Source organism: Saimiri boliviensis, chromosome 8 (genome assembly GCF_048565385.1).
Source record: "Saimiri boliviensis isolate mSaiBol1 chromosome 8, mSaiBol1.pri, whole genome shotgun sequence".
NCBI classification, from domain to species: Eukaryota; Metazoa; Chordata; class Mammalia; order Primates; family Cebidae; genus Saimiri; species Saimiri boliviensis.
The window spans coordinates 11,738,892-11,808,073 of NC_133456.1; the positions used below are offsets into that span (position 1 = coordinate 11,738,892).

The following is a 69,182-nucleotide window of genomic DNA, read 5'->3' on the forward strand; positions in this document are numbered from 1 at the left end:
TAGTAAGGGTGACATATTTAAATCATTCTCGCTGGTGGCATTTCTCAACAAGGAGGAAGAAACTAGCAAGCCAAGGGCAGAATCCAGGGTTCAGTAAACGAACCAGGTGACCAACTGCATTCCCTCTCCTGAACTCTTTCCCTTAGATCCAGCTCCTCAGACCTTCCCAAGCAAACCTGGAATATGCAAAATATACAATTATCCTCGTGGTTTATGTACCCTACAAAACAGGGCCCTTCCTTTTGAAAAAAAAAAAAAAAAAAAAAAAAAGCATTTCCAAAGTTGAACCCATTCCCCTAACGTCAATTCTAAAGTAAAGAGAAAAACACATATTTACACCACCAAAGGAATCTAAAGCGTGAATACGAATCCCTCTCCTACACTGCCTAACGGGCGCAGATCCCACCGGACCACTCTTCCGCCTCCAGGTTCTACCGCCCAGCCTTCTAGTCCGGCGGAGCCTCCCTAGTGTCTGCCCACTCTGAGGACGAGGCTACGTGCTAGGCACAAGAGCTCTCTTCCTAGTGATCAGAATTGGATTAAAAACAGGAAAACTGCAAGAAAAAAGGGCCCGCTCACAGCTCCGAAGACTAGAAGCACAGAGCCGCAACCACACGCCAGCTCCTACCTCTCAGCTGGCCGCTCCGCGGCAGGACCGGTAATTCTACCGCCGCGCCGGGCCCCGCCCCGGGCCCGCGACGGTTCCGGGGCGTTCCTGCCGCGGGCGGCGCCTATCTCACCTCACCGCCGCTTGGCTCTCCTCTTCCCGAGCGAGGCCGCGGCCGCCCCGCGACACCAAAGCCATAGCTTTCAGGCCGCGCGGCCCCGCGACGTCCAGAGCGGCCCTGTCTGCTGGCTCTACCCCCGCAGGCTCTGGCACGCCCTCTCTCCAGTCCCGGGCCCTTACCTAGGCGGCGAAGCCTCCACGGCCCACTACTCCTTCTCCTCAGCCTCCGCTACCGACCCAGCGCCGCGGAGACCGGAACTTCCTCCGCGCTGGGCCACTGCTTCCACAAAGGCGCCGCGCCGCGCCGCAGCCTTCAGCGCTGAGCCCGCCGGGAGATGAAGTACAGCGGCTGGTCCCGACTGGTCCCGCCGACTCTACTCCCGCCGTGCTCCGCGCGCAGGAGGCTTGCCTTCTGGGGAGGGGCGTAGGAGCACGCTGCTCATCGCCACCCAATAAGAAGGTTCGCTTACCCGCCCCGCTGCGCGAGACCTTCTGGGGATGTTGGTTTGGCCTCTGCCGTGTAGCACCTGGTCCTCTTGTTCCTAACAGTTGATTGAGGCTTACATTTTTTTTTTTTTTTTTTGAGACGGAGTTTCGCTCTTGTTACCCAGGCTGGAGTGCAATGGCGCGATCTCGGCTCACCGCAACCTCCGCCTCCTGGGCTCAGGCAATTCTCCTGCCTCAGCCTCCTGAGTAGCTGGGATTACAGGCATGCACCACCATGAGCAGCTAATTTTTTGTATTTTTTAGTAGAGACGGGGTTTCACCATGTTGACCAGGATGGTCTCGATCTCTTGACCACCCGCCTCGGCCTCCCGAAGTGCTGGGATTATAGGCGTGAGCCACCGCGCCCGGCCTGAGGCTTACATTTTTTTGGTAGCTTGGCCTTCCTGAGATTTGCTCCCTGCCAGCAGCTCGAGTACGACCCTGGCCTGCCTAGCTCGAGGCCTCCTTCTTGTCCGTTAGTGTAAGGGAAATGGCAAGGGAGCTTCTTTGGGACTAAGTTTAAGCTATCTCGAAAAGAGGCTGATGGCCATGAGCCCACAGAAGGCCCTGGCTCCTGGCCATCCCAGCCCTTCTACCTGAAACCTGATGAAAGGTACAAGAGAAAAACTTAGAGAATCAGTATGTCACAGAGATTCGTCCCCTTTTCCTTTATCTCCATGCATTTGCCCATAATCTTTTTTCTTTCTTTGTTTTTAGAGATGAGGTCTCACTATGTTGCCCAGGATGGTCTCGAACTCCTGAACTCAAGTGATTCCCCCACCACCACCACCAGCTCTTTTTCCTTCTGATGAGTTTCCAAATTAGGTATTTCCAGCTCAAAAATAGCCAACAGGATGTTGCGGTGGCTCACGCCTGTAGTCCCAGCACTTTGAGAGGCCAAATCGGGTGGACCACCTGAGGTCAGGAGTTCAAGACCAGTCTGACCAACGTGGTGAAACCCCATCTCTACTAAAAATAGAAAAATTAGCTGGGCATGGTGGCAGGTGCCTGTAATCCCAGCTGCTCGGGTGGCTGAGGTGGAGAATCCCTTGAACCTGGGAGGTGGAGGTTGCAGTGCAGCTGAGATTAGGCCACTGCACTCCAGCCTGGGGGACAGAGCAAGACTCCGTCTCAAAAACAAACAAAAAAAACCTCATGTGTGTTCAAAGTTCCACCCATAAAGAAAAAGCCACCTGGCTTCCACAAGTCTTGCTAGCTCTTGGACAAAACATCTGGCCAAGAGTGACTTGTGCAAGGTTACAGAGGAGCTGGAAGGAAACTACAAGTCAGCAATCTAGCAAAAATTAGGCAACACAGCTTTCAGTATGCAGCTTGTTTCCAGCATCTTCAAGCTAATGTTCTTCCAACTGCCAGCTTCAAATTCTGAGGTGTATTGTCTTTTTTTTTTTTTTTTTTTTTTTTGAGACGGAGTTTCGCTCTTGTTACCCAGGCTGGAGTGCAATGGCACGATCTCGGCTCACCGCAACCTCCGCCTCCTGGGCTCAGGCAATTCTCCTGCCTCAGCCTCCTGAGTAGCTGGGATTACAGGCACGCGCCACCATGCCCAGCTAATTTTTTGTATTTTTAGTAGAGACGGGGTTTCACCGTGTTGACCAGGATGGTCTCGATCTCTCGACCTCGTGATCCACCCACTTCAGCCTCCCAAAGTGCTGGGATTACAGGCTTGAGCCACCGCGCCCGGCCTTTTTTTTTTTTTTTTTTTTTTTTTTTAATAAGACAGGGTTTCACCATGTTGGTCAGGCTGGTCTTGAACTCCCGACCTCAGGTGATCCACCCACCTTGGCCTCCAAAGTGCTTGGATTACAGGCATGAGCCACCACACCCGGCCAAGCATCAGGCACCTCAGGTGTATTGTTTACATTGTTGAAAGACTTGCTGGTCTTGGCCACCTGGTGTTCCTTCCTGTCACTGGGCCTTTAGGGAAGGTAACCTGATTTTATAGCCTAAATTCAACATCATGGGATCAAAATGTCTGCTGCAAGAAAAGCCCATTAGGCATTCAAAAATAAAGCAGGCTTAGGCTGAGCGCAGTGGCTCACTCCTGTAATTCCAGCACTTCGGGAGGCCGAGGCAGGCGGATCATGAAGTCAGGAGTTCAAGATCGGCCTGGCCAACGTGGTAAAACCCCATCTCTACTAAAAATACAAAAATCAGTAAGAGGTGGTGGCACACACCTATAATCCCAGCTACTCAGGAGGCTGAGTCAGGAGAATTGCTTGAACCCAGGAGGTGAAGGTTGCAGTGAGCCAAGATTGCGCCACTGCACTCCAGCCTGGGAAACTGAGCGAGACTCTGTCTCAAAATAAATAAATAAATAATAAACAAAGCAGGATTTATCTGTAGAGAAAGGGAGTTGTTGAATTGCAAAGTCTTTAAAGTTACCTTCCCACTTTTTAGGCATTTTCTTGGAAGTTATTCCTTCATTCAAGAAGTATATGAAGGGCCAGGTGCAGTGGCTCACAACTGTAAGCCCAGCACTTTGGGAGGCTGAGGACCAAGGATTGCTTGAGCCAAAGAGTTTAAGACCAGCCGGGCCGGGCGCGGTGGCTCAAGCCTGTAATCCCAGCACTTTGGGAGGCCGAGGCGGGTGGATCACGAGGTCAAAAGATCGAGACCATCCTGGTCAACATGGTGAAACCCCATCTCTACTAAAAATACAAAAAATTAGCTGGGCATGGTGGCGTGTGCCTGTAATCCCAGCTACTCAGGAGGCTGAGGCAGGAGAATTGCCTGAACCCAGGAGGCGGAGGTTGCGGTGAGCCGAGATCGCGCCATTGCACTCCAGCCTGGGCAACAAGAGCGAAACACTCCGTCTCAAAAAAAAAAAAAAAAAAAGACCAGCCTAGGCAATATGGCAAAACCCCATCTCTACAAAAAAAAATACAAAAATTAGCTGGGTATGGTGGCATGCCCCTGTAGTCTCAGCTACTTGGGAGACTGAAATGAGAAGATTGCTTGAGCTCAGAAGGTTGAGGCTGCAGTGAGCCATGACTGGACCACTGCACTCCAGCCTGGGTGACAGAACAAGACACTGTCACCACCAACAACGAAAAAGAACTATATGAAGGTCTGCTGTATGACAGATGCCATATCAGATGCTGGAGATACAAAGAATTAACAAAGTTGATAAGCTGCTGCCCTACTGGAGATGGAGGTGAGGGCTGTTTTTGAAGACAGACAATAAACTAAACAAGATATACAATCTCTTGGCTGGGCATGGTGGCTCATGCCTGTAATCCCAGCACTTTGGAGGTCAAGGCAGGCAGATCACAAGTTCAGGAATTTGAGACCAGACTGGCCCCATCTCTACTAAATATACAAAAATTAGCTAGACATGGTGGCATGCACCTCTAATCCCAGTTACTCAGGAGGCTGAGGCAGAATTGCTGGAACCTGGCTGGGCACGGTGGCTCACGCCTGTAATCCCAGCACTTTGGGAGGCCGAGGCAGGTAGGTCACTTGAGGTCAGGAGTTGGAAACCAGCCTGTCCAACATGGCAAAACCCCGTCTCTACTTAAAATATAAAATTAGGGCCGGGCGCGGTGGCTCACGCCTATAATCTCAGCACTTTGGGAGGCCGAGGCGGGTGGATCACAAGGTCAAGAGAACAAGATCATCCTGGTCAACAAGGTGAAACCCCATCTGTACTAAAAAAATACAAAAATTAGCTGGGCATGGTGGCATGCGCCTGTAGTCCCAGCTACTTAGGAGGCTGAGGCAGGAGAATTGCTTGAACCCAGGAGGCAGAGGTTGCAGTGAGCTGAGATCATGCCATTGCACTCCAGCCTGGGTAACAAGAGCGAAACTCTGTCTCAAAAAAAAAAAAAAAAATTGCTGGAACCCAGGAAGCAGAGGTTGCAGTGAGCCGAGATTGCCCCACTGCACTGCAGCTGTGGGTAACAGAGCAAGATTCTATCTAGGAAAAAAAAAGAAAAAAAAGAAAAAAAAAGGCCAGGCACGGTGGCCTCACACCTGTAATCCCAGCACTTCAGGAGGCTGAGCTGGGTGGGTCACAAGATCAAGAGATTGAGACCATCCTGGCCAACATGGTGAAACCCTGCCTCTACTAAAAATATAAAAATTCGTTGGGCATAGTAGCACACACCTGTGATCTCAGCTATTCCGGAGGCTGAAGCAGGAGAAATTGCTTGAACCCGGAAGGAAATTGCAGTGAGCTGAGATGGTGCCACTGTACTCCAGCCTGGCAACAGAGTGAGACACTGTCTCAAAATAAATAAATACAATCTCTCTGGTGGTGGTAATGCTATGGAGAAAAATAAGGGAGGGAAGGAGAGTGGGGAGTTCTGGGGGAAGTTGTAACTTTCGAGCAGTGAGGAAGGCTTCACTGAGATCTTGGAATAAAGACCCAAAGAAGATTAGAAACCAAGCTATTAGGATACATGGTGAAAGAATGTTCTGGACAGAAAGAACAAGGATAGCCGGGTGTGGTGGCTCACACCTGTATACCTGTAATCCTAGCATTTTAGGAGGCTGAGATGGGTTGATCACGAGGTCAGGAGTTGAAGACCAGCCTGGCCAAGATAGTGAAACCCTGTGTCTACTAAAAATACAGAAAAAATTAACAGGGCATGGTGGCGGGTGCCTGTAATACCACTTCCTCGGGAGGCTGAGGCAGAGAATTGTTTGAACCCAGGAGGCGGAGGTTGCAGTGAGCCAAGATCGCACCACTGCACTCCAGCCTGGGTGACACAGCAAGACTACATCTCAAAATAATAATAATAATGATAAAATAACAGCAAGGGCAAAGACCCTGAGGTGTGGGCCTGACCAGAATTTTTAAAGATCAATAAGGAGTCTGGAACAGAATTGTTTTGGGAGAAGTGGGATGAGGTCAGAAAGGTATGAAGTTTGCAGTGCAGTGGCACAATCATAGCTCACTACAGCCTCAAACTCCTGGATTCAGACAATGTGGCTGGATTATTGCAGCAACCTCCCAACCAGCTGTCCTGCTTCTCCCCTTTCCCACTTTCAGTCTGTTTGCCACACAGTAACCAGAGGAATCCTGTTAACATGGAAGTCAGGTTATGATGTCTCTGTTCAGAGCCCACTAACAACTTTCTGTCTCCCTCCTTACAGAAACCAAATTCATTTCAGCAGCCTACAAGGTGCAGGAGGAGCCACTGTACCCCAGCCTAAGCAACAGAGCAAGACCCCATCTGAAGAAAAAAAAAGAAATCCAACCACAGGATGGTGCTTGCAGCAGTGTGGCCACAGTAGAAACAGGAGACAGACATACTGGACTGGAATAAAGGAAGAAAGAGAAGAATATGAGAGGAACACTTTGGGTAGGAAGAGCAGGAACTCAGTTTTGGGTAGGTTAAGTTTTCTGATAACTAGTAGACAGGTGAGATGTGGAGCTGGAAGTTGGTTACATCAGTCTGGAGTTCAGAATAAAGATCAGGACTAGAGATACAAATCTGAGAGTTATCAGCATGTTGCTAATATCTAAAGCATAGGCCTGGATAAGATAACCAAGGGAGTAAGGGAAGATGGAAAAGCAAAGTTTAAGCCTTGAGCACCGAGGCTGCACCAGTGCTAACAGGTTTCAGAAAAGAGGAGGAACAGAACTATGGATATTTTAGCCAGGTGTGGTGGCTCATGTCTGTAATCCCAGCACTTTGGGAGGCCAAGCTGGGTGATCACCTGAGCTCAGGAGTTCAAGACCAGCCTGGCCAACATGGTGAAACCTAGTCTCTACTAAAAATGCAAAAATTAGCCAGGTGTGGTGGTAGGTGCCTGTAATCTCAACTACTTAGGAGGCTGAGGCAGGAGAATTGCTTGAACCTGGAAGGTGGAGTCTGCAGTGAGCTGAGATTGTGCCACTGCACTCCAGTCTGGGCAACAGAGTGAGACTCCGTTTCCATAAAAAAAAAAAAAAAAAAAAAAAAAAAAAACTATGGGTATTTTGACTTTGCTTCTCAAACTAGGCCTTTGTTGGTGGGTCTTTAACTTATTAGATAATACTTTATCCTCTAAAGAGGTGTAGGATATTAAGGAACTAATTATTGGCCGGGCGCGGTGGCTCAAGCCTGTAATCCCAGCACTCTGGGAGGCCGAGGCGGGTGGATCACGAGGTCGAGAGATCGAGACCAACCTGGTCAACATGGTGAAACCCCGTCTCTACTAAAAATACAAAAATTAGCTGGGCATGGTGGCGCGTGCCTATAATCCCAGCTACTCAGGAGGCTGAGGCAGGAGAATTGCCTGAACCCAGGAGGCGGAGGTTGCGGTGAGCCGAGATCGTGCCATTGCACTCCAGCCTGGGTAACAAGAGCGAAACTCCGTCTCAAAAAAAAAAAAAAAAAAATACAAAAAATTAGCTGGGCATGGTGGCGCGTGCCTGTAATCCCAGCTACTCAGGAGGCTGAGGCAGGAGAATTGCCTGAACCCAGGAGGCGGAGGTTGCGGTGAGCCAAGATCGTGCCATTGCACTCCAGCCTGGGTAACAACAGTGAAACTCCGTCTCAAAAAAAAAAAAAAAAAGAGGCCGGGCGCGGTGGCTCAAGCCTGTAATCCCAGCACTTTGGGAGGCCGAGGCGGGTGGATCACGAGGTCGAGAGATCGAGACCATCCTGGTCAACATGGTGAAACCCCGTCTCTACTAAAAATACAAAAAATTAGCTGGGCATGGTGGCGCGTGCCTGTAATCCCAGCTACTCAGGAGGCCGAGACAGGAGAATTGCCTGAGCCCAGGAGGCGGAGGTTGCAGTGAGCCGAGATCGCGCCATTGCACTCCAGCCTGGGTAACAAGAGCGAAACTCCGTCTCAAAAAAAAAAAAGGAGGCCAGCTGTGGTGGCTCAAGCCTGTAATCCCAGCACTTTGGGAGGCCGAGGCGGGTGGATCACGAGGTCAAAAGATCGAGACCATCCTGGTCAACATGGTGAAACCCCATCTCTACTAAAAATACAAAAACCTAGCTGGGCGTGGTGGCACGTGCCTGTAATCCCAGCTACTTAGGAGGCTGAGGTAGGAGAATTGCCTGAGCCCAGGAGGCGGAGGTTGCCCTGAGCAGAGATTGCATCATTGCACTCCAGCCTGGGTAACAGGAGCGAAACTCCGTCTCAAAAAAAAAAAAAAAAAAAAGAGCTAGAAGAGCTGGCCCAGACTAGCACCTTCACCTGGAATGGTAGCAGAGTTCAATGAGGTAGATGTGTTCACTTTCAGCAGCTGAATCTTCATAGGAGAAAATGAGGTAAAGAGAAAACTAGCCTGGGCGTGGTAGCTCACGCCTGGAATCCCAGCACTTTGGGAGGCTGAGGCGACGGTCACCTGAGGTCAGGAGTTTGAGACCAGCCTGGGCAACATGGTGAAACCCCCATTTCTACTAAAAATACAAAAAAATTAGTCAGGTGTGGTTATCAGCTACTAAGGAGCTGTAATCTCAGCTACTAGGGAGGCTGAGGCAGGAGAATTGCATGAATCCAGGAGGCAGAGGTTACAGTGAGCCAGGATTGTGCCATTGCACTCCAGCCTGGGCAACAAGTGCGAAACTCCGTCTCAAAAAAAAACAAAAACAAAAACAAAAAACGCCGGGCACAGTGGCTCATGCCTGTAATTCCAACACTTTGGGAGGCCAAGGTGGGTGGGTCACCTGAGGTCGGGAGTTTGAGACCAGCCTGGCCAACATGGAGAAATCCCATCTCTACTAAAAATACAAAATTAACCGAGCATGGTGGCATGTGCCTGTAATCCCAGCTACTCTGGAGGCTGAGGCAGGAGAATCACTTGAACCCAGGAAGTGGAGGTTGCGGCGAGCCAAGATTTCACCATTGCACTGCAGCCTGGGCAACAAGAACAAAACTCAGTCTCAAAAAAAAAAAAAAAAAAAGGCCAGGCTCGGTGGCTCAAGCCTGTAATCCCAGCACTTTGGGAGGCCGAGGCGGGTGGATCACAAGGTCAAGAGATCGAGACCATCCTGGTCAACATGGTGAAACCCTGTCTCTACTAAAAATACAAAAAAATTAGCTGGGCATGGTGGCACGTGCCTGTAATCCCAGCTACTCAGGAGGCTGAGGCAGGAGAATTGCCTGAACCCAGGAGGCGGAGGTTGTGGTGAGCCGAGACCGCGCCATTGCACTCCAGCCTGGGTAACAAGAGCAAAACTCCGTCTTAAAAAAAATAAAAAAATAAAAAAATTTAAAAAAGAGAGACAGAGAGAGATTATTCTGTCTATTGTTTCCTGTTGCTTTGGTCTTATGTGGGGCTATGGGTCTTCAGCATCCAATGTAGGGACTTGGGTATGGTGACTTGTGCCTGTAGTCCCAACTACTCATGAGGCCAAGATAGAAGGACTGCTTGAGTCCAGGAGTTTGAATCCAGCCTGTGCAACATAGCGAAACCCCATCTCTAAAATAAAATAAAATAAAATATTAAAAGCAGGAACTTGATCAAATTTAAGAATTTACATTCTTATATATTTGATCAAATGTAAGAATTTACAAGGGGCCGTGTGTGGTGGCTCATGCCTCTAATCCTAGCACTTTGGGAGGCTGAGGCCGGTGAATCACCTGAGGTCAGGAGTTCAAGACCAGCCTGACCTGCATGGTGAAACACCATCTCTACTAAAAGTGCAGAAATTAGCCGGGCGTGGTGATGCATGCCTATAATCCCAGCTACTTGGGAGGCTGAGGCAGGAGAATGGCTTGAATCCGGGTGGCAGAGGTTGCAGTGAGCCTAGATTGTACTCTAGCCCCTGGGCAATAAGAGCAAAATTCCATCTCAAAAAAACCAAAACAAAAAACAAGGAACCGGGAGAGAAGAGACAGAAAACCAGGAAAGATTCAGATGATACAAGACCATAGGTGATACAAGATGATACAAGACCATTCTTTTTTTTTTTTTTTTTTTTTTTTTTTGAGACGGAGTTTCGCTCTTGTTACCCAGGCTGGAGTGCAATGGCGCGATTTCGGCTCACCGCGACCTCCGCCTCCTGGGTTCAGGCAATTCTCCTGCCTCCACCTCCTGAGTAGCTTGGATTACAGGCATATGCCACCATGCCCAGCTACTTTTTTGTATTTTTAGTAGAGACGGGGTTTCACCATGTTGACCGATCTCTTGACCTTGTGATCCACCCACCTCGGCCTCCCAAAGTGCTGGGATTACCGGCTTGAGCCACCGCGCCCGGCCCATAGGTGAAATTTTCTAGTAGAGCAGGAGAACTGGCAGCCTTACCAAGTGATAAAGGCAGGAAGAAAAACCTCTTCAAACATTCCAAGAAAGAACTGGCTATTCTTATTAGCTCAGAATACTTCACATTAGATATTTTATATTGTATAAGGGGAAACTGTTGAAGATGGTGAAAGAGTCATTAAAAGATTTGCCTGGGCCGGGCGCGGTGGCTCAAGCCTGTAATCCCAGCACTTTGGGAGGCCGAGGCGGGTGGATCACGAGGTCGAGAGATCGAGACCAACCATGGTCAACATGGTGAAACCCCGTCTCTACTAAAAATACAAAAAATTAGCTGGGCATGGTGGTGCGTGCCTATAATCCCAGCTACTCAGGAGGCTGAGTCAGGAGAATTGCCTGAACCCAGGAGGCGGAGGTTGCAGTGAGCCGAGATCGCGCCATTGCACTCCAGCCTGGGTAACAAGAGCGAAACTCCGTCTCAAAAAAAAAAAAAAAAAAAAAAAAAGATTTGCCTGGAGTCCCACAAGCGAGATAGCAACAAGGCTGAGAACAGGTCCTAGCCTCAGAATATACTTTATTTTTGTGCGTTGGGTTTGTTTGTTCATTGAGTCAGGGTCTTAACGCTCATCCAGGCTGTAGTGCAGTGGCTTACTGCAGCCTCAACCTCCTGGGCCTAAGTGATCCTCCCTGTTCAGCCTCCTGAGTAGCTGAGATCACAGGTGTGTGCCACCACACTGGGCCAATTTTTAATTTTTTTATAGAAATGGCATCTCCTGACTGGGCACGGTGGCTCAAGCCTGTAATCCCGGCACTTTGGGAGGCCGAGGCAGGTGGATCACAAGGTCAAGAGATCGAGACCATCCTGGTCAACATGGTGAAACCCCGTCTCTACTAAAAATACAAAAACAAAAATTAGCTGGGCATGGCGGCGCGTGCCTGTAATCCCAGCTACTCAGGAGGCTGAGGCAGGAGAATTGCCTGAACCCAGGAGGCGGAGGTTGCGGTGAGCTGAGATCGCGCCATTGCACTCCAGCCTGGGTAACGAGAGCGAAACTCCGTCTCAAAAAAAAAAAAAAAAAAAAGAAATGGCATCTCCTTATGTTGCCCAGGCTGGTCTGGAACTCCTGGGCTCAAGCAATCCTCCTGCCTTGGCCTCCCAAAGTGTTGGGATTACAGGTGTGAGCCATTGTGCCTAGATTTTTTTTTTTTTTTTTTTTTTTTTGAGAAGGAGTCTTGCTCTATTGCCCAAGCTGGAGTGCATTGGTGCAATCTTGGCTCATTATAACCTCCACCTCCTGGTTCAAGTGATTCTCCTGCCTCAGCCTCCCAAATAACTAGGACTACATGCAGATGCCACCGTGCTCAGCTAATTTTTGTATTTTTAGTAGAGATGGGGTTTCATCATGTTGGCCAGGATGGTCTTGATGTCTTGACCTCATTATCCACCCGGCTAGGCCTCCCAACTGTTGGGATTACAGGCGTGAGCCACTGCACACAGACTTTTTTTTTTTTTTTTAAGTTATTATTTAAATTTTTGTTTGTTTGTTTCTTTTGAGACGGAGTTTTGCTCTTGTTATCCAGGCTGGAGTGCAATGGCGCCATCTCGGCTCACCGCAACCTCTGCCTCCTGGGTTCAGGCAATTCTCCTGCTTTAGTCTCCTGAGTTGCTGGGATTACAGGCATGCACCACCATGCCCAGCTAATGTTTTGTATTTTTAGTAGAGACGGGGTTTCACCATGTTGACCAGAACGGTCTTGATCTCTTGACCTCATGATCCACCCACCTCGGCCTCCCAAAGTGCAGGGATTACAGGCATGAGCCACCATGCCCGGCTTAAATTTATTTTTAATTTTTTAAAAATTTATTATTATTGAGACAGAGCCTCAATATGTTGCCCAAGCTGGCCAGGAACTACTAGCTCAAGCCATCCTCCTACATCAGTCTCCTGAGTAACTGAGACTACACACTGAGCAAGGATTTACTTTAGCTACAACCTTGCAGCACCTGAGGTTCTGAAATCTTCACTAAAGCTAGAAAAGAGAAGAAATATGGGGAAGAACAAGAAGCCTAATTGTTAAATTTGTTCCAGTCCCAGTTAGTCTTCATTACTGCTGTTGTGGAGATAACATGCTAGGTCTGTGAAAATCACAAGCCCAGACAAAACAAAAAGCTGAGGCTTTGAGAAGCTCCTAACCTGGAGAGGGAAGGGAGGTGCATGTTGTTTGTGGCAAAGTCCAAGATTCAAAGCAGCATTAGAGCCATTGTAAGACTGACATTTGTTCTTTTCTTTTCTTTTTTTTTTTTTTGAGACGGAGTTTCGCTCTTGTTACCCAGGCTGGAGTGCAATGGCGCGATCTCGGCTCACCGCAACCTCCGCCTCCTGGGTTCAGGCAATTCTCCTGCCTCAGCCTCCTGAATAGCTGGTATTATAGGCACGCACCACCACGCCCAGCTAATTTTTTATATTTTTAGTAGAGACGGGGTTTCACCATGTTGACCAGGTTGGTCTTGATCTCTCGACCTCGTGATCCACCCCCCTTGGCCTCCCAAAGTGCTGGGATTACAGGCTTGAGCCACCGCGCCCGGCCAAGACTGACATTTGTTATTAGTTCAAAACACAAAGATTTATTTCTTTGCAATTCCAATCAGCAAAAAGTGTCCTACAGGAAAAGGTTGTCCCAATATTCAAATATAAATCAATAGGTGGCTGGGCATGGTGGCTCCCACCTGTAATCCCAGAACTTTGGGAGGCTGAGGTAGGTAGATCACGAGGTCAGGAGTTCGAGACCAGCCTGATCAACATGGTGAAACCCCATCTCTATTAAAAATACAAAAATTAGCCAGGTGTGGTAGTGCCCACCTGTAATCCCAGCTACTCAGAAAGCTGATGCAGGAGAATAGCTTGAACCCAGAAGGTGAAGTTTGCAGTGAGCCAAGATCGCAGCACTGAACTCCAGCCTGGGTGACAAAGCAAGACTCACTCTCAAAAAAAAAAAAAAAAAAAAAAAGAAAAGAAAAGAAAGAAAGATGAAAGAAAAGTAAATTCATTTGTCTTCTGTGGAGATTAATGAAATATAGGTAGGATTTGGCCAGGCATGGTGGCTCATGCCTATAATTCCAGTACTTTGGGAGGCCAAGATGAGAGAATTGCTTGAGGCCAAGAGTTCAATACCAGCCTTGTCAACATAGCATAGTGAGACCCCCAACTCTAAAAAAAAAAAAAGAAAAGAAAAGAAAGAAAGAAAGAAAGAAGAAGGAAAAGAAAAGAATTATAGCCAGGACATTTCCGTACAAAGCAGAGAATGTTATATCTTGACTTAAAATCCCTTTCCTTCTTTCCTTCCTTCCTTCTTCCTTCCTTCCTTCCTTTCTCCCTCCCTCCCTCCCTTCCTTCTTTTTTTGAGACAGAGTTTCGCTCTTGTTACCCAGGCTGGAGTGCAATGGCGCGATCTCGGCTCACCGCAACCTCCGCCTCCTGGGTTCAGGCAATTCTCCTGCCTCAGCCTCCTGAGTAGCTGGGATTACAGGCTTGTGCTACCATGCCCAGCTAATTTTTTGTATTTTTAGTAGAGACGGGGTTTCACCATATTGACCAGGATGGTCTCGATCTCTTGACCTCATGATCCACCCGCCTCGGCCTCCCAAAGTGCTGGGATTACAGGCTTGAGCCACCGCGCCCGGCCACTCTTTTTCTTTCTTGACTGTCTCATTCTTGTTCCTGATCACAGCTCACTTCAGACTTGATTTCCTGGGCTCAAGCAATTCTTCCTGCCTGAGTTTCCAAAATAATTGAGATTACAAGCCTGTGCTACCAAGCCAGCTCATGGGTCAAACTCTTATAGTATAAACAGAGGGAAAAAAAACTGTATAAATGTTTCTTGCCCTAAGAGAGGGAACTTGGACTTCTGAGCTAATGAGGAGATAAAGTTCTGAAGGACCTGTGGAGACCTGGAGAGACTCCCAGTTAAGGAATAGGGCATTTTCTTTTTTTTCTTTATATATATTATATATATATATATTATATATTTATATATATATAATATATTTATATATAATATATATATTTTTTTAATTTTTTATTTTTTAAAGATGGGGTTTCACCCTGATGGCCAGGCTGGTCTTGAACTCCTGACATCAGGTGATCCACCCACCTCGACCTCCCAAAGTGCTAGGATTACAGGTGTGAGCCACCGTGCCTGGCCTAGGAATAGGGCATTTTTTTATGTCCTTACCTAAAATTGAGGGGCACGGGGGTGAGAAAGATTCCCTTGGACTATGTCCAATAACTTGATAGCCTTATACAAACACATCTTCAGTTAAAGGCCACAACTTGGTAATCATGTCAGTCACAGGCCAGTGCTGTGGTAGCAGGCTACAGGTGACAGCCATCTGAGACTGGGAAGAAAAGCCCACAGGTGGAGCTCTACGGTGACTCCATTGTAGGGCTCAGAGAGGGACAGGACACCGCCCCCAGGTGCTTGTGGAACAGCAAGGAAAGTCAGAGGAGTGATTTAAGGCTTTTTCTTTCATCCTATAACTGTTGGGAGAATTAGCCATAAGGCTATAAAGTGAATTAATTGAGAAAAGACATAAGCAGTACTGCCAATCCCTAATTTTGCTTTTTTTTTTTTTTTTTTTTTTTTTTTGAGATGGAGTCTTGCTCTATCCTCAGGCTGGAGCACAGTGACACATTCTCAACTCACTGCAACCTCTGCCTCCTGAATTCAAGCGATTCTTTCACCTCAGCCTCCCGAGTGGCTAGGACTACAGGAGCGTGCCAAACGCCTGGCTAATTTGTGTATTTTTGGTAGAGATGGGGTTTCACCATGTTGGCCAGGATGGTCTCGATTTCTTCACCTCGTGATCCACCCGCCTCAGCCCCCCAAAGTGCTGGGATTACAGGCGTGAGCCATCGTGCCCGGCCCTAATTTTGCTTTTTAAAACCATCTCTAAAAATAAGGGCCATTTGGGAAAGCCTGTTGTTGCCTGTTTTCCTGTTGTTTTTATTGCTTTGCGTCTAGGAAATTATAAACAATGATTCTTTGCTTTGGCAAATCACCTGGGGAGCTTTTAAAACAATAGTGATGCCTGGCTTCCTGACTCCACCCTACTCCAAATTCAATTAAATCAAAATCTCTAGGGCTGGTGTCCAGGCATTAGTTTTTGTTGTTTTTGAGACAGGGTCTCGCTCTATGCTCAGACTGGAGTGCAGGGGCATGATCACAGCTCACCACTGCCCCGACCTTCTGGGCTCCCACCTCAGGCTCCTACCTCAGCCTTCTGAGTAGCTGGGACTTACCGGCACGCGCCATCACGCCTGGCTGGTTTTTGTATTTTTAGTAGAGACGGGGTTTCACCATGTTGGCCAGGCTGGTCTCGAACTTCTGAACTCAAGTGATCTGCCCGCCTCGGCCTCCCAACTGTTGGGATTACAGGCGTGAGCCACCGCGGCCCGCCCAGTTTTTTGTTTTTGTTTTTGTTTTTGTTTTGAAAGCTACCCAGGTTATTCTGTGTGCCGTCAGAGTTGAGAACTACTGTTTTAGAGCATTATACTGATACATTAAAACGTGACTGCAAATATGTTTTTAGAAACAATTTGTGCAGCTTTTGCGCATGCCCACATCCTTTACAGCCTGTGTGACTGGGCCCACTGATGACATTTATCCAGCCCCCAAAACTTGCACTGACCTTCCACAATCAATGGGGGAAACAACCCTAAGGTCTCTTTCTCTCCCTTGAAATGAACTGCTAGCTGGCTCCGACAGAGAGGCCGAGAGTCCAGGTCTGCGGTCTGCGTGGAGCTCTAGGCTCCGAGTAGGCACCCGGCGCCGGGTGAGGCAATCCCGGACCCGGGTCAGGACCTGCCCGCGGCTCTGCGGGAATGAGGAACCCAGAAGCAGTCCCCCGGCGCCATAGGCGGCCGAGCGCTACGGACTACATTTCCCACAATGCACCCCGGGGCGGGCCGGGTCGAGCCGAGCGGCTGGAGCTGGGCCTCAGCCGCGAGAGTCCGGCGAAAGCTGTCTTCCTGCACCGGCGGCCGAGTGAGGGCGGTGGGAGGGCGCGGTGCCGGCGCTGTGGCCATGTCTGTGACCGCAGGGGGCCCGGGCCCCGCGAAGCTGTGCCCCCAGGCCAGACCCAGGAAGACAACCTTATCCCCCCAGGGGTCCGGCAGAGGGCAGTGACCAGCCCTTTCTGTGCGTCCTGGGCCCCTCTGAGAAACAGGTGAGTTGACTGCCAGCCCACGTGGCCTGTAGGCACCTAGAGACTGGAGAACTGTCATCTTTGGAGGGAGGGGCTTGAAGACAGGGGCCTTCAGCCATCAGCGCTATCGTTTGCAATAGGAAGACTGTGTCTCCCTCGGGTCCCTCAGCCGGCTGGCCCCCAGCTGGGGAATACAAAAGGCGAGATCTGGAACCCATCCTTTGGCTGGGAGGGCGAGGTCCGATAGGGGGCAGTGGCCAGGTAGGACTCTTCTCCGCCGCCCCCCACCCCTCCCCCCGGCCCCGACCCAGACCCAACAAACTCACACGCATTCAGCTGGTAGAGGCTTCTCAAAAAGCAACAGAGGTGACTGGCATAAGCGGGGCAGCACCTGGAAGGGGCTTGGGACTTGGCTTTTTTTTTTTTTTTTTTTTTTTTTTGACGGAGTTTCACACTCTTGTTCCCCAGGCTGGAGTGCAATGGCGTGATCTCAGCTCACTGCAAACTCCGACTCCCAGGTTCAAGCGATTCTCCTGCCTCAGCCTCCTAAGTAGCTGGGATTTCAGGCATGCACCACCAAGCTCAGCTAAGTTTTTGTATTTTTTTTTAGTAGAGGCAGGGTTTCATCATGTTGACCAGGCTGGTCTCCAACTCCTGACCTCCGGTGATCTGCCTGCCTCAGCCTCCCAAATTGCTGGGATTACAGGCATGAGCCACCGCGCCCAGCTGGACTTTGCTTTCAAGACTGTCCTGGTGCAGATAACTGGGCTGTCCCTTGTACTGGGTTAGCCACCCTTTCTGGGTGCAAGTTTGCAGAGGAAGGGTGAGCAGCCTTTGTGGGGGAGGGAAGTGACCCCCAAAAGTGACAAGGACCAGACTATGATCTCAGCATGGAGTAAGCATCCTGCTGAAGCAGCAACAGCACAGCTTCACCTGGGCCTTGTCTGCCACACATTCCTGGATCCTGGCACCTCCTTCCCAGACAGACTGCTCCAAAGGGTTAAGGTGAAATGAAGTGTATCCAAGCAGGAAGAGGGAAAAGGAGTAGTAGAGAGCCAGTAGGGAGGGGCTCGTGAAGGCCTTCTCTATTCCAGGGCTGCCTGAGAAAGAGAGGCATGCTAGAAGGGCTGATTGAGCCAACCTGTTTGGTGACATTGCTCACAGGCATAGCAGGGCACTTCTAGGAAAAGCAAGGCCTGGAGCTTCTAGACAGGTTATCTGAAAAAGGTCCTATAGGGGCATCTGGGGCTGGTTCTTTTTTTTTTTTTTTTTTTGAGACGGAGATTTTTACTCTTGTTACCCAGGCTGGAGTGCAATGGCACGATCTCGGCTCACCGCAACCTCCGCCTCCTGGGTTCAGGCAATTCTCCTGCCTCAGCCTCCTGAGTAGCTGGGATTATAGGCACGCGCCACCATGCCCAGCTAATTTTTTGTGTTTTTTTTAGTAGAGATGGGGTTTCACCATGTAGACCAGGATGGTCTCGATCTCTTGACCTTGTGATCCACCTGCCTCGGCCTCCCAAAGTGCTGGGATTACAGGCTTGAGCCACCGCGCCCGGCCTGGGGCTGGTTCTAAGAGACCTTCTTTGCCTAACTTCTTCAATTCTATCCTCCCAGGAGCTTCAGTTGCACAGTTCTGGCTTCTATGGGGGTTAGGGTTTATTTTACTGTTATTTACTCAGCCTCCCTGTCTGAGTTTCCAGAGTAAACATTCAGAGAGCTGTTTGCTTCATCAGGCCTCCAGCGGACCCCAGACTGACCTAGCAGATGCTGAGATACTGTATGATCTCAGGTGGCAGGAGAACTGTTGTGAAGGAAGCATCCACTAGCCCTCGCCAGCTGATCCTGCCTGCACTGAACCCTTACCCATGCAGTTATCGTGCTGGGTACCACTCAGCCACACTGGGCTTAGTTAGCTAAAGCCCACAGGGGATCAGTGGAGAGTGGGCCCTGAGGATGGCATAAGTAAGCTATTATAGACCTTGTTTGGGTCTTTGAACCAAAAGTGCAAGGTCACAGAGCAGTGGCATGTGGCAGACCAAGGAGTTTGTTTTGTTTTTGAGATGGAATTTCCACTCACCAGGCTGGAGTGCAATGGCAAGAGAGCAGCTCACTGCAACCTCTACCCCCGTCCCCAGGTTCAATGAATTCTCCTGCCTTAGCCTCCTGAGTAGCTGGGAATATCAGCGCCTGCCACCACGTCCAACTAATTAAGGAGTTTAATTTAGGAGAGACTTCCAATAGCAGCAGAGAGCCAGTTGTCTATTCTTGCAACTCCAGAGCCAGTGAACAACCAGTTAGCCTGGAAGAACTCCCAGCCCTATAGGACACTTAGCCTGGAGGACTCCCAGCTATCTATAAGGCAGCTCTTTGACCTGACTCCCAGCTGTCTATAAGACATCCCTAGCCTGAAGGTGAGTCGCTTGAGGCTAGGGCCCACCTGGCTTTACAAGGTCAGAAGCATATTTGCCCATGTCATTGCAGGCTGAGCAAAATCTCAGTGGCCTGATTTACATGGCACAGACCACTGGATGCATGTGATCTTATAAGTGCAGTCACACATGGTCTGAATGCTAAGGAAGAATAATCAGGATGTGCTAATAGGAATAGCTGAGTATGTAACCAAATTACATGGATTATTTCATTTAATCTTCCCACAACCCAAGGAATCAGTACCATCATCCCATTTTATAAATGAGAAAACTGGCCAGGCATGGTGGCCTGTAATCCCAGCACTTTGGGAGGCCGAGGTGGGCGGATCACAAGGTCAAGAGATCGAGATCGGCTAACGCCCTTTTCGGCTTTAGCCCACCTGCACCCAGGTGATTAAAAAAAAAAAAAAGATTGAGATTATCCTGGCTGACATGGTGAAACCCCATCTCTACTAAAAATACAAAAATTAGCTGGGCATTGTGGCACATGCCTGTAGTCCCAGCTACTCTGGAGGCTGAGGCAGGAGAATCACTTGAACCCAGGAGGCAGAGGTTGCAGTGAGCTGAGATCACAGCCCTGCACTCCAGCCTGGCGACAGAGTGAGACTTTGTCTCAAAAAAAATAAAATAAAATAAAAAAATAAATGAGAAAACTGAGACCAGGCCAGGTTAATCCAGGTCCCTCTAACTTCAGAGCCATTGTTCCTGAACATCTGACTACTACCAATGACAAGTCTTCCCCATAGGCAGGGGTTTCCAGAGGCCACATCACAGGTGTGACAGAGCTGGGTATTCTTCAGAGATCTTTCAGTTTTCCCTTCCATTTTTCTTTTTCCTTTTTTTTTTTTTTTTTTTAGACTGAGTCTCACTCTGTTGCCAGGCTGGAGCGCAGTGATGTAGGTCAAGAGTTTGGGAGCAGCTTAGCTGGATGAGTCAAGCTCAGGGTCTCTTATTAGGTTGCAATCATCTGAAGGTTTGACTGGGCCTAGATGATTTGCTTCCAAGATGACTCACTCATAACTAGCAACTTGGTACTGGCTGTTCATAGGAGGTCTCAGTTCCTTGCCATGAAGTTCTCTCCGTAGAGCCGCTTACACGTCCTCACAACATGGCTGATGGCTTTCCCTAGAGGGAGTGATCCAAGAGAATAAGGCAAAAGCCACAGGGTCACTTATGACCTACCCTCAGGAGTCACATGTTATTTTTGGGGGGGGTTTTGTTTGTTTGTTTCTTTTGAGACAGGGTCTTGCTCTGGCACCCAAGCTGGAGTGCAGTGGTGTGATCTCTGCTCACTGCAACCTCCGCCTCCATGGTTCAAGTGATTCTCATCCCTCAGCCTCCCGAACAGCTAGGATTACAGTCACCCACCCCAACACCTGGCTAATTTTTGCATTTTTGGTGGAGATGGGGTTTTACCATGTTGGCCAGGCTGGTCTCAAACTCTGGACCTCAAGTGATCTGTCCACCTCGGCTTCCCAAAGTGCTGGGATTACAGGTATGAGCCACTGTGCCCAGCCACACATTGTTATTTACACGGTATCCTATTGGTTGCATAGGTCAGCCCTGCTCAGTGTGGGAAGGAAGTACACAAAGGCATGCACAGTGGGTGGGGAGTTGGGGAGGGATAATATGGGGAGAAATGCCAGATATAGGTGATGGGGAGGAAGGCAACAAACCACATTGCCATGTATGTACCTATGCAACAATCTTGCATGTTCTTCACATGTATCCCCAAACTTAAATAAAACACAATAATATATATATATATATTAAAAAAAAAAAGGCATGCATAGCAGGAGTTGAGGATCACTAGAGACCATCTTGAAGGCTGACTACCACAGCTGGAGTGCAGTGGCATGATCTCTGCTCACTGCAACCTCTGCCTCACAGATTCAAGCAATTCTTTTGCCTCAGCCTTCTGAGTAGCTGGGGTTACAGGCATACACCACCACACCTCGCTAATTTTGCATTTTTAGTAGAGACAGGGTTTCACTATGTTGGCCAGGCTGGTCTTGATCCTCTGACCTCAGGTGATCCACCTACCTCGGCTTCTCAAAGTGCTGGGATTACAGGCATGAGCCGCTGTGCCTGGCCATGAAATTCTTGTTTGTTTTTTGTTTTTTTTTTTGAGATGGAGTTTCGCTCTTGTTACCCAGGCTGGAGTGCAATGGCACGATCTCGGCTCACCGCAGCCTCCGCCTCCTGGGTTCAGGCAATTCTCCTGCCTCAGCCTCCTGAGTAGCTGGGATTACAGGCACGCACCACCATGCCCAGCTAATTTTTTGTATTTTTAGTAGAGATGGGGTTTCACCATGTTGACCAGGATGGTCTCGATCTCTTGACCTTGTGATCCACCCGCCTCAGCCTCCCAAAGTGCTGGGATTACAGGCTTGAGCCACCGCGCCCGGCCTGGCCATGAAATTCTTTCACTGACTTGGTGAAAACTCTGAGAGAAGCAACTTTTTTTTTTTTTTTTTTTTTTTAGAGATGGGGTCTTGTTCTGTCACCCAGTCTGGAGTGTAGTAGCTACTTCTTTCTTTCTTTTTTTTTTGAGTTGGAGTCTTGTTCTATTGCCCAGGCTGGCATGCAGTGGTGCAATGTCCTCTCACAACCTTTCCTTCCTGGCTTCAAGCAATTCTCCTGCCTCAGCCTCCTGAGTAGCTGGGATTACAGGAATGTGCCACCACACTCAGCAGCTTTTTTTGTATTTTTAGTAGAGACGCGGTTTCACCATATTGGCCAGGTTGGTCTTGAACTTCTGATCTTATGATCTGCCTGCCCCAGCCTCCCAAAGTGCTCAGAATACAGGTGTGAGCCACTGTGCATGGCCCTTTCTTTTTCTTCTTTTTAAAGACAGGGTCTCACTCTATTGCCCAGGCTGGAGTGCAGTGGCATAATCTTGGCTCATTGCAACCTCTGTCTCCCGGGTTCCAGTGATCCTCCCACCTTAGCTTCCTGAGTAACTGGGGCCACAGACGTGGGCCACTCGCCTGGCTAATTTTTGTAGAGACAGGGTTTGCCATATTGCCCAGGCTGGTCTTGAACTCCTGGGCTCAAGAAATCTGCCTGCTTTGGCCTCCCAAAGTGCTGGGATTATAGGTGTGAACCACCATATCCAGCCAAGAGCAACATTTTTTTTTTTTTTTTTTTGAGACGGAGTTTCGCTCTTGTTACCCAGGCTGGAGTGCAATGGCGCGATCTCGGCTCACCACAACCTCTGCCTCCTGGGTTCAGGCAATTCTCCTGCCTCAGCCTCCTGAGTAGCTGGGATTACAGGCACGCGCCACCATGCCCAGCAAATTTTTTGTATTTTTAGTAGAGATGGGGTTTCACCATGTTGACCAGGATGGTCTCGATCTCTTGACCTCGTGATCCACCTGCCTCGGCCTCCCAAAGTGCTGGGATTACAAGCTTGAGCCACCGCGCCCGGCCCAAGAGCAACTTTTTAAGGAGATCTTTTTTTTTTTTTTTTTTTTTTTTTTTTTGAGACAGGGTCTCCATCTGTCGCCCAGGCTAGAGTGGAGTGGCACGATCTCAACTTACTGCAACCTCCACCTCCTGGGTTCAAGCGATTTTCCTGCCTCAGCCTTCTGTAGATGAGATTACAGGTGCCCGCCACTGCACCTGGCTAATTTTTGTATTTTTAGTAGAGACAGTCTATGCAGGTCTCAAACTCCTGACCTGGTGATCCACCTGCCCTGGCCTCCCAAAGTGCTTGGATTACAGGCATGAGCCACCATGCCTGGCCAGGAGATGACCTTTTTTTTTTTTTTTTTTTTTTTTTTGAGACGGAGTTTCGCTCTTGTTACCCAGGCTGGAGTGCAATGGCGTGATCTAGGCTCACCGCAACCTCCGCCTCCTGGGCTTAGGCAATTCTCCTGCCTCAGCCTCCTGAGTAGCTGGGATTACAGGCACGCGCCACCATGCCCAGCTAGTTTTTTGTATTTTTAGTAGAGACGGGGTTTCACCATGTTGACCAGGTTGATCTCGATCTCTCGACCTTGTGATCCACCCGCCTCGGACTCCCAAAGTGCTGGGATTACAGGCTTGAGCCACCGCGCCCGGCTGGGAGATGACCTTTTTAAGGAGTTCAGTTTTGGGCATATAACCTTGAGATAACATGAAGTAGATAGTTAAATGTGTGTCCCTCTGTAAATCAGAAGAGAGATTGGGGGGAAATTTTAAAAAAATGAATTATTAATGTGTAGAAGAATTTAAAACTATGAGACGAAATCACCAAGAGATTGACGGAAGACAGAGAAGATGTCCAAGGACTGAATTATGTGATCTTTACAGTAAGAACTGCAAAAAGGACTCAGAAGGAGTAGTCCATGAGGTCAGAAGAGAACCAAGAAAGGAGTGGTGTGCCATAAAAAAGGAGAAAATGCTTCAAGAGAAAGGAAATAACAAAATCATCTATTATTTATGGGTGAAGTGAGATGATCCTGGAGGTCTTTAGTGACCTTGATGGGAGCAGTGTTGGTGGTGTAATGCAGGTAAGATTCTGTTTGGAACTGGTTTAGAGAAAATGGGAGAAATGGAGAGGCTGTGGCAGAGACAACTGCTTTCCAGATATCCATGAGCTCCATGCATTTCCCTGTCCCTCTGGCCATATCACTGGTTATGGCCAATCTGAGCTACGAAGCATCTTTTATTTTTTATTTTTATTTTTTAAGTATTTAAGAGCTAGTACATGATCCTCCAGCTCTGTCTTCCCCTGAGAAGTGATGTGGAGGGCATGTGGTCTGAAGAGCTACTATAGGATGCTAGTGGCTTGGATTCCTGAATCACTTCTTGGAAGGGAGCTAGTCTGAATTGCTACCAGTCCCACAGTAGATTTTGTGTGATCAAAACATAGGCCTTTGGGGCTGGGCACGGTGGCTCATGCCTGTAATCCTAGCATTTTGAGAGGCCAGGGCTGAGTATCACATGAGGTCAGGAGTTCGAGACCAGCCTGGCCAACATAGTGAAACCCCATCTCTACTAAAAATACAAAAATTAGCGGGGTATGGTGGCGTGCCTTGGGAGGCTGAGGCAGGAGAATCGCTTGAACCCTGGAGGCTGAGGTTGCAGTAAGCTGAGATGGTGCTACTGCACTACAGCCTGGGTGACAGAGCAAGAGTCCCATCTCAAAAAAAAAAAAAAAAAAAGATCTTTGAGAATAAACCCTCTAGCATTTGGCATCCATTTGTTACACAGGATAGTCTAGCCTACCTAGTGCAAACTCCAAATATTATTTGCCATTTTGAGGGGCTTTGTTTTTTTATAAAGGGCAGTAATAGCTAGTGAGGAATGTAAAGTTAAGGGGAAATTTGTTTTAACTTTGAAGTAAAAGAAACATACAGAGAGTTCACAAATCATAAGTGTAGCTCAATGAATTATTACAAAGTAAACACCCCCAAGGGAGAGTGTTTTTTTGTTTGGCTTTAGTTTTTGAAACCGGATCTCACTCCCTTCACCCAGGCTAGAATACAGTGGTGTGATCACCACTCACTACAGCCTGGATATCCTGGGCTCAGGAGATTCTCCCACCCCAGCCTCCTAAGTAGCTGAAACTATAGGTGCATGCCACCACACTTGGCTAATCTTTTGTACTTTTTGTAGAGATGGGTTTCCGCCATGTTGCCTAAGCTAGTGTTAAACTCCTAGGCTCAAGCAGTTTGCCCACCTAGGCCTCCCAAAGTGCTAGGAAGACAGGCATGAGCCACCAAGCCCTGCCGGGAAAGTGTTTTGAAGACAGAAGAAACATCAGCATATTGGTAATGGATAAGGGAGAAGGGGAAACTGATGAGGAGGGACAGCTGCTGAAGCCATGTGCCTGAGTAGGTGTAAGGGGCTGGGATCTGGTGTACACATGGAGGAGTTAGCCTCTGTGGAGCATGAACAGCTCATCTTTAGTAAGAAGAAGGGACCAGGCACAGTTGTTCATGCCTGTAATTCCAGCACTTTGGGGGGCTGAGGCAGATGGATCACTTGAGGTCAGGAGTCTGAGACCAGCCTGACCAACATGGTGAAATCCTGTCTCTACTGAAAATATAAACATTATCTGGGCAAGGTGGCGGGTTAGTGTAATCCCAGCGTGGACAGCAAGAGTGAAACTCCATCTCAAAAAAAGGGAGAACTGGCCGGGCATGGTGGCTCATGCCTGTAATCTCAGCACTTTGGGAGGCCAAGGTGGGTGGATCATGAGATAAGGAGATTGAGACCAGTCTGAGCAACATGGTGGAACCCTGTCTCTACAAAAAGAAAAAAAAAAAAATTAGCCAGGCATGGTGGTATGCACCTGTAATCCCAGCTACTCAGGAGGCTGAGGCAGGAGAATTGCTTGTACCAGGGAGATAGAGGTTGCAGTGAGCCAAGATCTCGCTATTACACTCCAGTCTGGGCTTCAGAGTGAGAATCCGTCTCAGAAAAAAAAAAAAAAAAAAAAAAAAAAAGGTAGGGAAGGCAGAGTCTGGCACATGAGGTGAGGTAATAGTGGGAATCTTTGGAAGTTCTCCTTATTTATTTATTTATTTATTTATTTATTTATTTATTAAGACATAGTCTCACTCTGTTGCCCAGGCTGGAGTGCAGTGGCGCGATCTCTGCTCACTGCAACCTCTGTCTTCTGGAAGCTCTGGCCACAACCCTAGCACTGTCAGGAGCAGCTTGCTTTTGGCCTGCACATGGGCAGACTCATCTCTCAGAGCCCACTTTGGTTTTTAGGATAGCTTTGGAATTACTGGTCTATGAGATTTTCACATGGCTTGTATCTTCTTGCTCGAAATTTAGATGTGGCTGGGAGTGGTGGCTCACCCCTGTAATCCCAGCACTTTGGGAGGCTGAGGCAGGAGGATCACCTGAGGTCAGGAGTTCAAGACCACCCTCACCAACATGGAGAAACCCATCTCTACTAAAAAAATACAAACTTAGCAGGGCATGGTGGTGCATGCCTATAATCCCAGCTACTCGGGAGGCTGAGGAAGGAGAATGGCTTGAACACGGGGTAGGGGGTGGAGGTTGTGGTGAGCCGAGATTGCACCATTGAACTCCAGCCTGGGCAACAAGAGCAAAATTCCATCTCAAAAACAAAAAAGACTTAGATGTGTAGGCCGGGCACGGTGGCTCACGACTGTAATCTCAACACTTTGGGAGGCCGAGGCGGGTGGATCACGAGGTCAAGAGATCAAGACCATCCTGGTTAACATGGTGAAACCTTGTCTCTACTAAAAGTACAAAACAGGCCAGGCGCGGTGGCTCAAGCCTGTAATCCCAGCACTTTGGGAGGCCGAGGTGGGTGGATCACGAGGTCGAGAGATCGAGACCAACCTGGTCAACATGGTGAAACCCCGTCTCTACTAAAAACACAAAAAATTAGCTGGGCATGGTGGTGCGTGCCTATAATCCCAGCTACTCAGGAGGCTGAGGCAGGAGAATTGCCTGAACCCAGGAGGCGGAGGTTGCGGTGAGCCGAGATCGCGCCATTGCACTCCAGCCTGGGTAACAAGAGCGAAACTCCGTCTCAAAAAAAAAAAAAAAAAAAAGAAAAGTACAAAACATTAGCTGGGCATGGTGGCGCGTGCCTGTAATCTCAGCTACTCAGGAGGCTGAGGCAGGAGAATTGCCCTAACCCAGGAGGCGGAGGTTGCGGTGAGCCGAGATTGCGCCATTGCACTCCAGCCTGGGTAACAAGAGCGAAACTCCGTCTCAAAAAAAAAAAAAAAGAAAGAAAGAAAGACTTAGACGTGCCCTAGTTTCCTTGGCATTCACCATCCTGGGCCCTATGTTGCTGCAGTGGGCGTTTTGGATTGTTCCTTTTAGTTTCAGTCTGAGTTTCAGTCTCCTTCAGTTTCAGTCTCTGTGGATGCTACTGCAGGTTCCTGTTGAGGGCATGCAACCTCTTAGTTCCTCTGGCCCACTGTTTGACAAGGCAGCCTGCACCTTGGCCTTCTGGGCTCTGACCCTTGCTGGGAACCATTACTCTTGATTGTCCTGATGAATGGGATTGGGGGCCTAGAAAATCCCCAAATTATCTCCCCAACCATCTTCCTTTGCTTTTTGTTTCTTTGTTTAAGATGGAGTCTTGCTCTGTTGCCAGGCTGGAGTGCAGTGGTGCGATCTCAGCTCTCTGCAATCTCTGCCTCCTGGGTTCAAGTGATTCTCCTGCCTCAGTCTTTCCAGTAGCTAGGACTATAGGCTCTTGCCACCACGCCCAGCTAATTTTTGTATTTTTAGTAGAGATGGGGTTTCATCCTGTTGGCCAGGATGGTCTCGATTTCCTGGCTTCGTGATCCACTTGCCTCAGCCTCCCAAAGTGCTGGGATTACAGGCGTGAGCCACCGAGGCCAGCTTTCCTTTGGTTTTACTCTACGTGGGGTGATGCTGTTGGGAGTGGTTCCTAACCTCTCAGGTGCTCTGTGTTGCTTCACGCTTAGTGCAGGAGTGGCTACCAGGCCAGCTATCAGGATACGGGCTCTGCTTCCCTGTCTGTTTGCACATTGAGCTTCTGCAAAAGATTCATTTAAAGAAAGAATTCCGGCTGGGCACGGTGGCTCACACCTGTAATCCCAGCACTTTGGGAGGCCAAGGCAGGCGGATCACAAAGTCAAGAGATCGAGACCATCCTGGCCAACATGGTAAAACCCCGTCTCTACTAAAAATACAAAAATTGGCCGGGCGCGGTGGTTCAAACCTGTAATCCCAGCACTTTGGGAGGCCGAGGTGGGTGGATCACGAGGTCGAGAGATCGAGACCATCCTGGTCAATAATAATACAAAAATTGACTGGGCATGGTGGCACATGTCTGTAGTCCCAGCTACTTGGAAGGTTGAAGCAGGAGAATCGCTTGAACCCGGAAGGCAGAGGTTGCAGTGAGCTGAGATTGTACCACTGCACTCCAGCCTAGTGACAGAGTGAGACTCCGTCTCAAAAAAAGGAAAGAATTCCATAACTTAAAGGTGACAAAAAGAAGAGGTTGAAAATTAGTTCTTTGGGCACATACATAGGAGCTGCCTGATGGGAGCTGTGCCAGGTCCAGAGAGAATCTTCTTGGACATAATGGCTGGCAGCACACAAATGCTACTGATAGCGATGCTATCTGTTTGGGACCACCCTTTTCTTGAACTTTTTTGAACACCTACTTTATCTTTATGCCATGCTCAGGGAAGGGTCATTTGCCCAAGGTTACAGAGCTAGGAGGGGACAAGAGCTCAGTTATTCCCACCAGACTGTATTCTAGGAGGCAGGCTCAGGTCTACTTTGCTCACACTAACACCAGTGCCTCCTGAGCCCCTGGACTGCCTGCAGTGTTTGCCCCACTGAGTCTCTGCCCTTCTAGGCCATCCAGCTAGATCCCTCTTTCCTAAAGGATTGGTACCTGGAATGGATCCCCTCCTGAATGGAATGTATGTTGCCTGAAAGGTGAGGATCCTTCAGCCTGCCATTCAAGGACCCTAGAGGCCAAATATGCCTTGCTACCTTAGTGAGCCACCCAGCTAGCTCTGTTACCACAGATATTCACTTGTGGCCACCTCCACCTGGGCCTGGGGCTGTGGAAAGACAAGGAGATCAGGCTGAATCTATCCTGGCCATTACATGGGCGCTGAGAGTTGTCATGTCTGTAGTTGTTTTTAATTGTTAAGGCAACTTATGCCAGATTCAAAAGGTACAAAAGGATATTTAGACAAAAGCAAGGCTGCAGCCTGAAGACAAGCCTGTTGACTATATCTCACTTGTTTCTCTTCAAACACCTAGATATCCAAAAAGAACTATTGGTCAACTCAGTTAATTTTAATTTTAATTTTAATTTTTTTAATTTGCTCTTGACATCAAAATGATCTTGTTGCAAATTTTTATTTTTTTTTATTTTGAGTTTTAGTTTTTTGAGACAAGGTCTCACTCTGTTGCCCAGGCTGGAATACAGTGGTGCTGTCACAGATTACTGCAGCCTTGACCTGCTGGATTTATGTGATCCTCTCATGTCAGTCTCTCCAATAGCTGGGATTACAGGCGCATGCCACCATGCCTGGCTAGTTTTTAAATTTTTTTGTAGAGGCAAGGTCTCACTTTGTTCCCAAGCTGGTGAACTACCGAGCTCAAGCAATCTTCCCTCTTTGGCCTCCCAAAGTGCTAAGATTACAGGAGTGAGCCCCGGGATACAGCATACAGGATTGTTTCAACTCCCAGATCCAAATCCAGCACTTCCTTCCTGTAGTAACATTGGGCAATCTACTTAAGCTCTCTCAGTGTCAGTTCTTTCATCATAAAGCTAGCCTGACAGGAGCACTTGCCTCATAGAGGCATGATCAAGATTAGGTAACTTTTTTTTTTTTTTTTTTTGAGACGGAGTTTCGCTCTTGTTACCCAGGCTGGAGTGCAATGGCGCGATCTCGGCTCACCGCAACCTCCGCCTCCTGGGTTCAAGCAATTCTCCTGCCTCAGCCTCCTGAGTAGCTGGGATTACAGGCACGCGCCACCATGCCGAGCTAATTTTTTTGTATTTTTAGTAGAGATGGGGTTTCACCGTGTTGACCAGGATGGTCTCGATCTCTCGACCTCGTGATCCACCCGCCTCGGCCTCCCAAAGTGCTGGGATTACAGGCTCGAGCCACCGCGCCCGGCAAGATTAGGTAACTTAATGCACAGAAACTTCTCAGCATGATACGCTGGCACTGAATAACTGTTAGCTGCTGTTATCTGTTTTATTTAATTGTTTACATTTTATATATGTTTTCTAAAAGACCAGGCTGGGTGTGGTGGCTCATGCCTGTAGTTCCAACATTTTGGAAGGCTGAGGTGGGAGGATTGCTTGAGCCTAGGAATTTGAGACCAGCTAGGGCAACATGAAAAGACCTCATCTCTATAAAAAATACAGAAATTGGCCAGGTGCGGTGGCTCATGCCTGTAATCCCAGCACTTTGGAGACACACTCTGATAGCACTTAGATATGTGACCTTGGGCAAAATTACTTAACCACTCTCAGTCTCAATACCCTTATTTATTCAAATAGGGGTGATAATAATAATATCTACCTCACTGAGATATTAAGAGTATTAATAAATTTAAATAACTTAGAAATCGAGGTGAGCTGATCACAAAGTCAAGTGATCGAGACCATCCTGGCCAACATGGTAAAACCCCATCTCTACTAAAAGTATAAAAATTAGCTGGGCGTGGTGGTGCCCACCTGTAGTCCCAGCTACTTGGGAGGCTGAGGCAGGAGAATCGCTTGAACCTGGGAGGTAGAGGTTGTAGTGAGCCGAGCTTAAGCCCCTGCACTCCAGCCTGGCAACAGAGTGAGACTCCACCTAAAAAAATATATAATATATATAATATATAATGTATATTATGTATTATATATATATATATATATATATATATATATATATATATATATATTTTTTTTTTTTTTTTTTTTTTTTTTTGAGACGGAGTTTCGCTCTTGTTACCCAGGCGGGAGTGCAATGGCGCAATCTCGGCTCACTGCAACCTCTGCCTCCTGGGTTCAGGCAATTCTCCTGCCTCAGCCTCCTGAGTAGCTGGGATTACAGGCACGCGCTGCCATGCCCAGCTAATTTTTTTGTATTTTTAGTAGAGACGGGGTTTCACCATGTTGACCAGGATGGTCTCGATCTCTTGACCTCTTGATCCACCCGCCTCAGCCTCCCAAAGTGCTGGGATTACAGGCTTGAGCCACCGCGCCCGGCTCTATTTTTATATATTATATAATAGACATTATATATAATATATATAATATATACATTATATATTATATATAATATACATTATATATAATATATAATATTGGCTTAAGCCCAGAAGGCAGAGGTTGCAGTGAGCCAAGATCATGCCACTGCTCTCCAGCCTGGGCAAGAGAGCCAGACCCTGTCTCAAAAAAGAGAAGAAAATTAGCTGGCAGTGGCATGTGCTACTGGGGGGCGCTGAGAGGGGAGAATTTCTTTTTTTTTTTTTTGAGACAGAGTTTCACTTTGTTGCCTGGGCTGGAGTACAGTGGCGATCTCTGCTCACTGCAACCTCCACCTCCTAGGTTTAAGCGATTCTCCTGCCTCAGCCTCCTGAGTAGCTGGGATTACGCCACTATGCCCAGCTAATTTTTTTATATTTTTAGTAGAGACAAGGTCTCACCATATTGGCCAGGCTGGTCTCAAACTCCTGACCTTGTGATTCACCTGCCTCGGTCTCCCAAAGTGCTGGGATTACAGGTGTGAGCCACCACGCCTGGCTAAAATGGGAGGAATTCTTGAGCCCAAGTCAAGGTTGCAGTGAGCTGTGTTGGGTTGGTGCCATTGTACTCCAGCCTTGGCAACACAGTGAGACCCCGTCTCAACAACAACAGTGATCCACAGAGAGGGGCAGATCACTTGAGGTCAGGAGTTCGAGACCAGCCATCATGACCAACATGGTGAAATCCCATCTATACCAAAAAATACAAAAATTAGCCTGTAGTTAATTAGTGTGGTTGTGCACACCTGTAGTCCCAGCTACTTGGGAGGCTGAGGCATGAGAATTGCTTGAACCCCGGAGGAGGAGGCGGCAGTGAACCAAGATTGTACCTTTGTCTGGGTGGCAGAGCAAGACCCTGTCTCAAAAAAAAAGAAAAAAAAAAAAAGACTAGAAGGAAATACACTAATGCATGAACAGTGAAAGATCCTAAGTGGTAGAAAAATCTTGACATTTCTTTCTATTTTTCTGTTTTTTCCAAGGAATATGTCTTTCTTTTATAATCAGAAAAGGAACAATATATATATGTTTGAAAGGAGTTCTCAGAATCCATCTTCTAGGGATTTGAGTTAGTAGAGTCCTGATAAAGGACACTTTCCTGTACTTACTACCACTGTTGATTATGCCTGTGACCCTACCAATAGCCCTCAATGTTGCCTTTGTTTGCCCCACAGGAGAGCCCAAAGGATGGCTACTGACATGCAGAGGAAGAGAAGCAGCGAATGCCCTGATGGCACATTGACTCCTTCTGATGGACGGAGTGTGGAGAGAGCTGAAAGCCCCACACCAGGACTGGCCCAGGGAATGGAGCCAGGTATGGGCAGGTGTACAGCCTCAGCCAGCTGCCAGCCAGAGCAGGCTTCAGGGGAATTGAGATTCCCAACCACTTTTTCCTTTCCACTTATTCATGCATTTGTCAGCCATTCATTGGATATTTTGGATATTTGTCAAATTGGGGGATAAGGCAGGAGACTGGGCTCATTCTGCATCTGGCCTTCCTCTGCACTTCATGTTATGCTGCTCGCTCTGAGCTTTCTGGCTGTCAGTGTGGGCTCTTCCGTTCCCTGTGTCTACAGTGCACCTCCCCGGCTCCTTCTCCCTTCTCACAAGTTCGGCCTCCTCTGACCATACTCTGTATAGGATACTAATTATTTTATAATTTTATGTCTTCATGCATATATTGCCCATTTCTCTCTTCCACAAGATCATGAACACTTTGAGCGCAGGGCAGTTATATCCCCAATGCCTGGTACAGGGCTGAATTTGTAAGAGAGACTTAAAATATATCTGTTAAACTATTTTGTCAAAAAACCAATAAAAGGGCCAGACACAATAGCTCACACCTGCAATCCCAGCACTTTGGGAGGCTGAGGTGGATGGATTGCCTGAGCTCAGGAATTTGCCACCAGCCTGGACAACATGGTGAAACCCCATCTCTACTAAAAAAAAATACAAAAAATTAGCCAGGCGTGGTGATGTGTACCTGTAGTCCCAGCTACTTGGGAGGCTGGGACAAGAGAATTGCTTGAATGTATGAGGCGGAGGTTGCAGTGAGCTGAGATTGTGCTACTACTCTCCAGCCTGGGCCCCTTTTTTTTTTCTATCTCAAAAAAAAAGAAAAGAAAAGAAAAGAAAAAACCAATAGGGCCGGGCGCGGTGGCTCAAGCCTGTAATCCCAGCACTTTGGGAGGCCGAGACGGGTGGATCACGAGGTCAAGAGATCGAGACCATCCCGGTCAACATAGTGAAACCCCGTCTCTACTACAAATACAAAAAATTAGCTGGGCATGGAGGCGAGTGCCTGTAATCCCAGCTACTCAGGAGGCTGAGGCAGGAGAATTGCCTGAACCCAGGAGGTGGAGGTTGCGGTGAGCCGAGATCGTGCCATTGCACTCCAGCCTGGGTAACGAAAGCGAAACTCCGTCTCAAAAAAAAAAAAAAAAAAAAAAAAAAGAAAAAACCAATAAAGGAAGACTGACCTGGTCCTTGCCCTGAGGCAGTCACAGGCTGTGGGGTCATTAGGGTGGGGTCAGTCAGGAGGTATGATTTGAGTGGGGTAGGGGAACTTTCTCCCAGAGAGAGTGATTCATTGAGTATGGGTGGTGCTCCAGACACAGGGTGAGGTGCTGGGTTTCTGCACCTTGCCAGGTACCATTGTAGTTGGGGAGAAGGACAATAACTGGCAAATGCCACAGAGAAATCAAAGAGGGAGATACAGAGTGCCTGGGGTTGGAGGTCAATAACTAACATCTTCCCTGAGAGCTGAAGTGTGACAATTAACTAGCCACTTGGGGAGGTAGGAGACAGCTGACAGCAGGTGCGGAGCTCCCAAGGCAGGTGGCGGCGTGTTGAAAGTGTCTGAGAGCAGATGGATGCAGGCCAGTGTGACCAAGATGGGCAAGGGAGTGGGTTGGGAGATGGGAGTGAGAGGTAGGCAGATACCAGCCACTACTGCTGCCATGAGTGGTTTGGGTTTTATTTCCAGGATAAAGGAAGGAGACTGGTGGGCTGTAAGTTGCAGAGAAGCATGATCCATGGCAGACAGTGGCAGAGGGGAACAGTGGCTTGACCCTAACAGGACAGGCAGTCATGCTGGAGTGACCACATTAGGCACCTTGCTGGTAGGAGTGTCTGCCAGCAGCTACCCCTCTAAGCACCAGTGCTTTTGGCCTGCAGGTGCTGGGCAGGAGGGTGCCATGTTCGTCCATGCCCGTTCCTACGAGGACCTGACTGAGTCAGAGGATGGGGCAGCTTCCGGGGACAGCCCCAAGGAGGGTGCCAGGGGTCCCCCACCGCTGCCTGCAGACATGCGCCAGATCAGCCAGGACTTTAGCGAGCTAAGCACCCAGCTCACGGGTGTGGCCCGGGACCTGCAGGAAGAGATGCTGCCAGGAAGCTCTGAGGATTGGCTGGAATCCCCAGGGACAGTTGGGCGACCAGGCACAGAGCCCCCCAGGGAGGGCACAGCCGAGGGGGATGAGGAGGATGCTACGGAGGCATGGCGCCTGCACCAGAAGCATGTCTTTGTGCTGAGTGAGGCAGGGAAGCCTGTGTACTCCCGCTATGGGTCTGAGGAGGCACTTTCCAGCACTATGGGTGTTATGGTGGCCCTGGTATCCTTCCTGGAGGCAGACAAGAACGCCATCCGCTCCATCCATGCAGGTGAGCCACCTGGAGAGGGAATGGGGAGGGCTCCCCTGGCCAGGGTTCATTCATAGCAGGTTTTGGACCTCCGCAGACCAGAGGGCTGGGATGTGCTGTGTGACCGAGGGTAAGTCCCTCTACCTCTCTGAGCCTCAGAATCCTCACCTGAATAGAGGATAACAACACTGCTGGCCTCATGGGGCTGTGGTGAAGAGCAAAGGTGGCTCTGATATGGGCTTTGCCTTTGGAAAGAGTGAGAATCTCCCTAGGGAGGTGACAAAAAAAAAAAAAAAAAAAAATCCCAGGTCCTGAGCTCCACCCAGCTCAGGAACTATGACCTGCTCTCATCCCTAGCCAGTTGACAGTATTTAGCATAAGAATGTGTTTCAGAGGAAGCTAGTCTGTGAAGCAAGTGGCAGGGATAGGCCCTGAGCCCTCAGGGAGAAGGAGCAATGGGTTTTTATCCTGAACATCCTTAAGCCCTTACTGTGTGTAGAGCTCTGAGCGAGGAAAGAATGGGGAAAGCGAAGGAGCTGCGCAGGAAGGCGGTGTTCGGAGGGAGCTGCAACTGAGATCCCTCTTCCCCATCCCGCCCTCAGATGGCTACAAGGTAGTATTCGTGCGCCGGAGCCCGCTGGTGCTGGTGGCGGTGGCTCGCACGCGGCAGTCGGCACAGGAGCTGGCGCAGGAGTTGCTCTACATCTACTACCAGATCCTGAGCCTTCTTACCGGTGCGCAGCTGAGCCATATCTTCCAGCAGAAGCAGAACTATGACCTGCGGCGCCTGCTCTCAGGTTCAGAGCGTATCACCGACAACCTGCTACAGCTCATGGCACGAGACCCCAGCTTCCTGATGGGGGCGGCACGGTGCCTGCCCCTGGCGGCAGCCGTGCGCGACACTGTGAGCGCCAGCCTGCAGCAGGCGCGTGCACGTAGCCTGGTCTTCTCCATCCTGCTGGCCCGCAACCAGCTTGTGGCACTCGTACGCCGAAAGGATCAATTTCTGCACCCCATCGACCTGCACCTGCTCTTCAACCTCATTAGTTCCTCCTCGTCTTTCCGCGAGGGCGAGGCCTGGACGCCCGTGTGCCTGCCCAAATTCAACGCAGCCGGCTTCTTCCATGCACACATCTCTTACCTAGAGCCTGACACCGACCTCTGCCTGCTGCTCATTTCCACCGACCGTGAGGACTTCTTTGCGGTCTCTGACTGCCGCCGCCGCTTCCAGGAGCGCCTTCGCAAGCGCGGAGCCCACCTGGCCCTGCGAGAGGCACTGCGAACACCCTACTACAGCGTTGCCCAAGTGGGCATCCCTGACCTGCGCCATTTCCTCTATAAGTCAAAGAGCTCAGGACTCTTCACCAGGTGAGGGAGAGCCTGAGGGCACTGCTCTAGGGGAACAGGGACATGTGGAGTTGGGAGGCTGTTTGGTCCAGAGCTCTGAGATGTAGCCCTGAAGCTGCTCTGACCTTTGGAAGCAGATCAGTGTGCTGGGTCTGTTTTACTCAGAGACCCAGATGCTCCATCACCCCATGGGCATACCCCTCTCTACTTTATTACCCAGAAAGCCTGGAAATGCTCAATATACCCAGGGAAGGAAGCTGGAACAGAGGTCTCCTGGGTCCCTTGACCTGGAGCAACTCTACTTTAGGGGTCATTTTGATCCAGCCCAGGAAGCAGAGTCCTCCTCTGCTCCCTCACCCAGTAGAGGGGCTGGGAAGATATGGCCTCCCTTTGTCCCTTTCGGCCCAGAGGATTCCCAGCTCACCTTTCCTCTCCTCCAGATCTGTCACTCTGTCTTGGACATCTAAACTCAACCTGGCCTCTCCAAAAGGGGGTCATCAAAGACACCATGAGCCTAGAGGGTGGCAGGGGACACAGCTCCAGTGTGAGTGGGCCCAGCCCTGTCCTGGGGTACCTGCTGTGGTGGGGAGACAATGTCCTATCCTAAGGGAGCATCCAGAGGGTAGAACATATGATACAGTCTCCCTGGATAGGAATAGGTGTTTCTAAATCTCCAGTGAGAGCAATGGAAGTCATTCCTTTGCAAACCCACTCACCCGACCCCATGTGCAGCCCGGAGATTGAGGCCCCGTACACCAGTGAAGAGGAGCAGGAGCGACTGCTGGGCCTCTACCAGTACCTGCACAGCCGTGCCCACAATGCATCTCGCCCACTCAAAACCATTTACTACATGGGCCCCAACGAGAACCTCCTGGCCTGGGTAAGGTGGCCCTGGGATGGGCTGGGCTTCATGGAGGTCCTAGGTATGGGCCATGAGGGGCATCTAACCTAGATGACCAGCCTTTGCCCTTCTCTAGGTGACAGGCGCCTTTGAGCTCTACATGTGCTACAGCCCTCTGGGGACCAAGGCATCAGCCGTCAGTGCCATCCATAAGCTGATGCGCTGGATCCGCAAAGAGGAAGACCGCCTCTTCATTCTCACACCCCTCACCTATTGATGGGAATGTGTGTAGGCTCAGCCTTCCTGGGCCTACTGGGTGTGGGAAGCCAAGGGAGCCTCCAGATGGGGAATGGCCAGCGGGCAGGGACTGTGGGTTGGTGAGTTCATTAAAGTGCTTTGGGGAAGACACTTGTCAAGCCCTGTCACTTGTCCCTTCACCCATCCACCCTCACTCACATACAGACACTGGATCCTCCCTAGCTCCTGCACAGGGGCACAAGCACATTTGAGCCCCTCTCTTCCCTCCCTTGCACCAGCATGAGGCCACACACATTCTCAGTTGGATCTTGGGCTGGGGCCATTTTGGTTTGGCTGAAGTCCTACCATATGTAAAAGGTTCTCAAGCACCATACTGCCCTACCCTACCCACTGCCCTCCACCCCATACTCAGTCCGAGCCTCTGCTGTCTGCCTCTCTTTTCACTTCTGGGTAGGGCCCCCAGCTGCATGCCACAAAAGACTACCCAACCACCTTGGGAGCCCTCGCTGTGGCTCTGCTTAATGGGTTGCTGTAGTTCAGCAGGGGCTGAGCTGAGTATAATAGAGATGGTCAGAGCCGGGGGAGTCTGAGCCCTGGTACTGGTGGGAGCCCTTGATGAAGCAACCCAGTGTTCAGCTGAAATTCAGAAACCAGCCTCTCTTGAGCTGCAGGCCTCTGAGGAAACTGTCCCTACTTAGGCCTGCCCATGAAGGGCTGTGTGCCTCAGTTCTCCTACCTCAGCCAGTGCATTCCTCCAAATGGTCCCCAGGAGTGAGTTGAGGGTCTGAGAGAAGGCCCAATTGACCCTCCAAGGCAGAATTGAGCCTGCCATAATAAGAGCTGATGCTACTACATGCACTGGGTCCTCCTTAGTCACCCTACTCCCTGGCATGGCATGAGCAGACCTGTATGGAGCACCATGGACATCCGGGAGGCTCAGCAGTGAAAGCCCAGTCCCATTTATTCTACCACAGGACCCAGGGCAGAGTGCAGAAAGCTTCCATTTTACTGCCGGGGGATCTTCTAGTTCTGGCCCCAGCGACCAAAAGACCTAGTAAGTACTTGTCAGATAAAACTGTCCTCTGAATGTGGTCTTCAGACTGTCAGAGAGAATCACCCTTGTGCAGTTTCTGAGAGTTGGGCCAATATTTTCTGCCACTAAAATCAAGCCATGTTGAAGAATGAGCCTGTGTGGGTGGCATGGGCCCAGGGTACGCTGGAACAGTTGTATTTATTATCCCAGAAAATGGAAGCACAGCCCCAGCCCTTGGCCCCACCCTGGCTCACATTGGAATGGACATGGCAGCAGGCTACCAGCTCATATTCCCAAGCCTTTGGGGAGCAGCCATAGGCTTGGTGGGTGCTGTTCACCCTGCACACATGGCCTGGGTCTCTTTTATCCCTGTTTTCTGCTTTTGTTCCTCCCCTGCTCCTGGTAAGGATGCCAAATCACTGCCTCTGGGGCCTGGGTGATGCCAGGCCAGCTGTCTCTGACTGTTACTGGCATTCTGGTTAATGGTGAGCTCCTAAGTGTCTCTTTTGGTTACCCTGACTCTTGTAGGTTTCTGAGCTTTTCTGTAGTTCAGCATATATTCTAGGGAGATAACAGGATAAATGTGTGTACATATGACAATAGACACCTAGGAGCATGGGGTGTACCTGCTTGGGGATCAGGGGCAGGATGACAGGCAAATAGGGAAGGTGTTCCTAGTAGAGGAGCCAGCATGTGCAAAGGGGAGGACCTGGTAAGAACCGAGTATAGGCCAGGGGCGGTGGTTCATGCCTGTAATCCTAGCACTTTGGGAGGCCAAGGCAGGCAGATAACTTGAGGTCAGGAGTTTGAGACCAGCCTGTCAACATGGTGAAACCCTGTCTCTACTAAAAACACGAAAATTAGCCGAGTGTGGTGATATGTACCTGTAGTCCCAGCTACTCAGGAGGCTGAGGCAGGAGAATCGCTTGAACGCAGGAGGTAGAAGTTGTAGTGAGCCAAGATCATGCTGTTGCACTGTAGCCTTGGTGAAAGAGCAAGACTCCATCTCAAAAAAAAAAAAAAAAAAAAAAAAACCTAGCCAGGTGCAGTGGTACATGCCTGTACTCCCAGCTACTCAGGAGGCTGAGGCTGGAGGATTGCTTGAGTCCAGGAGTTCTGGGCTGTAGTGCACTGTGCCTACTGGATGTCCACACTAAGTTTGGCATCAATATGGTGACCTCCTGGGAGTGGGGTGCCACCAGGTTGCCTAAGGAGGGGTGAACTGGCCCAGGTCAGAAACAAAGCAGGTCAAATCTCCTGTGCTGAACAGTAGTGGGATTGCACCTGTGAATAGCAACTGCTCTACAGCCTGGGCAACATAATGAGACCCTGTCTCTTAAAAAAAAAAAAAAAAAAAAAAAGAACCTAGTATTATTCATTTGCAGTGAAGCTGGAAGAGTCCACAAGGCCTGGGGTTCTCCAGCACCAGGTAAACTGCAGTGTGATGAAGTCATATTGCAGTTAGATTCCCTTACTACTGCTAAGGTGATCCTGGGATTAGAGAAAGAGGCTAGACCTAGTTCTCCAGCACAGTGTTCAGAGGGGACTGAGAGCTCAAGGAGGGGGAAATGGCTAGCATTCCTTCAAGGACGTCAGGTGCTAGGGCAGTTGAGCAGGTGCTAGCCAGCTATGGGCCAGGCCTGGTGAGTTTACCTTGGGGGTGCCCTTGTACTTGGCATTGCAGAGCCCCATTAGCTGACCTTCCCCACACACCTTGACTGCTCCCTCCTACAGAGATGGCAGATGGTGAAAAGGGGAAGTGGGTGCTCCTGTGTACCCCTGCTGTTGAGGACCAAGGATACCTTAGAGGGGAACTCAGCCTGAGGACAGCGATCAGCATGGCCACACGGTGGCAGCAGAGAACCAACTGATGGTTGCTGCATCCCTACCCCGAAAAAGGGGTGGGTAGGGCAATCTTAGAGGGCTTGTGAAGTCTCCTCCCAACCCCCAGAGATCCCTCTGAAAGTCTGGAGGTGGGATTTGGGTCACCAGAATCCATATCTGGGTGCCAGACTGAGAATGTTTTCAGTTTTGCTCTGCCTATCTTTAGATGTGTTGACTGTGGAATGCAGGAACCATTCCAGGGTTTTCCCTAGGTGTTTATTCATGTCCTGGCCAATTCTGGTTTGGAAAAGGAGTGCCTTTTATGTCACCTCTGGGCATAGTGTCATCCCTGCACTGGGTGTGGCCACCCCCAGTTCCATTTCCTCTTTCAGTCATCAAGTGCTCACAGAGCTCCAGGCTGGAAGAAGGGGGAGTCCTGCAATGGGGATGGAGGAAGAGTGAAATATCCAGAGTAAACTGTGCTGGGGTGAGTGTAGTGCTGGGTCTATGGGACCCAGGAGAGGGGCCTGGCACAGTCTGAATCATAAAGGCTTCCTGGAGGAGATGTCATTTGGGTGGCAAAAGGAGGAAAGGGAAAGAGTGCTCCTGGGAGGAGGAACAACACTTACAAAGGTCAGGTTAGGAAGGGGATGCAGGCACAGAAGAATGGACTGAAAGGGGAGAGAGGAGATACAGCTCCCCAAGCCAGGTTAAATCGTGCTGGGCTGAGGGCTTCTCTTTCCCCCAGCCTCCTTATCCTCTACAGCCTTTGGACCCATAGTTTACAGCCCAGAGCCACCCTGTGGACCTTCCCCATCTTGCAGGGTCCAGGCCCATCTAGATGAGGGGGCTTTGAAGCTCAGATTGTCCCCCAGGAGCCTCAGTCTAGTATCAGGAGGACCAGTTATCAAGGGGCAGCTGCTGAGATCCAGGTATGGGACTAGGCTTCCCCATCCAGACTCCTCATAAACAGACTGAGAGGAGAGAACTCTGGGAAATCACCTAATCAGAACTACATTTTTTCTTTTTTTTTTTTGAGATGGAGTCTTGCTTTGTCACTCAGGCTGGAGCACAGTGTCACATTCTTGGCTCACTGCAACCTCCACCCCCACCCCCCGGGTTCAAGTGATTCTCCTGCCTCAGCCTCCAGAGTAGCTGGGATTATAGGCACCCACCACCATGCCCAGCTATTTTTTGTGTTTTTAGTGGAGATGAGGTTTCACCACGTTGGCCAGGCTGGTCCTGAACCCTTGACCTCGTGATCCACCCACTTTGACCTCCCAATGTGCTGGGATTACAGGTGTTAGCCACCACTCCCAGCCATACATTTTCTTTTTTAATTTTTTTTTTTTTTTTTTTTTTTTTTTTTTTTTTTTTACAGTTTTTTTGTTTTGTTGAATTTTGTGAGGTTGCCTAGGTTGGTCTTAAACTCCTAGCTTTAAGCCATCCTTCTGCCTTGGCCTCTCAAAGAAGTTCTAGGATTACAGGCATCAGCCATGGTGCCCAGCCCAGAACTACATTCTCATTGCAGAGAATAAGGTCCAGCAAGGCCTCCAGAGCAGGTCGGAAGTGTCCTGAGAGCCAAAGCCCATGATTCTTCCATGTCAGGGGGTACTAGGCCTCCCTGATAGCCAGGAAGTAAGGAGGAGGCCTTCCCAAGGCCCGTATTGTGGGTTGTAACCCCATCATACAGCTTCCATATACTGAGGCTGCAGAAGAGGGACCAGAACTAGGGTTGGGCCTCCACTTATGTGTCTCTCTGACTCTTAAGTGCAGTCAGCAAGGCCAGATCCCATCCTAAGACCCTTATGGCTCTGAGAGAGCAGGGCCACCTTCCTCTAACACCATCTTGTTGATGATAGCACAGGAGAAGCACATGGAACAATGGTCCCAGCTGGGTGAGGTGGCTCACACCTGTAATCCCAGAACTTTGGGAGGCCGAGATGGGCAGATCACTTGAGGTCAGGAGTTCGATACCAACCTGGCCAACATGGTGAAACCCCGTCTCTACTAAAAATACAAAATTAGCCAGGTGTGGTGGTGTGCGCCTGTAATCCCAACTACTCCAGAGATTGAGACAGGAGACTCCTTGAACCTGGGAGGCAGAGGTTGCAATGAGCGGAGATGGTGCGATTACACTCCAGCCTGGGCAACACAGCAAGACTCCTAGGGAAAAAAAAAGAAAATGAAAAAGAACAGTCCTTTCCCACAAAGGGTGGCTCCCCATAACATCTCTTGGGAAGCGCCCTACATCCCCGCTCTGGTCTTCTACACGATCCTGGTCTCTGTTCTGCACATGGTGGGGCTCCCAGGTCGCCTCTGGAAACCAGCCTCTGAGGGTGTTGCTGCTAAGTGCAAACTAGTTCCACCGCAAGCAAAGAGCTGAGTGTCCTGCCCTCTTCTCGCTGCGACCCAGTCGGTAATAGGGGAATGGGATGAGATGGCTCTGATTGGCTCACTTCTCTCCAGGCCACACCACGCACATCCACCCACAGGCCGCTGAGAAAAAGGCGCCAAGACGCCAAGAGAAGGTGCAGGAGCCAGGCTTCCAAGGGCCGGAAGAGTTGGATGAGAGGAGGACCCGAGCTAGGTCACGCCTCCTCGAGGTCCCGTCCCCACGCCCGGGCCCCGCCCGCCCAGCCCGGCGCCCGAGAGTCGGCTGAACGCTAAGCGCCAGAGTGCAGCGGCGGCTGGCGCGGCAGGTGAGGAGGCTGGGGCATTGCTGTCCGTGTGTCCATAGGCGTCAGGTGCTCAGACCCGAGGGCCGGGAAGGGATTTGGATTTCACAGGAACCTGGGGCGGGGGTCGGCTATCTTGGGGCTGTCGGGACTGCCGCTTAACGTTGGCCCAGCCCACACCTCGGGTCTACCCCCAGCCAGGCCCAGGCCCAGGCCCTTAGGGATCCCCTAGGTCCCAGCGCGCCTCGATGGAGCTCCTCCCGCCACTGCCTCAGTCCTTCCTGTTGCTGCTGCTGCTGCTGCCTGCCAATCCCGCGGCGGGCGAGGACTGGCAGTGCCCACGCACCTCCTACGCGGCCTCCCGCGACTTTGACGTGAAGTACGTGGTGCCCAGCTTCTCCGCTGGAGGCCTGGTACAGGCCATGGTGACCTATGAAGGCGAAAATGAGAGTGCTGTGTTTGTAGCCATACGCAATCGCCTGCATGTGCTTGGGCCTGACCTGAAGTCTCTTCAGAGCTTGGTCACGGGCCCTGCTGGTGACCCTGGCTGCCAGACATGTGCAACCTGTGGCCCAGGCCCCCACGGCCCTCCTGGTGACACAGACACAAAGGTGCTGGTGCTGGAGCCCGCGCTGCCTGCGCTGGTCAGTTGTGGCTCCAGCCTTCAGGGCCGCTGCTTCCTGCATGAACTAGAGCCCCAAGGGACAGCCCTGCACCTGGCAGCGCCAGCCTGCCTCTTCTCAGCCCACCGTAACCGGCCCAACGACTGCCCCGACTGTGTTGCCAGCCCATTGGGCACCCGTGTGACTGTGGTAGAGCAAGGCCAGGCCTCCTACTTCTACGTGGCATCCTCACTGGATGCATACGTGGCTGCCAGCTTCAGCCCGCGCTCAATATCTATCAGGCGACTCAAGGCCGACTACTCGGGATTCGCACCGGGCTTTGCTGCGTTGTCAGTGCTGCCTAAGTATCTTGCCTCTTACAGTATTGAATACGTGCACAGTTTCCAATCGGGAGCCTTCGTCTACTTCCTGACTGTGCAGCCGGCCAGCATGACAGATGCTCCTGGTGCCCTGCACACACGCCTGGCAAGGCTTAGCGCCACTGAAACAGAGTTGGGTGACTATCGGGAGCTGGTCCTCGACTGCCAATTTGCTCCGAAACGCAGGCGCCGGGGGGCCCCAGATGACAGACGGCCCTATCCAGTGCTTCGGGTGGCCCACTCTGCTCCAGTGGGTGCCCAACTTGCCACTGAACTGAGCATTGCTGAGGGCCAGGAAGTGCTCTTTGGGGTCTTTGTTGGTGGCAAGGATGGTACCCCTGGCTTGGGCCCCAACTCTGTCGTCTGTGCCTTCCCCATTGACCTGCTGGACACGCTAATTGATAAGGGTGTGGAGCGCTGTTGTGAATCCCCAGTCCCTCCAGGCCTCCGGCGAGGCCTCGACTTCTTCCAGTCGCCCAGTTTTTGCCCCAACCCGGTGAGCAGAAAGAAGGGGCCCTTTCTTGTGAGCTGCGTGCACATGGCTAAATACAGGCTGTTTCCCTTCCATCACTGAGGGGATCTGGGAGGGGGAGGGCAGGCGGAAAGAAGGATTCTCTTTCACCCAGTTCCTAAGTGTTGGGGTGGTGTGAGAAAGCAGCCAGACAAAAGCTACACTGGAGTCTCGGTTCCCAGCCAGGCTGGCCCTTGTTGCTGTCTCATTTTGCTCTTTCCCCTACCTGCCCTTCATGGCCTCTGGTTTTTTAGGTAGTTTCCCTGGCTGCGTGAGGATGGGGTTACATAACTGTGTCTCTGTTTGCATAGCTCCTGAATGCTGGGTAGAATGATGGGCATTCCCTCCTACTTGTCCACCACCCATATCCTCAGGGACACACTCAGAAAAATAGCACCCCCCCCCAACCATGCACAAATACACAGGGAGATGCTCACAGATTCAAAGACTCAAAGCTGCTTGCCAACAGTTTTACTTTCCCTTGTTTTGCTCTGCTTTCCAAAGGGGGTAGGACAGGATTTGTCAGAGAATCTCCCTGTCCTCCATACCCCTCCACCCCGCCACCCCCACCCTTCTGCCAGCTACCACATTCCAGGGAGCTTCCTAGGCCTTGGTAGTCTGGGAGCTTGTTAGGGAGCCTGTATGTCCTGAGCTTCACTAACCTGCTTGCCGTGATCAAGGGAGTACCCAGCACTCATGGGAAGGTGGCTTGGTTCTGGATAGCTCTGGGAGCCTCATTCTAGTCTTGCGCAAGCAGCTATAAACATCTGCGGATAAGTAAAGGCCTAGGAACGGCTGATTGGAATTGGTCTACCCCAGACATTTTTTTTTTTTTTTTTTGACCATATTTGAGGATCTGCCCCAGGCAGGAAGTCTCAAGGCCCATGCTGAACTGGGGGCTCCTTCCAGCAGACTCTGTCTAGGTTCTCTCCAGCCGTCAAGTAGGCAACAGGAATAAGATTGGACTAAGGAAATGGGACCCACAGCTACTGCTCTCAGATTCTCCGGCCATCATCCTGTGGCCCTGGGCCTGCTGTGACATTCTCGACAGACTCTTTTCTGCTCCTATTGATGCCTTGGAGATGGGAGGAGAACTTACACCAAATGTGAGGTTGGGGGTCTTCAGCCTCCTTCCCTCTGCTGAATACATCTGGGTTGAGAGGCCCTAGGTTTGGGGACTCCTTGTCTGGGCTTGGGCAGGCCTGCCTGGTCCCTTTTCCTCCCCAGTGGGGAGTCAGAACCTCTCCCCAGCTTGGCTAGTGGTCAGTGGGTCAAAAGACACCCAGCACAGCTGGGCAGAGCCAGGTTCCAGGAGGACTAATCTTGGACCCTGCCCACAGGCTGGCCAGGCCCCCAGGAGGTGTGTAAACCACCCTGTACAGTGTTTGCCCAACAACTCTGGGCATGCAGCTGCTGGGGCAGCACCCACGTGTGGTTGGCCTCAAGAAGCCTGAGGGACTTAGAGCGCCTTCCTCCATGGGACACTGGACACTTAAGTGTTTTCGGAAGCCTGACCTTTCCCAGCCTGTCCTGGAGGCCCCCAGCCCCAACACTAGCTGCTGCCACTAAGCCCTACCTAAGCCTGGGAACCTAGAGCTAAGGTCCTGGAGCCTAGGGACAAGCAGGCTACGGTGTGGGCCTAGGGACAAGCAGGCTAGGGTGTGGGCCTCCCTGAGGTGGGGCTTTGTTCCCCTTCAGAGCTCCACCTATCTCTGAATCATGCTAGAAACACCTGGCAGGCTTCTGGCTCAGGCCAAGACAAGCCAATTTCCTGCCTCAAGTGAGGACAAAGTCCCAATCCCTACCCACCCAAACTGTAGGCACAGGGTGTGTGGTGTTTCAAGGCCCAACTCCACGTCTGCTTTTGACTAGGTCTACTAATCAGTGCTGAGGTTTCAGGACTGGGTTAAGCCTCTCTGGTCTTATGGAGCCTTCAGAGGCTACTGCTTCAAGGAGTGCCTTCAGGGCTGGTGGGGGAGAGTCCTGAGCACCTAGGGCTGGCTACTGAGCCCTGTCTGCACCTTGTACTCAGCTCCAAAACCACGAGTTCATACCCTGGCTTCCTGGTTTCCCAGAGCTTCTACGGTCCTGCCCTGGAGCATAATTGCAGCCCTATGCTAAGAGCAGGGGAGAGGTTAGTGTCCTCTAGCTTCGAGAACCTCATTCTGGCCCCCCGGCTGTAGGGGTTTGGTTTATCCCTTTTGTACCCTGAACAGGGTATAGGAAGCAGCTGGGGTACAGGAAGACCTTTGGAGTCTAGGGAGAAGTACCATGTTCCTAACCTCGTGCTGGCCAATTAACTCCAGCATTTAGCCCTTATGCAAGTGGGGAAACCCAAGCTCAGAGGAGACAGTTTGCTGAAGTGCACACAGAGAAGCAGAGAAGAGCCAGCAGGGGGCAGGAGAGGACTCTTGCAGAGCTGAGACTTGCAATTTGGCTCCTCTGCTGAGGGTCTATGACACCTTGGACAAGAGACCCAACGTCTTGAACCTGTTTTCTCATTTGTAAGATGTACGGGGTGGGCTGGGCACTGTGGCTCACACCTGTAATCCCAGCATTTTGGAAGGCCAAGGTGGGCGGATCACAAGGTTAGGTGTTTGAGACCAGCCTAGCCAACATAGTAAAACCCCGTCTCTACTAAAAATACAAAAAATTAACTGGGCGTGGTGGCCAGCACCTGTCATCCCAGGTACTTGGGAGGCTGAGGCAGGAGAATGACCTTCACCTGGGAGGCAGAGGTTTCAGTGAGCTGAGATCACATCATTATACTCCAGCCCGGGTGACAGTGCGAGACTCTGTCTCAAAAAACAAAAAGATGTACGGGGTGGTTGTGAGAATGGAATGAGGGTAACTCATTATCAGGATGGACCTGGCAGGGTGCCGCAGGGAGGAGAGGGAGCGGGCCTTCCAGCCTAGGCCTTCTCCCTGCCCTTGCTATGCTGAGAGCCCTATGGAGGATGGGGGATGGTAACCAGCAGGCCTAGGATCTTCTCCAGTCAGGCCAGGTGAGGAGTGAGTGTGTTGGGCTGCTGTGGCCATTGACAAAGGCCCCAGAGGGTCAGGGCACAGGGCTGATTCCTGACTCCTTCCATTCCCTGACCTTTCCCAGCCTGTCCCTGAGGCCCCCAGCCACAACACCAGCTGCCGCCACTACCCTCTGCTGGTCAGTAGCAGCTTGTCACGTGTGGACCTATTCAATGGGCTGTTGGGACCAGTACAGGTCACTGCATTGTATGTGACACGCCTTGACAACATCACAGTGGCACACATGGGCACAACGGATGGACGTATTCTGCAGGTGGGTCCTCATCCCCACGGTCCCCTGGCCCTGGGTCCTTGTCTCCATCCCCATTTTGTTCACATCTGACCTGTCCTAGGTGGAGCTGGCCAGGTCACTCAATTACTTGCTGTATGTGTCCAACTTCTCACTGGGTGACAATGGGCAGCCTGTGCAGCGGGATGTCAGTCGCCTTGGGAACCACCTACTCTTTGCCTCTGGGGACCAGGTAAGGTGGGCAGGGGCAGGGCCTGGGCCCAGGGTTGTGGGATCACAGACTCTCCATCCAATCCAGGGAAGCATTGACATACAGGTCTTACCACCCTAGCCTACAGTGTACTAGGAGGGTCTGTAGGGCCCAATCTCCCCCTCCAAGCCCCCCTGAGTCACCTCTCTTCCACCCCAAGGTTTTCAAAGTACCTATTCAGGGCCCTGGCTGCCACCACTTCCTCACCTGTGGGCGTTGCCTGAGGGCACAGCATTTCATGGGCTGTGGCTGGTGTGGGAACATGTGTGGCCGGCAGAAGGAGTGTCCTGACTCCTGGCAACAGGACCACTGCCCACCTAAGCTTACTAAGGTATGGCTTCCCTGGCAGAGCACAGGTAAGAGTGGGACAAGCTGGGCCTGGGGTGGTGATCAGCAAGTCTTGATCACAATCTTCCTCAGGTCTGGGGTGTTCTTCACATCTACAAGGAGGGCATTCTTTTTTATTTATTTATTTATTTTGAGAGAGTCTCACTGTTGCCAGGCTGGACTGCAGTGGCACAATCTCAGCTCACTGCAACCTCTGCCTCCCGGGTTCAAGCAATTCCCCTACTTCAGCCTACCAAGTAGCTGGGACTACAGGTGTGCACCACCATGCCCAGCTTATTTTTATATTTTAGTAGAGACGGGGTTTCACCATGTTGGCCAGGATGGTCTTGATCTCCCGACCTTGTAATCCACCCATCTCGGCCTCCCAAAGTGCTGGGATTACAGGCATGAGCCACTGCACCCAGCAGGAGGGCATTCTTGTCAGAGGGGATGCCACATGCAAAGACTTGGAGGCAGGAAAGTTGGCTGGAGCATGGGGCAAGCAAGGAGTATAGCAGGAGACTTTGGGGAAGCAGGTGGGGCCGTGAGAGCCCAACCCCACATAAAGACTCAGGCTGTCTGTTCCCCCCATTTCAGTTCCACCCCAACAGTGGACCTCTAAGGGGAAGTACAAGGCTGACCCTGTGTGGCTCCAATTTCTACCTGCACCCTGGTGGTCTGGTGCCTGAGGGAACCCATCAGGTCACTGTAGGCCAAAGTCCATGCCGGCCACTGCCCAAGGACAGCTCAAAACTCAGGTACAACCTGGTCCCTGCCCTCCCTATCCCTGATGGGGACAACCAAGCAGTCCCTTCCCCATGAGACCGTTCTCTGCTTATCAGAGGCAAGTGGGGGATAGGGGAAGCTGCAGTGGTTCTGGCTGCTTTGTGTCTGGGGAGATGTCTCTGTCCCTTTTTGAGCTTTCATGTGCGCTGCCTGTCTGTTGACTCATGGACCAGCCAAGGTTAATCTCTGCCCCTCCAGAACCTTCCGTCCCTAGAGGGAGGCATGGGTGGAGAAACGTCATTCTCCGGCTCAGACGAGCCCTGTGGCTTGCGGCAGTCATGCAGCTAGGTAGGCCTGTGTAATTCCTGGCTGACCTCAGGGGTTCCCCTGGTGCCCCAGACCAGTGCCCCGGAAAGACTTTGTAGAGGAGTTTGAATGTGAACTGGAGCCCTCCGACACCCAAGCAGAGGGGCCTACCAACGTCAGCCTCATCGTGACTAACATGCCACCAGGCAAGCACTTCCGGGTAGATGGCACCTCCATGCTGACAGGCTTCTCTTTCATGGTGAGGTCATCTTGCCCTGTCTGTGCCCTTGGCCAGTGCATGGTACGGGAAGGGAAGGGCTTGGAGTGGAGAACCTGTTCTACCTAAGCCACTTCTATGTCCTATTAGAAGCCAGTGCTGACAGCAGTACAACCCCTCTTTGGCCCACGGGCAGGGGGCACCCGTCTCACTCTTGAAGGCCAGAGTCTGTCTGTAGGCACCAGCCGGGCTGTGTTGGTCAATGGGACTGAGTGTCTGCTAGAAGGGTAAGTATCACCCAGCAGGCCCTGGAGGCCACAGAGTTCTATCCAGGGGAGCTTTACCAGGTGGGGATTCTGTCAGGATGGAGGGAAGAGGGCTCTGTTACATGGTCAGTGTGGTATGGAGAGCAGGTCCAGAAAGAAAAGACTACTGTCCTCTTCAGCCCAGAGAGAAGCCATCACAGAGTCCACTGGATCCAGCCAAGGCTGTGGGGAACCTGTTCCCTTCTTGCCCTCTTGGAATGTCTTCCTGGGACCACCTTATCTTCAGACAGACCATGGAGTGGGGCAGGTGGGGGAGATAACAGACGAACTGGGAGAGGATCAACAGGCCACTGAAGGAAGCGGGCCTGGCCATCACAAAGGAGGCAGCTCTGAGCCCAATCCCTTGTTTCTGCAGGGTCAGCAAGGGGCAGCTTTTATGTACCACACCCCCTGGGGCCTCGGCAGCCAGAGTCCCCCTTAGCCTGCAGGTGGGGGGTACCCAGGTACCTGGTTCCTGGACCTTCCAATATAGAGAAGACCCTGTCGTGCTAAGCATCAGCCCCAACTGTGGCTACATGTAAGCACCACCTCTTTACCCACTCTGGCCTCTGGGGAATAAGAAAGCCAGCCTTGGAGAACACCCAAAGCCTACCACCCTGTCCTCTTCCACAGCAACTCCCACATCACCATCTGTGGTCAGCACCTAACCTCAGCATGGCACTTAGTGCTATCATTCCATGATGGGAATAAGGCAGTGGAGAGCAGGGTGAGTGAGTGCTGGCCAGGAGGGAGGAAGGCTGGATGAGTTCCCTGAGCTGAACCTTATGCTGGGCTGAGGAGAGGAGCAACCACAGGTGGGGTTCCTGGCCAATCACTCATATTGGTCCCAGCAGTGTGAGAGGCAGCTTCCAGAGCAGCAGCTGTGCCGTCTGCCTGTATATGTGGTCCATGATCACCAGGGAGGGGTGACAGGGAATCTGAGTGCCCGAGGAGATGGAGCTGCTGGCTTTACACTGCCTGGCTTTCACTTCCTACCCCCACCCCATCCACCCAGTGTCAACATAGCTCCACTGAAGGCTGAGGAGCATGCCATTAAGTTTGAGGTAAGTGTAAGGGATAGGGGCAGGAACTGTTGGGGATCTGAAAGTAGAGGCCAAGCTACTGGCTAGTTCTTATGACCCTCTCTGCAGTATATTGGGCTGGGCGCTGTGGCTGACTGTGTGGGTGTCAACGTGACCATTGGCGGTGAGAGCTGCCAGCATGAGTTCCGGGGGGACATAGTTGTCTGCCCCCTGCCCCCATCCCTGCGGCTTGGCAAGGATGGTGCCCCATTGCAGGTAGGCTGCCCAGATGGATCTCCCTGGGAAACACTGGCTGAGGGCCTGCAAGCTGGGCCTGAGTTGCCACCTGCCCCCAGGTCTGTGTGGATGGTGAATGTCTCATCCTGGGTAGAGTGGTGCGGCCAGGCCCAGATGGGGTCCCACAGAGCACGCTCCTTGGTGTCCTGCTGCCTTTGCTGCTGCTTGTGGCTGCACTGGCCACTGCACTGGTCTTCAGCTACTGGTGGCGGAGGAAGCAGCTTGGTGAGTTATTTGCTCCTACTTTTACTCAGCCCCTACCCCCAACCAATGGCATCTTCAAGTCCCTACATCCTGTCTCTGCCCAGACCTTAGGGATCTCCCATACCTCCCCAGAGGGGTTGGTCCCTAGAAGCTTGAAAAGTCAGGCCACCAGAGATTTTCTTTCCACAGTTCTTTCTCCCAAGCTGGATGACCTGGCATCCCTGGACCAGACTGTTGGAGCCACATACCTGCCTATGCTCTCTTTGGGCTCTGACTACAGAAGTGGCCTTGGTGAGATAGTGGAGGCACTAGAAGCTAAAGCCACCCCCTCTCCCTGCAAGCTCCTCACTCCCTCTCCCCACAGCAGTGCCTGACACCGATGGTCTGGATTCCACCACTTGTGTCCATGGAGCATCCTTCTCTGATAGTGAGGATGAATACTGTGTCCCACTGCTGCGGAAAGAGTCCATCAAGCTGAAGGACCTTGACTCTGCACTGCTGGCTGAGGTCAAGGATGTGCTGGTTCCCCATCAGCGGGTGGTCACCCACAGTGACCGAGTCATTGGCAAAGGTGTGGGGGCCAGGTGGGGCTAGGGCAGAGATGGAATCTCAGGATGACACAGGCTAAAGGAACAGTTGGACCAGATTCTGCTCTAACCTTCTCACCAACCTGTGTGACCTTGGGTATACCATTTAATCTTTTTGAGTCTCCATTTGCTCATCTGTAAAATGGGGATGAGAATAGTTCTGTCTTTGGTGGGTTCTGGTGTGGATCGGTCAGGCATAGAAAGGTTGTAGCCTCTGCCATCATGTGGCTGCTGTTTGTTTTTGGTTTTATTTATGGTTTGATTTTGTTTTTGAGACAGGGTCTTACTCTGTTACCCAGGCTGGAGTGCAATGGCACAATCATGGCTCACTGCAGCCTCGACCTCCCCAGACTCAGGGGATCCTCTGCCTCAGTCTTCTGAGAAGCTGGGACTACAAGCATGCAACACCAGGCCTGGCTAATTTTTTGTTAGTTTTCTCTAGAGCTGGTCCTTGAATCATGTTGCCCAGGGTGGCCTTGAACTCCTGGGCTCAAGCTATCTGCCTGCCTAAGCCTCCCAAAGTGCTGGGGTTACAGGCATGAGCCACCTAACCTAGCCTGTTTTGTTTTGTTTTGTTTGTTTGTTTGTTTGTTTTTCTAGACTGAGTCTTGCTCTGTCACTCAGTCTGGAGTGCAGTGGCACGATCTCCATTCACTGCAACCTCCGCCTCCCAGGTTCAAGCAATTCTCTTGCCTAAGCCTCCCAATTATCTGGGATTACAGGCACCTGCCACCACACCTGGCTAATTTTTGTATTTTCAGTAGAGATGGGGTTTCACCATGTTGGCCAGGCTGGTCTCGAAATCCTGACCTTGTGATTTGCCTGCTTACTGGGATTACAGGCATAAGCCACAGTGCCTGGCCTATTTTTTTTTTTTTTTTTTTTTGAAATGGAGTCTTTCTCTGTCAGCCAGGCTGGAGTGCAGTAGCACAGTCTTGGCTCACTGCAACCTCCGCCTCTGGGGTTCAAGCTATTCTCCTGCCTCAGCCTCCCTGAGTAGCCGGGATTACAGGCACCTGCCACCATACCCGGCTAATTTTTGTATTTTTAGTAGAGATGGGGTTTCATCACGTTGTTCAGGCTGGTCTCAAACTCCTGACCTTGTGATCCGCCTGCTTGGGCCTCCCAAAGTGTTGGGATTATTGGCATGAGCCACCGCACCCAGCCTATTTATTTATTTATTGAGACAGAATATTGTTCTGTTGCCCAGGCTGAAGTGCTATGGCAGGATCTTGGTTCACTGCAACCTCTGCCTCCCGGGTTCAAGCGATTCTCCTGCCTCAGCCTCCCGAGTAGCTGGGATTACAGACGTGTGCCATCACACCCAATTAATTTTTAGTAGAGATGGGTTTTCTTTTTTTCTTTTAAAGACGGGGTTTCACCATGTTGGTCAGGCTGGTCTTGAACTCCCGACCTCAGGTGATCCACCTGCCTTGGCTTCCAAAGTGCTTGGATTACAGGTGTGAGCCACCACGCCCGGCTCGAGACTGGTTTTCATCATGTTGGCCAGGCTGGTCTCAAACTCCCGACCTCAGAGGATATGCCCCCTTGGCCTCCCAAAGTGCTATGATTACAGGCATGAGCCACTGCACCCGGACCTGTTTTGTTTTATTTATTATTTATTTATTTATTATTATTATTATTATTATTTTTTTTTTTTGAGACGGAGTTTCGCTCTTGTTACCCAGGCTGGAGTGCAATGGCGCAATCTCGGCTCACCGCAACCTCCGCCTCCTGGGCTCAGGCAATTCTCCTGCCTCAGCCTCCTAAGTAGATGGGATTACAGGCACGCGCCACCACGCCCAGATAGTTTTTTGTATTTTTAGTAGAGACAGGGTTTCACTATGTTGACCAGGATGGTCTCGATCTCTTGACCTCGTGATCCACCCGCCTCGGCCTCCCAAAGTGCTGGGATTACAGGCTTGAGCCACCACGCCCAGCCCTTATTTATTATTTATTTATTTATTTGAGACAGGGTTTCACTCTTGTTACCCAGGCTGGAGTGCAATGGCACGATCTCAGCTCACCACAACCTCCACCTCCTGGGTTCAGGCAATTCTCCTGCCTCAGCCTCCTGAGTAGCTGGTACTACAGGTGTGCGTCACCACGCCCAGCTAATTTTTGTATTTTTAGTAGAGACGGGGTTTCACCATGTTGACCAGGATGGTCTCGATCTCTTGACCTCGTGATCCACCCGTCTCGGCCTCCCAAAGTTCTGAGATTACAGGCTTTAGCCACCGTGCCCGGCCTTATTTATTATTTTTTTGAGATGGAGTCTTGCTCTATTGCCCCGGCTGGAGTGCAATGGCATGATCTCGGCTCACTGCAACCTCCCCCTCCTGGGTTCAAGTGTTTCTCCTGCCTCAGCCTCCTGAGTAGCTGGGATTACAGGTGCCTGCCACTGCCACCACATCTGGCTAATTTTTGTATTTTTAGTACAGACGGGCTTTCACTATGTTCGCCAAGCTGGTCTTGAACTCCTGACCTCAGATGATCCTTCCACCTCAGCCTCCCAAAGTGCTAGGATTACAGGCATGAGCCACTGTGTCTGGCATTTTTTTTTTTTTTTAAAAGACGGGGTCTCACTATGTTACCCAGGCTGGCCTTGAACTCCTGAGTTTAAGAGAGTTTCCTGTCTCAGCCTTCTGAGTAGCTGGGATCACAGGTGCATGCCACTGTGCCTGACTGCTTTTTTTTTTTTTTTTTTTTTTGAGACGGAGTTTTGCTTTTGTTACCCAGGCTGGAGTGCAATGGCGCGATCTCGGCTCACCACAACCTCCACCTCCCAGGTTCAGGCAATTCTCCTGCCTCAGCCTCCTGAGTAGTTGGGATTACAGGCGCGCACCACCATGCCCAGCTGATTTTTTTGTATTTTTAGTAGAGACAGGGTTTCATCATGTTGACCAGGATGGTTTCAATCTCTTGACCTCGTGATCCACCCGCCTCCCAAAGTGCTGGGATTACAGGCTTAAACCACCACGCCCGGCCTTTTTTTTTTTTTTTTTTTTTTTTAAGACAGAGTCTCAGCTGGGTGTGGTGGCTCAAGCCTGTAATCCCAGCACTTTGTGAGGCCGAGGCGGGTGGATCACGAGGTCAACAGATCAAGACTGTCCTGGTCTGCCGGGCACGGTGGCTCAAGCCTCTGTCTTGAGAGTCTCTCCCTGTCTCCCACGATGGAGTGCAGTGGCACAATCTCCACTCACTCGCAATCTCCACCTCCCAGGTTCAAGCGAGTCTCCTGCCTCAGCCTCCCAAGCAGCAGGGATTACAGGCACGAGCCACCATGCCTGGCTAATTTTTGTATTGTTAGTAGAGATGGGGTTTCACCATATTGGTCAGGCTGGTCTTGAACTCCTGACCTGGTAATCCACCCACCTTAGCCTCCCAAATGCTGGGATTACAGGCGTGAGCCACCGTGCCCAGCCCTGCTGCTTTTTTAAAATGTCAGATTGGCCAGTTTGGTGCCTTGAGGTCTGGTTGCCAATGAGAATGTGTAATGTGGGCCTTGGGCCCTGGAGCTCCTCTCATCAACTCATTATGCCCCTCACACCAGGCCACTTTGGAATTGTCTACCATGGAGAATACATAGACGAGGCCCAGAATCGGATCCAATGTGCCATCAAGTCACTAAGTCGTAAGTCGGGCAGTGGATGGGATGGCAGAGGCAGGAGGCCCAGCCTGGGAGGATTCTTGTTTCTGCTGTGCCCTCACCTTACTGAGTGACCCTGAGCAAGAGAACTTTATTTCCCATTTCCCCATCTGAGTCTTGTAAAGGGACGCCGTACCCTGTGCCTGACTTGTGCTGCTCTGCAGGCATCACAGAGGTGCAGCAGGTGGAGGCCTTCCTGCGAGAGGGGCTGCTCATGCGTGGCCTGAACCACCCGAATGTGCTGGCTCTCATTGGTATCATGTTGCCGCCTGAGGGCCTGCCCCATGTGCTGCTGCCCTATATGTGCCACGGTGACCTGCTCCAGTTCATCCGCTCACCTCAGCGGGTCAGTGCTCGGCTGGCTTTGGGTTGGGGGCTGGAGCAGCAGCTGGAGAAGGAGCTGCTGTGCCCTTGCCTACCAACCCTCCTGTGCCCCTAGAACCCCACTGTGAAGGACCTCATCAGCTTTGGCCTGCAGGTAGCCCGTGGCATGGAGTACCTGGCAGAGCAGAAATTTGTGCACAGGGACCTGGCTGCGCGGAACTGCATGTGAGAGGCCAGAGTAGCTGGGGTGAAGCAAGGACACAGGGCATGAGGGTGTGCAGTGCTTAAGGCCACCTCAGGGAAGGGCCCATTCCAGTCTTGTCCTCCCCCCTCTACACCTTACTGTTTTTGTCTGCCTAGTACAGACTTGGACTGGACACTGTGGCTTTGAAATTCTGTAAGGGCCCGGAGCAGGTGGTTTCAGGGCCTGGGAAGGACCAATCCTAAGTGTGATCCTCTCACTACCCGCAAGGCTGGACAAGTCATTCACAGTCAAGGTGGCTGACTTTGGTTTGGCCCGTGACATCCTGGACAAGGAGTACTATAGTGTTCGACAGCATCGCCACGCTCGCCTACCTGTGAAGTGGATGGCGCTGGAGAGCCTGCAGAGCTACAGATTTACCACCAAGTCTGATGTGGTGAGGCCCCACCTGCCCTACAGTCCACATGGCCTTGGCACCTGAGAACACTGGGCCTTACCCATTCAGCTCTGGATGATCTGAGCCCAGGGAGTCTGCAGGGTAGATGACCCCCACAGTGCATCTGCCCACCTCTTGGGCAGATGTAAGATGGAATCTGACAACTGCCAGGACAAGAGGAGGCTGGGAACTTACTGGCTCCTCACAGATAATCCAGAGCCTGCCCAGCCCCAACTCTGGGCAGGATAAGGTAGTGGGAGGAGACAGAGGAAAGACACTGGTGACAAGGAATGAGCTCTCAATGGAAGGTGGGGTCTTCCATTTCCAGCTGAAGGACTCTGGGAGGTAGAATCCCTAGGGGACCTACCTGCCCCCAAATTTGGAGTGAGAACTGAATCCCCTCACCTCCCCCTTTCCACAGTGGTCATTTGGTGTGCTGCTGTGGGAACTGCTGACACGGGGCGCCCCACCATACTCCCACATCGACCCTTTTGACCTCCCCCACTTCCTGGCCCAGGGTCGGCGCCTGCCCCAGCCTGAGTATTGCCCTGATTCTCTGTGAGTATGTGGAGGTGGTAGTGGGGAGGGAACTGGATCCCAGAGACATGGGAGAGACAGGAGAGAGAGCTCCTACCTGGCTTCCTGACTAAACTTCTGGTTGACTAGGAAAGGGGCCCTCTCTGGGCCTCAGTTTCCTCATCTGTGGACTGGTCCTACCCCCACGCAGGGTGGAACTCACAGTTGCCATGGTAACAGCATTCTGAGCTCAGAGTTGGGGTTGAGGCCAGTGATTTGATTTTCCCAGCACTTCTCTCCCCCAACTCCCACTAAAGGGGGCTGCTTTCCACATTTTCCTCTCACTTAACCTCGAGGAAAGATTCCATTAGCCCCCACAGCACTCTGTTCAGATTTTTTTCTGCATCCCCAGTTCAGGTTCTTTCACTGGATGTCATTTCAGATTCCCTATTCCTGGAGGGATGGCAGCAGCTGTGTTGTCCTCAGTTGTTACGGGGTGGGTTCGCTGCTGAGGTTTAGCTTCATATGCAGCAGGCATGCCTGAGCTGTGGCCAGCTCTGCTTGGTTAGAACAGAGAGAACCAGGGCATAGGTAAAAGTAGTTGATGCCTCCTGTCTCAGGCTGTGCTCCAGGAAGGATGTGAGTAGCCCTTCCTCACAGCCCTACCTGCCTTGGGTCCTCTTACTGTTCTAATTCACTGCCTACCCATATCCAGATTGGGCTCCAGAAACAGACTCAGCTGGACATTTATGTATGGGAAATTACCGAGAGGTTGAGAGCAAGGGAAGAAGGACTGGGCAGGAGAAACTGGGCTGTGATACGGATGTCGCAAAGACTGCAGCCCATCCCACAGGGACTGCTTAAGCTAGGATGACCCACCAGAATTTTCTGAAATTGAGACCAGTGGGCCAGGTCTTTGTACCAGGCATTAATCAGTTACTCGTCACAGACTGTCCCTGGTGAGAGGATGTGAGCTTGGCAGAGGCAGTTCTCTTCTGCCTAGGGCAATTCCTAGAGAGGGCCTTGGTCAAGAGCCATCAGCAGGCAACACTCCCAGCTGCTGGAAGAGTAAAGGGGGATCTGGGTGACACATCCTAGCATCCACTTCAGCAGTCCAGCCCTTCTCCTCTCTGGGCCTCAATTTCCTCATCTGTAAAGTGGAGATAACAGTACCACCCTCAGCGAGTCTGAGAATTATATAAAATATTGTGTGTAGGGTACTTAAGAGTATTATTTCAGCCAGGAATTACATCCCCAAGGTAATGGGGCATGCACTAGGACCCAGCAGGCAAACCTGGGGAACCTCTGCTTCAGAACCAGGGTGCCACTGGTGCTATCCCAAATGTTCTTGCTTCAGGATTTTAAATTCCTGCTTTGATGGACCCAGGCTTCCTTCCTGGATGAACTGTCATGATAACCATGGTACCTCGTGAGCTGGGCCTTGTGCTAAGCACTTCACAGGCATAAGCCTATATACCTACTGCTCTGTGATCAGAGGAGGACCCAGAGGCACAGAGGGGTTAAGGGCTTGCCCAAGATCACATAGCCCAGACCACAGGGCATAGGAGCCCAAGCTCTTAACCCCTGAGGGAGTTTGACCTCTGCCAGGGTGGGGAGGCAAGACTGGAACAGCAATCACAGGGATGAGAAGAGCTGCCCCTGATAGGGCAGTGCTGAGCACTAGGTCCTGTCACCTATCCTCATCCCTGTGTGGTTTGCCAGAGGTTTAACAACAGGTGGGTGGCCCAGAATCATTGGGTGGGAGTTGCCTTACCCTGACATCCCCCCCAAAAACAGGTACCAAGTGATGCAGCAATGCTGGGAGGCAGACCCAGCAGTGCGACCCACCTTCGGAACACTAGTGGGGGAAGTGGAGCAGATAGTGTCCGCACTACTTGGGGACCATTATGTGCACCTGCCAGCGACCTACATGAACTTGGGCCCCAGCACCTCGCATGAGATGAATGTGCGTCCAGAACAGCTACAGTCCTCATCCATGCGGGGCAGTGCACACCGGCCTCGACCCCTCTCAGAGCCTCCTCGGCCCACTTGACTTAGTCCTTGGGCTGGACCTGCTTAGCTGCCTTGAGCTAACCCCAAGCTGCCTCTGGGCCAGGCCAGGCCAGAGGGCAGTGGGCCTCTACCTTGTTCCTTTTAACCTTCAGAGGCAGTAGATAAATGGGGCCCATTAGGTCCCTCACTCCACAGAGTTGCCAGTGAGGGCAGTCCTTCTGCAACATGTATTTATGGAGTGCCTGCTGTGGACCCTGCCTGCTGGGCACAGTGGACTTAACAGAGATTATACCAACACTGACTCTTGTACCAGTAAAGGAACAAATGACTATTAAAGCACAAATTGTGGCAAATGGTGTGAAAGAATGACAGGAGGCTGCTTTAGATAGCTGAATAGAGAGGCAAGGGAACCCTCCCAGGAGGTGACATTTTGCTGAGGCCTTATCAAGTGGGGAAAAACCACCAGAAGCAGTGTTGAGGAAAGAGAGTTTTTGGCAGAGAGTCACATGTGCAAAGGCCCTGAGGCTGGAAAGGATTTGGATCCACAGGAAGGCTCTAGAGAACAGGGAGGGTGAGCAAGGCCCAGATCCAGGTTATAGGGCCCTGGAGACTGTTGGATGGAACCAAGGAAGTCAGCTGAGTACCCAAGCATGCAGTGGCCAGGATGGTTTCTTCCATGGCCCAGGCTGCCTGCTCCTCTTCTCCCAGCCCTAGCACTTCTCCAGGGCTCCCTGCTCAATCTGCAGTGCCCACCATCACACCATCAGGAATGGAATGGGGCATGGAGCCTTGGATCCCTGCAACACTGCCAGCATTGATTGTGCTTGTAGCCTTAAGAGAGATGAGCCAGCAGCAAGGTTCCAGCTCCACACTTTCAAGGGGCCAACTTCAAAGTGCCAGCTGCCCCAGACTATTTATACTTGTCAAGGCCACTGCACAACAACCCCTAGAGGGGCATGCTCCTCTGAGAGGGAGATTTTCTCCTTCCTCCTCTCCCTCCCTAGCTGCTGAGGGGGCAGTTAGGGCCCCAGGGTGCCTGGCCCAGGACCTGGATCACAGGGTTTTTTCTCCCTTGCTCAGGACCCCATAGCCTCCATCCCTTCATAGGAGACCTCAGCTCACCTTAAGAGGGCAGGCTTCTTTCCCTCTGAGCTGGCAGCTCTGTGCCCTGTCACACATGGAACCCTGGTTCCAAGAGCTCCCTGCTAATCAGAGTGGGAGTCTCCTTGGAACGAGAGCTGCCCAGCTTTCTCCATCCAGCTGCTGCTCACTCTGCCACCTCAGGCCAGAGAGAAGTCCAGTGCTAGGGACCCTAAGGACTCTGAGGACGGGTAGGTAAGGCTTAAAAGGAGACTCTTGTTTGAGTGCAGGGATCCAAAGATCAGGAAACTGTGTGCTGAAGGTGGGCAGAGACAGACCGTCTGCCTGTTGATCCTGTACCTTGGATGACTGTCAATGCCTCAGCAGGCACTGAGGAGGTTGTAGCCTCGCCTGTTTGGCTGCTGACTCTGTTGCTCTGTGTGTGCAGGAGACAGTTGTGTTGCCCCTGAGGCTGAGAGGTAGGTAAGTGGGGTATCTTGGAGCCCATCCCCACCCCAGTTAGAAAGAACTGCCTTTATCCCTCCAACTTGTAGTCCTTCCCTTTAACCCCATCCTGGGGTTCTAAGGGTCACCCAAATCTCTAAACCTGGGAGTTCCCTCCCCACTGAGCCTCATGGACCACTGGCTTATCTGTTCACATGAGGGGTTCAGAGAAACAGAGTCTCTGGATGAGAAGGGAGCTTGACATGGGAAAGGGTCCTAGAGAAGAGAGATAAGAGAGAAAGAAGGTGTCAGGTGCAGTCAGAATGTAGGACTTTGGGCCTGCTTCTGGGCCAAGGGCCTCCAGGTTCAGAATTCTCCAGAGAGAGGCCCCAGTTAGGCACTTGGGGTCCTGGTTTGTGGCACAGCTACCCCCACTCTTAATTTCTGTACCCCCTAAGCTCTGATCTCCATTCTCAGAGCCACCCGATAGTCCCAACCTTATCTGGAGTGTCAGGAGCTGGGACTATTTTAGGGTTTCATATCAGTGACTGGGCTACCTGGGAGACAGGGTAGAGAGGATCAGTTATAGGTCCCTGGAGGAGCTGAGAGCATGTGGCCTCCAGGGCTGATGAAGGCTGGGCTGCCTCTCCTTTAGGAGAGGACTGGGCAGTAGCTCAGGTATGGTGACTGGCCAGTGCAAAGGGAGGGTTGCTAGTGGCCATGGGAGGCCTGGGCCTGCCACCAGGGTGGAATGGGATGGGCAGAAGTTTCTCCCAGGGATTCAGAAGACCAGCCTTCCCACCAAGAGCTATGAAGAGTAGGTACCAACTCCTTTATCTCATCTCCCTCCTTCTCAGCCCAGTGGAGGTAGGGGCAAGCAGATGCTAATAAAGGCTGGGGCAGGCCAGGGTGGGAGCTGGCGCTGAAGAGGTAGCACATGAGTCACACCCTCCTGACTGCCCATTGGTGTCACTGTCCTCTGGAGCCTGGAGGGCATGCATGGGCAGACTGACCTGCTTTGATGGGCTATAATGAATCTGGCCTGAGATTTCCTTTATGTTTCGGCCTCAGCCCCAGCCTTTCAGGAAATGTTCTGAGGGACCCAAAGGCTCTCTGGGGGTCTGTATCAGGTTGTTCTTGGGTTGCTAAAAGAAATACCTGAGATTAGGTGGTGTGTGTGTGTGTGTGTGTGTGTGTGGTTTTTTAAAAAAATTTTTTTTAGATGGGGTTTCACCATGTTGGTCAGGCTGGTCTTACACTCCCAACCTCAGGTGATCTGCCTGCCTTGGCCTCCCAAAGTGCTGGGATTACAGGCATAAGCCACCATGCCTGGTGAGACTAGGTGATTTTTAAGAGGTTTAATTGGCTTCCAGTTCTGCAGGCTGTACAGGAAGCATTGTGCCAGCATCTGCTTCTGGGGAGGCCTCAGGAAACTTATAATCATGGCAGAAGGCAAAGCAGGAGCAGGCACTTCACATGGTAGAAGGAGGAGCAAGAGAGAGAGAGATCAAGAAAGAGAGAGTAGCAGGGAGGTGCCACATACTTTTAAATGACCAGATCTCAAAATAACTCACTGGTATGAAGACAGCACCAAGCCAAGAGGAATCCACTTCCATCATCCAAACACCTCCCATTAGACCCCACTTCCAGCATTGGGGATTGCATTTCAGCATGATATTAGGGTGGGGACAAATATCCAAACTATATTAGGGTCACACCTGTGGGCTTCAGTTACAACCCCATTTGAAACCCAGTCTTAACTGTTGCTCTGTGGGAGCTCAAGGGCCAGGCCCATGGTGATTCCTATTTGAGCTCAGGTGGTAGAAACTGAGGGAAGTTGCTGATTTCTTGGTAAGGCTCAGCAAGAGCTGAAGCAGAGGGAACAGCAAGTACCAGAGACTCCCAGTGCCAGAGGCATCTTCAGTGTCTCACCACCTCCCTTTCAGGTTCGTTTAACCACCTGCATAGTTTTTATTTATTTTTTTGAGACAGAGTCTAGCTGTCACCAGGCTGGAGTACAGTGGCTTGATCTCAGCTAACTGTAACCTCTGCCTCCCGGGTTCAAGTGATATTTCTGCTTCAGCCTCCCAAGTAGCTGGGACTACAGGTCTGTGTCACCATGCCCAGCTCATTTTTTTTGGTATTTTTAATAGAGCCAGGGTTTCATCATGTTGGCCAGGATGGTCTCGATCTCATGACCTCGTGATCCCCCTGCCTCAGCCTCCCAAAGTGCTGGGATTACAGGTATAATCTGGAGCCACCATGCCCGGCCTTTTTTTTTTTTTTTTTTTTTCTTTTCTAAGACAGAATCTCACTGTGTCACCCAGGCTGGAGAGCAGTGGTGTGATCTCTGCTCACTGCAACCTCAGGCTCCTGGGTTCAAGCAATTCTCCTCCTGCCTCAGCCTCCTCAGTAGCTGGGATTACAGGCATGCACCACCATGCCCGGTTAATTTTTTTATGTTTAGTAGAGATGGAGTTTCATCTTGTTGGCCAGGCTGGTCTTGAACCCCTGGCATCATGTGATCCACCCACCTTGGCCTCCCAAAGTGCTGGGATTACAGGCGTGAGCCACCGTGCCTGGCCAACCACCTGCATCCTCTTGTAGCCAGTCTTGCACTGGACATTTGGGATCTAGAGATGCATTAGGGAAGCCATGGCTTCAAGAAACAGGTGGTCAAGATCATGGGATTCAATCATCTTTGAAGTCAGTGATCCCTCCTCCATGCCACAAGTCCCTCCTGGGACATTGCAGCCTGGACCATGGAGAATCAGAGGCCCCAAAGGAGTCAGCTCCACCTCTGGGCTTCATGGCAGTGGCAGCTTCAGCTAAGCATCAGTCCTGCTGACATGTCTCTCCAAGCCAGGGAGTCTCCTCTTCAAAGGGGGAAAGGAATCTTTTGGGTGGTTTCAGTCACCCTGTTCACATGGGCTCCTGACCTGGTCTGTTTGACCCAGTCATCTTTTTTTAAGTCACTCCCACTCTCCCCAGAGCCTGGGTTCCATAGGAACCCCGAAGGAAGGCAGCTCTGCTCGCATTCCCTCTGCAGGTGTGACTGGAGGTCAGCTCCTCTCAGCAGCCATGAAGCCATGTGTGCTTTTGGCAATACCTCCTTTGCCTCCACTTTGGCTGGCTTCTGGATGGTGAGGAGCCTGCTCCCAGGGATGGTGAGGAGCTCTCCCAGCCCCTAAGCCAGCTGTGGCCAACAGTCAGGGTGGCTGTGCTGTTGCCTTCCCTCCGGGCTGATGCGGCTGGCCATCTTTCACGCAGAGTTACATAAGCTTGAGTCAATTGGGGCTCAGAGCAGTTCATTGTGGGCTATTTTTAAGCTGCAACACATCACAGTAGAGGGGTCACTGCACTGCCGGCTTGCAGGGAAGGTTGTTTAAACATCTGTGATTTAAATTTCCCTGCGCCTTAGAGCTCAGAAGCCACATCCTCCTGGTACTAGTGGGTTCTGCCTTCCACATCTCAGAATAGGAGTGGAGTATCTCCCCTCACCCTGCCTTAGGTTCCCCTAAGGCTGGGATTCTCTGTTACTGCCTGTCTTCCTCTGGAGTCAGACAGTGGGGCCAAGGAGCAGGAGGTGCCAGCTCCTTTAACCACGGTCCTGCCTCTGTGGAATGGGTGTTTCCTGGCCAGGAGAAATGTCAGGGAGGCAAAAGGTCTAGGTCTAGGGTTAACAGGTCACTTGAATAGCTCCAGGGAGGAAAGTAGAGGAAGGTAAGGAGTGTGAGGCATAGAGCTAGGAGATCAAGAGTGCATCCCTTCCTCCTTGGAGGCCTCAGTTTCCCATCAGCACCAAGAGACGGTTGAATCACAAGATACTTTCGAGTCTGTTCAGAAGCCTGCCTTTGCTTGAGCTGTGCTCCCAGCTGGAATGCCCTCCCTCTGCAGATCTAAACGCTACCCATCTGTAGTCTCTGGGATAAAAGGGCTGATATATGAACCCCCGGACAGTGGCTGGTGTGTGAACCCCTGGGGAAACATGCTTCTTCCCTTTCTCCTCCATTATCAAGTGAATGGCTGCGCTGGGAGTCCTTTAAGGCTCTTTCCGATCCTAGATTTTTGGAGATGTCCAGAGCCTTCCCAATGCAGTAGAAGGCAGGCAGACTGGAAGGGTGCAAGGCCAGGGGCTTGACAAAGCTAGCTGCCTCCTGAGAACACAAGGAAGTCAAAAATAGGTCTGTATTGAAGCAGGAGTGGGAGCCAGCCATGGAGCTCCTAATAGTGTGGCGCTGTGCCTCTCCCCTTGACCCCCTTCTTGCCACCTCTCTACCATCCTCAAGACCTCCTAAGTGGGAGGGTTCCAGCCTGATCCACAGGGGAGAAGTTTTTCTCACAGTGATTCGACCCTCGACCCTCTCTGCACGGGCTGGGGCCTTCCCAGCAAGCCTGGCTGGAGGGGCAAGGTGAACTGTGAGGAGAAGGCCATGCGGGGCTTGCCCTCACTGGGACTCCCAACTGGCCTCACCCTCAGGCTAAGCTCCTCCCAGATCCTCCTTGCCACCTCCCTCCCACCCCACAGCCCTCAGCCTGGGGAATGGGCTCAGTCTGGGGGAGGGGCTCTTCAGGTTGCCATGGCAACACGTTGGTCCTCCTCACTTCCCAGATTCAGAAATAGAATTGGACGCCCTTCTTCCTGGTGAGACACTATTTAAAAACGTGTGGGGGGAGGGGCCCAGGGGCGCTATCCCTAGGGGCTGGGAAAAAGGGACCCAGCCTGAAAGCCTCTTTATTTGCCCTGCTGCTCTTCTCCCCAGCGGATGAGATGAGTGGGCTTTGGCCAGCTAAGAATTCTGACTACAAAGGATTCAGTCTCTGGCCTGTACTCAGCACCACCAGGTTCCTGGGAGGGCCCCCTCTCAGGCTTGAGCTACCTGGTAAGCTATCAGGAGGAGGAGCAGGTCCATGCAGGACACAGCTTGGGTGTGGGGCCTGGGGCTGCAGCACCCACAATGGAGTCATTTTAGCTCCCCTCCAGCAGGGTCTGTGACTGCCTGGCCCTGAGCATGGTACCCAGTGGTGGCAACGCAGGATTCTGAAGTATGAATCCAGAGCCTGGTGGCTTGGCTTCAGATTCTGGCTCTACTACACACTAGCTGAGAACAGACCTCTCTCCCTTTCTGTGCCTTGATTTCCTTATCTGTAAGATGAGGTATGACAGTGCCCAGCTTATTGAATTGCTGTGAGTCTGGGTTATGAGTGCTCTGCATTGCGCTAGCACAAAGGAAGGACCCCATCAATATCATTGTTACTATTATTGTAATGGGTGTTTGCTATAAGGACCTTCACAGCCAGACTTAGTGGCTCATGCTTGTAATCCCAGTACTTTGGAAGGCCGAGGTGGGAGGATCACTTGAAGCCAGGAGGATCACTGCAGCCTAGGCAACAAAGTGAGAACCTGTCTCTATCAAAAAAAAAAAAAAAAGGCCAGGTGTGGTGGCTCACACTATCCCAGCTACTCAGAAGGCTGAGTCACAAGGACTGCCTGAGCCCAGAAGTTCAAGGCTACAGTGAGCAATGATAACGCCATTGCACTCCAGCGTGGGCAACACGTGAGACCTTGTTTCTAATAATAAAAATAAAAATAAGGGCCTTCTCTATCCTGATTGCTTCCTTTGGGCCTTCTTTCAAGGGCCAGATCTTTCAGCCAGTTCTGCTCCCTTCCCCCAGGAGACCTCAGGCCAGTTGTTTACAAAGGACCAGAGTTCTGGAAAGGAGGGTTATGACCCACCTCTGCAGGAGGTGGAGGATGGCTCAGTGGTGAGACAGGCGAGGAGTTCTCAAAACCTCTCTCCGTGTCTTCCCAGCCCTCCCAGGCACAGTCCAGCTCATATGCTGTACAGGCACTAGGGGCTGCTACTAGCATCTCTGTAATAAACAAAAAACTTGTTTACTCAAGCCAAAGATTAATGATGTTAATAGTGGTCAGCAAGTATGTGTGTACATGAATGTATGCACACATATGCACAGGCAGACCCTTGAACTTTGGACGTTAACATGAGGATGAGCAGCTCCTCCATGGTGTCCAGAGCTACCTGTTTCTGCTCTTTTTCAACTTAAAAAAAAAAATATCTTTAATCCTAGCACTTTGGGAGGATGAGGCGGGTGGATAACCTGAGGTCAGGAGTTTGAGACCAACCTGGCCAACATGGTGAAACCCTATCTCTACTAAAAATACAAAAATTAGCTGGGTGTGGTGGCCGGTGTCTGTAATCCCAACTACTTGGGAGGCTGAGACAGAAGAATCACTTGAACCTGGGAGGTGGAGGTTTCAGTGAGCCAAGATTGTTTGATTGCACTCTAGCCTGGCCAACAGAAGGAGACTCTCATTATGTTGTCCAGGCTGGTCTCAAACTCCTGGGCTCAAGCAATCCTCCTGTCTTGGCCTCCCAAAGTATTGGGATTACAAACATGAGCCACCACACCTGTCCCTGTCCCCATTCTTTTTTTTTTTTTTTTTTTTTTTTTTTTTTTATGAGACGGAGTTTTGCTCTTGTTACCCAGGCTGGAGTGCAATGGCGCGATCTCGGCTCACCGCAACCTCCGCCTCCTGGGTTCAGGCAATTCTCCTGCCTCAGCCTCCTGAGTAGCTGGGATTACAGGCACGTGCCACCATGCCCAGCTGATTTTTTGTATTTTTAGTAGAGACGGGGTTTCACCATGTTGACCAGGATGGTCTCGATCTCTTGACCTCGTGATCCACCCGCCTCGGCCTCCCAAAGTGCTGGGATTACAGGCGTGAGCCACCGCGCCCGGCTGCTGTCCCCATTCTTAACCAAAGGCAGCATCAAGGAAACGGGTGGGAGCCCAGGGGGCCTGAGATGTGATGGAGCCTGGCTGTGCCCAATGCCAAGTTAGAAAGCTGCAGATGTGGCACCTCTGTGTTAGCTTTGGTCCCTGGTCACACAGCCTCACGCCCCACAGCCAACTGTAAATACTATTTTTTTTTTTTTTTTTTTTGAGACGGAGTTTCGCTCTTGTTACCCAGGCTGGAGTGCAATGGCGCAATCTCGGCTCACCGCAACCTCCGCCTCCTGGGTTCAGGCAATTCTCCTGTCTCAGCTTCCTGAGTAGCTGGGATTACAGGCACGTGCCACCATGCCCAGCTAATTTTTTGTATTTTTAGTAGAGACGGGGTTTCACCTTGTTGACCAGGATGGTCTCGATCTCTTGACCTTGTGATTCACCCGCCTCAGCCTCCCAAAGTGCTGGGATTACAGGCTTGAGCCACCGCGCCCGGCTGTAAATACTATTTTTAACCGCTGTGAAAACACAGTTTCAGAGAACAAGCCTGCAGTTAGGTTATCCACAAACCTGTTTCCTGGGTGGAAAGACTGAGGCCTGAGGCCTGAAAGAACACAACCCTGCCAGACAGAGGGAGGAGGAGGTCCAGAGCTCAGAGCTGGTGGGAGGGAGGAGGGCCTGACCCTACCACAGCTTAGAACCTCCAGACCTAGGCCTGTGGCAATGTGCAGTTCTCCAAACTGCTGCCTAAACCTGTCCTTGTGGCTACATGGCAGCTCTGGGCCTGGCTGCTGCTCCAGGAAGGTTCCATTCCTCCCTGCCCCTTTGTTTCTCTATTTAAGAAAAGGAGAGCAGAATTGCCCATCTGATCTGGTAGCTTATATTTCCTATGGATCCTCCTGTCCAGTTCTTTGTCTGACTTGTCCTTGCTGTATATGCAGCTCTGAGCCCACTGTGTACTCAATCCTCCACCCACTATGTTCCCAGGCTAGCCCTGGGCCCACTGAGGTCTAACCATCCTGTAATTGCCACTTGGCTGGCCCTGTGGCTGCTGTAGCCCCGCCCTGTGCCCAGAGCTCTGCCCCCATTATGGCCAAGATGAAGCTGACACAATGTGACAAGAGCTAGAACATTCTGACTTGAGGATTCTGAGCAGACGCCCCACCCCCACCCCTGCCACCCCCATCCCTACCCCTGCAGGATACTGGTCCTGGGCTTCAGGGACATGTGGCTCTGGGGAGGGGGCTCTGTGAGGCGCAGGCAGAGGAGAACCATCTGGAGCAGCAGAGACTGCCAAGGAACTGCTGTCCCTGGAGTGGGAGCCGGGGAACATAGGGAGGGGAGCTTGGGATGGAGCTTGGGCCCCTCACCCACTTCTGCCTCCCGGGACTGAGTGGTGAAAGGACTTTGCCCCCTTATCCAAAGGGCCTGTGCCAGGGGCTTCCTCAGAGTCTCCCCTCCCTACCTTTTTCCTCTGGCCTTATCTTAGCTGTCTCTGGCCCTCAATGTGAGACTAGCCTGGGCAGAATGTGCACCTGGCTGGGAAGGATAGAGGAGGCTGGCTGCAGCTGGCTGACTTCACTGGTGTCCACTGTGAAGTAGTCCTCCTAAGGTTCCCTGGGCAGGCCTCCATTTTTCAGGGGTGTGGGGACCCTGGTTTCCCATATTCTGTCACTCCGCAGGTCACTGTGATGTGACTCCCTCCTCAGAGCCACATGTCTCTGAAGCCCAGGACCAATATCCTGCAGGGGTAAGGATGGGGGCAGCAGGGGTGGGGATGGGGCCTCTGTTCAGAATCTTCAAGTCAATCCCCAGGGGGCTGTGATGTGTAAGGTTACCATGACAATGGAGTGGGGGCAGGGCACCTAGGACATGGAGCAGGACTATGGAAGCCACCAAGAAAGTGGGGGACCCTGATCCATCGGGCCCCCAGGACCACCCCTTAGCTGGCAGCCAGCTGGGGGGTAGCCCTAGAGGGTCTCAGGGACCATGGCTAAGCTCCAAGCAAGGGTTGTCATTGTCTACTGAGACCATCACTGATGACGCCTGTGGCCCAGCCTCCCAGGCCCACGTCCCTGAGCCCATTTGCCAGCTACTCCAGTATCCTGCTTGGGTTAGCTCCCAGTGCTGCTGTGAGCAGGGCTCCCAGGATGACCCAAGACTCTTCTCCACTAGCGTATTTTCAAGCCCCATGGTGGGAGCCCAACAACATCTCATGGAGGATGTAACCCCAACCCTACCAGAGTGCTCGCGCAGTGAGAATACCAGTGACATAGCCCAGCGTGGATCCTGCTGCCTTCGACTTCAGGTGCAGAATTTGGGGGAAGACAAGCCTCCAGCTAAGGTCCTGGTAGGCTGGGGCAAAGGCCCCTGCAGCTCCGACCAGAGGGCCTCCTT

The 69,182-nt window shown here is 51.3% G+C and overlaps 3 protein-coding genes across 15 annotated transcripts in view; 2 read left to right on the forward strand and 1 right to left on the reverse strand.

Annotated features, from left to right (window-relative positions):
* RBM6 (RNA binding motif protein 6) overlaps window positions 1-1,088 on the reverse strand; it is a 144,733-nt gene extending 143,645 nt beyond the window's left edge. For 3 of the 7 annotated variants that reach the window (XM_074403818.1, XM_074403816.1, XM_074403815.1), the window contains exon 1: window positions 908-1,083. The gene's annotated coding sequence lies outside the window, so the exon portion shown is untranslated. Of the gene's footprint in view, window positions 1-907 lie in introns of all 7 variants that reach the window. The other 4 variants (XM_074403820.1, XM_074403819.1, XM_039477241.2 and 1 more) reach the window with 2 other exon arrangements.
* A 15,108-nt stretch (window positions 1,089-16,196) lies between these two features.
* Window positions 16,197-37,063, forward strand: MON1A (MON1 homolog A, secretory trafficking associated). 7 transcript variants are annotated; one of them, XM_074403821.1, is made up of 8 exons: window positions 16,524-16,608; window positions 20,262-20,514; window positions 23,316-23,515; window positions 31,916-32,055; window positions 33,918-34,403; window positions 34,985-35,750; window positions 36,462-36,609; window positions 36,707-37,003. In XM_074403821.1, exons 4-8 carry the CDS (start codon window positions 31,929-31,931, stop codon window positions 36,845-36,847), a joined length of 1,668 nt encoding a protein of 555 aa, XP_074259922.1. In that variant the 5' UTR covers window positions 16,524-16,608; window positions 20,262-20,514; window positions 23,316-23,515; window positions 31,916-31,928; the 3' UTR covers window positions 36,848-37,003. The 7 variants fall into 7 exon arrangements, with proteins under 7 accessions (XP_010345439.1, XP_003936694.3, XP_039333559.1 ...); XM_039477625.2 differs by lacking the exon at window positions 20,262-20,514 and having other exon boundaries at window positions 16,518-16,608; XM_074403823.1 differs by lacking the exon at window positions 23,316-23,515 and having other exon boundaries at window positions 36,707-37,063.
* A 5,318-nt stretch (window positions 37,064-42,381) lies between these two features.
* On the forward strand, window positions 42,382-58,791 carry MST1R (macrophage stimulating 1 receptor). Its single transcript, XM_003936647.4, has 20 exons — window positions 42,382-43,841; window positions 46,966-47,154; window positions 47,234-47,362; window positions 47,541-47,711; window positions 48,305-48,465; window positions 48,833-48,998; window positions 49,107-49,243; window positions 49,638-49,799; window positions 49,895-49,988; window positions 50,116-50,325; window positions 50,413-50,559; window positions 50,640-50,805; window positions 50,974-51,075; window positions 51,149-51,355; window positions 54,925-55,005; window positions 55,185-55,366; window positions 55,460-55,569; window positions 55,817-55,982; window positions 56,404-56,540; window positions 58,296-58,791. Exons 1-20 carry the CDS (start codon window positions 42,612-42,614, stop codon window positions 58,549-58,551), a joined length of 4,203 nt encoding a protein of 1,400 aa, XP_003936696.2. The 5' UTR covers window positions 42,382-42,611; the 3' UTR covers window positions 58,552-58,791.
* The last annotated feature ends 10,391 nt before the right edge of the window (window positions 58,792-69,182 follow it).

Coding starts and splice junctions, on each gene's coding strand:
- MST1R (XM_003936647.4), top strand. CDS start 42,612: ATGGAGCTCCTCCCGCCACTGCCTCAGTCCTTCCTGTTGCTGCTGCTG. Junction 48,999..49,106: donor TGACAGGCTTCTCTTTCATG/GTGAGGTCATCT, acceptor ATGTCCTATTAG/AAGCCAGTGCTGACAGCAGT. Junction 51,076..51,148: donor TGACTACAGAAGTGGCCTTG/GTGAGATAGTGG, acceptor CTCTCCCCACAG/CAGTGCCTGACACCGATGGT.
- MON1A (XM_003936645.3), top strand. CDS start 31,929: ATGGCTACTGACATGCAGAGGAAGAGAAGCAGCGAATGCCCTGATGGC. Junction 32,056..33,917: donor GGCCCAGGGAATGGAGCCAG/GTATGGGCAGGT, acceptor TTTGGCCTGCAG/GTGCTGGGCAGGAGGGTGCC. Junction 34,404..34,984: donor CATCCGCTCCATCCATGCAG/GTGAGCCACCTG, acceptor TCCCGCCCTCAG/ATGGCTACAAGGTAGTATTC.